Raw genomic sequence first — 71,714 nt, 5'->3', positions numbered from 1 at the left:
AGATGTTAGTGAGTGGCTCAAAGTCATTTACCAAGATTTGTGGCCAATCCCTCGGATACTTTCTCATTCGTACTTGATAGTTTGGACTCAGGTCCGACTCTCTTAGTGAACTAGCGCTGCAAACTACAAGGACTGCATTTTCTACTCTAAGATCCCAGTTTATTCTGTGTTTTGTCAGTCATGCAAGTGATACTATCTAGGGCTGAGATTTAGCTATAGCAGTACCCATTCTAGAAATCAGCCCAGAGTGAGTTGCCAAGAAAAATACATCTTTATGGGAGCTGTACAGACAAAAGAAAACACTTATTCATATAAGCATTTTTCCCGCTAGTAAGGTTACATTTTCAGATTACAGTAACTTTGTTCTGACTCTTAGAAGCATGTTTTTGTTCTCCAAATGGCTTTCCAAGCACAAAGGGTTTTTGGCCATCCCTGTTATTTTCACTTCATTTCATCCCAATGGGGACCCAAAGTGACTTGCATCACTCTGTTCTCCATTTTATCCTCATAACACCCCCTGTGAAATAGGTTAGGATGAGTGACTGTCACTGAACAAAGCCAGGCAGCAAGATCCCATGGCAGTGAGGATTTGAGCCTGGGTCTCCCCAGTCCTAGAGTGCCCCTGTAACCAACCACCCCACGATGGCTGCTGTTATTGTCAATATTTGTAATCCTCACTCCATGGGCAGTGGAGAGTTAAGGCAGGGAAACTTGAGTTCCCCCAGGGGTAAAAAATGATTTAGCCTTGCTTGAATAAGGGAGGGATGGAAAGAGGTCTTCCTGCCTCTGGCCCTTGGGACTGTGCTGGCAGCGAAGACTAGTATAGGTCAGATAGACTTAAGAGCACCCATGATTCATCTTCCTGCCTCTGTGAACAGGGAGGCAAAAGCTAATTGTGTTCAGCAAAAGCCAGAGAGTTCTTAGAATAATTAAACGGCAATTCACAGTCAGCATCAGAAAGGTCAGCAGAACGATCTGCCACCAGAACAATTGCTAGAACAAGCAGCTTCTCTTTAGGAAAGATGCTCAAACACCTGTTTGCCTAGCAGATTTTATGGATCCCTAAGGAGTCTACTCTCTCTAAACCTGCCAGAAGAGATCTCTGGAGCAACTTTACCTGAAGGCCTGGCAGCCAGATGTTAGGTAGGTCTCCAGACACAAATGCTCCATCATAACCTCCAACCGCCTCAACCAACAATGCTTAGCGGAGTACCAAGAGACTGGCCCTGAACTTTCAAAGCTCACAGAAGCAGAAAGTATGGCCCCCTATTGAAAATTAGATTTTAAGTGGGTTTTTTTTTGGGGGGGGGGAGTTTATTTATACCCCTCTTTCCTTCCCAAGGGCAAGGGGCTTTTGGAATCGAACAGTTTCAAAAGCAGTTTCTGACATGCCATACAGGCCTGCTGTTCAGAGTTTTTTTAAAAAATCTCGTCAGCTATTAATTTATACTCAAGCCATGCAAAACATTTCGGTGGTTCTCATAAAATTGGCAAAACTAGTAACGTAGAAAAAAGTAGAACAGTTTTAATACTTTTTTAACAAAGTAAAACTTCCTGAATATTAACAGCAAGTGCAAACTGCCAGTCAGTCATTTAAGTAACATGCACATTTCATTAGACGCATAGCTTTAGAACTGCCACTCTCTGGGCCGTGAGGTCCTTCCTATGTGACACGTTATATACTTTATATCAGTGGTTCTCAACCTTCCTAATGCCACGACCCTTTAATACAGTTCCTCATGTGGTGGTGACCCCCAACCCTAATTTATCCATTTTACAGATAGAGAACACTGATGCAGAGTCTTAGGTGACCCCTGTGAAGGGGTCATTCGACCCCCAAAGGGGTCCCAACCCCCAGGTTGAGAACCACTGCTTTATATGCAGGAATAGCAGAAGTAATAGCCAACAGTACATTTGCATTGCCCACTTCACAGTGCGCCCCACTGAGACAGCCACACCCTTGTCAAGCTCTTTTGTTCTCACTGCTGGTAGGACCAACCCTCGCACAGTAGACAAACTGATGGGTTTCCTAAGTCAGAAAGGGAACCAAAGGGTCCAATGGACACCATGTGCAACATTATTAAAGCAACAGTTTAGCCCTGAGCTGGATAGCCCAGGCTAGCCTGATCTCATCAGATTTCAGACGCTTAGGAGGGTCAGCCCTGCTGAGTATTTGGACAGGAGACCTCCAAGGAAAGGCAAGCAATGGCAAAGCACCACTTAACACCTCTTCCCTTGAAAACCCTACAAGGTTGCCATAAGTCATCTGTGATTTGATGGCCAAGAAAAAAAAGGAAATTTCAACAGCATCAAATTTACAAGCAGTGGTATTTTAGTTGTACACAGGTGTCACTGCTGTGATTTGCTGTAAAGCGTTCTGCTGGTAGTACCTGCATGCAAGCGACAGGATTTTAAGTCAGAGAGGGTTAAATATAGCTTGATCATCTCATTGTTTTTGAGTCACAGTGCAATAGCTGATGAAGTCATCCTACCCCAATGGCTTAATGCAGAGTAACATCATCAAAATGCTTTCAGCTTCTTCAGTTACTACACACAGGATTACATCAGTTGAGTGGCACTTTTTCTTCATGGGTGCAAGTCTGAGTTTAAAGCAACAGATCTCCTTGAAAAGCAGAACAGCAAGAACCAGTCTATCATCACACTTGGGATGCCAAATGGAAACCAGTTTAAACAACTCAGATGAGTTACGGGTCTAACTATGTGATCTATTTGCTTTGTAATCTATTCTATGAAGACAGCTTTTCTTAAATAAGCATGGCTAAGGATATCATCTCTCATACATGAAAACACTTCATTTTAGTTGATGACAAGAGAGTTCAGCTGGGATCTGTCAGTCGTTGCATTTCAAAGTTAAAACAATAGTACAGACCATGTTTGCTTTAATACAAGAGCTATTAAATTTATTACGAGGGGGAAAGGATTAACTGCAAGAACACAGCATCCATTTTTATACAAAAAGCTATTTGGGTTCATGCCACACACTCTGCAAGAACCAAAAGTGCCTGCCCCCTGGACACCTAGGCAGGATCCTCCAATATTAGACAAGTACCATAACGGGGAAAATTCCAGTTTTCATAGCTATAGCCATATTAGTAGCTGCTTGCATGCCCAAACACCATCACTTTCAGATTCAGGTCAGCTAAACAACATTTCATATCTTCTGTTCACTGTAAGATGGACTCACTAACTGTTAAAAAAAAAGCAACATCATGCAAATATGATGGCTTCTGTTTTGGAAATGGATGATTCTGGAGCATCACTGTGACTGTTGAAATTAATCTTCAGTTCTTCCAACAGCAACCGACACAACCAGAGAGCCAGTTTTTCCTGTGGCCATGCAAACGAAATATATATTATATTTACTCACACGGTTTTTTCTGTAGCTTGTTTCCTACATATGCCGTGGTAGCGATACTCTGTCTCACCAACAGATATCAGGATATTCTTGAATTCACCTGCCACCCCTTCCTGGGCTTCCTTATAGAAGAGGGAATTCTGGTAGATGTAGTTTTTTGTGCAGTTTTTAAGTCTCTCAAGATGTCCTGCCAGGCCTGGCAATAGCCTTCCTTCCTCACCCCCCGACCCAAACACCAAGTCAGGCCTGGTGGGAGAGTTGCAGCAAGCTGCCACTCTCCTGCCATAGCCATTCCTCCCCAGGGGCCAAACACGTACCTGGGCCCCCCGTCTACCTCCCCAACTCACCGCTTGCTCACTTGGCCATCTGCTCATGCTCCTTTGGAACTATTTTCTACTGCAGAAGCAAACACTTCTGCCATTGCATGAATGACAGCAGTTTGATCTTTTGGTGAGACAGAGTATAACTCAGCTATTCTGTTAAATTACAGCATGCTAGAGTGGCAGCAAGTAATTCATTGAACAGTTACGTGAACACCTCTTTTAAGACACAGCCACAGCGATGTAACTCCATTTGGAGATAAAACTACCCAAGATTTCTCAAGAGAGATCGAGTCCTAAGCGTTAAGTTTAAATTAAACTAACGCTTCGGACTCTGTCTCTCTTGAATGATACATTACAACAGAAGCCACAGACTGCCTTGTCAGAAGTAATACAAAATACTTCAGAAGAATGAAATAAAAGGACGAATCTACTTGTCTAAAAGGCAATTCACTGTACACATTTTATTTACAGTTTTGTACACTGTCTTAATATGAATGGGACTGCTTTTCTACTTGAGCCGCTCTTAAACCAAAGCAAAATATAACCTAAGGAATACAAAGTGTTAAAATACAGCGTAAGATACAAAAAACAAGAATATTATTTCTAGTAAGGAATGTAATTATGGTGTTACATTTTAAAAAATCCACAATTATGTTTAGGAAATCACACAAAACATATCACTGATTTGACCGAAATGCATGAAATTTGTAGCAAAGCTTTCGATGTTACAAAAATAATTACCAAAGAATGCACAAAATTAATGTTTATTAAACCTCTGTCATATTCCCAGATCCTTCACCAATGTTACATGAGCAAGAACTGAAATCAGAATATCACTAATGTTATCAAAGAGGGAAACAAATAAATTAAATCTAGCAGCCATCAGCATCAGTTACAGCAATGATCATGCTGTATGAAGAAAGATTCGCTAGAAAAATGTATGCATCATACTTTTCTTTCAAACCAGCAAAACACGTTATTGCATATAATGCAAAGGTGAAAAAAAGTAGTCTGTTTTTCCCCCTGTAGAAATGGCACTGTTTTTCGGGACACTTTTTCACAATAGTTACTTTCCCAAGAAGCATCACAGAGTGGGGCCAGGGAGACCTTTACGGATTCAGGGGCAATGTGTACTGAAATTCTTTGATTGGATAAAGGTGACCTTCAGCCAAAAATGGAGAGGAAAAAAATGAACACAGAAGTACAAGAAGTACAAATGAGACTTTTCACAAATTTAGCAACATTTAGATGGAAATCAGATTTAAATGCAGTCCACTCCGCTTTTATAGAGGCTTTGGTTCAGCTCCCAAATCTCGATTGCTTGACGCAGTCTCCTATGAAATACTCAGAAGGTGTCTTCTTAAACAACAAACCTATTTTTAGTGGTGGAGCCGCTCTTAGTAGCTGTGTCAGCATGGGACTGATAACCAATCACTATCTTTGGAGGAAGTCCTAACCTTTCCTTGTATACTCTCCTAAGAAGGAAAAACATTAAAACATCATTTTAAGTAGGAAAGACACAGCCACACTGCTCTCAGCCTCAACATTGATATGAAATCGGGCTGATCTGCCAACTTTTTCATATACAACCTCATGGACTGCAAACTGCTCTGACAATTAAATAAATCTGTCCAGATGGGGACAGAAAATTACAACAAACATAACACACAAATGCTATGAGGAACAGGTTGGTTTTTTTAGAATACATTTTCACTCTCCCCATTTTACTTTAAGAATTATCATGATGGCACAGTCTCTTCATTACACACTACAGATTCTCAGGGAGGTGTCTGTCTTTTCTTAGGGATTATCTCCTTGGAATTTGCCATGATTTGTGGGTCACCACAAACTGAATATTCCTTAAAGTGCTACCTCCACGCAGATAAACTTGCTATAGTTTCAAGACCAATGGATAATCCTTTCGGGTAAGAACCAGCCTTAATCGGAGGTGAGGCTAATGGAGGCCCATTGAAAACCTTCTTTGGTGGTCACCCCAAGGCTCTGTTTCCTTCTTCAGGAAATGAGACTGCCTCTACCGCTTCAAGCATTCAGCACAAGCTGAAGACAAATTCTGTTCTGCAAGGCTTGAACTCAATTGTGCCGGGGGCAGTATTTACTGCTTTTCTATCTGCCTTAACATTTTTTTTACATTTAGAAATGCTATTAAATCGGTTTTGATTTTATGGTTTTCATGTTCTAATTTGTTGGCTGTCAGGGGCCTCTGAAAGATGGCATATCCATACTGAACAAACCGTGCTATACTCACTGCTGTGCTATAATCACTACTGTCAGCTTTAACATAATTTTCATAAGAATACTGTAAAGATTTAACATGCTAATTTAAGTACATTTCTGGAAACAGTGTCAGTTAATTTATGTTTGTTGCTTGAACAAAGAAAACTGAAGTGAAAGTTACTGCTAATGCCACTTGTGAGGCATAATTTTTTAATATCTGACGCTAAGGGTCTGACCAAGACGGAACAGTATTATCAGTTACTCCTGGTCATTTCAGACAGCATCCTATTCTGACAGTGAATAAATCTACACACTTAATTCTAAATATGGCTCCAGAGTGTGTATAAAAAAATTTACTTAATGGGACCAAGCAGAAAAAGGGGAGATTTTTCTGTAAATCCAAAAGAATCTGGATGTCCAAGAAAATTTTTAAAGTTTTTTCTCCAGAGAACTCAATTCAAAATGCTGAATGAGATTTTACAAGTTGTCTCAGACATGCTTTCCTCTCCAAACATGCCCCCCTGCAACCCCCCTCATCTCAATGGGGGTGGGTAACAAGAGGATTGGAGTACAAGGAATGCAGGATATGCATTGTGGTCCAAGCCCAGCCCCCTCTATCTTTGCTGGGAAATTCAGATTAGCTTGTGCATTCCAACACACACCAGCTGGTGACTTTGGGCTAGTCACAGTTCTTCTGAGTTCTCTCAGCCCTACCGACCTCACAGGATATTTGTGTGTGTGTGGGGGGGGGGGGGGGGGGAAAGGAGTTTGTAAGCCCCTTTGAGTCTCCTTACAGGAGAGAAAGGGGGATATAAATTGAACTCTTCTTCTATGATCACCCCTTGTAATAAACCTGTTACATATGGTAGAACACTTTTATTATGAATATCTCTGGTACGTTAGGTAACATTTATTTATAAATTTTAAAGATACTCTCTCTTTGAAGATATTCAACCCAGCTTACAAAAAAGATCCAAACTACAAAATCACTTTAAACAAAGAAATGGTTACTTACCCTATATGTGTAACAGCATCCCTGTTTTCACATTCAGTAGTCCATATTGCTATTTTATCACCCTTGGTTCTAACATTAACAACAGCTCCACATACATCATCACTGTAGTCATCAAAGGATTCTCCAATAAGGCACAGCAACTATAGAAGAGAGCATCAGAGAAGCAAGCAGGTCAAAGGGCACTTATTTAAGGGTTGTAAATACTCCAGCCAACTAGGAACCAAGAACAATGGTAAGAGCAACTGAGTGATGCAATATGTTGATGAACATGTCCTAGGTCATAAGCTTCCCCAGGCACTCATAGAAGTGAAACTTGAGCCTCTGAAAAATCTGCCAATTTTGTGGGAGTTGAGCCATTATGTTGTCATCTGCACGGAAAGGTGCTGGGGGATACCACTCTTCCACCACACAGACATTCTCAAATAACACAATAACCAGAATAATGCAAATTCTAATGCCCCGATTCCAGGCGTAAGTTTGGATATTCTTCATAACTTGTAAATAACTTATTCTTTTCCTGGTTTTGAATATGCACCGAGAAGTCAACTTTTGTTAAGCACAGACTCCCTGCAGATGGATCAAGCTCACAAGTAAGAAAGCAAACCATTAAAAGTTTTGTAATGGTCAGTCTTAACTATGCAATATCATGACTCCCCAGAAAATGTCAACAAAACATATACTCTTGGCCATCAACTCCCATCTAACTAGGAGCAAAATGAGTTTCAGTAGAAGTCCACACCTGATCGGTTGTGGAGACTGACCCCATCATAAGCATTACCTACCAGAATTCTCTTCCTTTTCTGGATTCATTTCCAGTATGCTTAATACTTCCACTCACCCACAGCCCCCAAGCATTGATTTAGAAAGGGACAGTTGCTGCTAAATGCTTAGTTAATAAAATATAAAGCTGAATACTGGCGTATGATACACAATTCCAGATCTCCAGATGATTGCTCCCAACTAGCTAATTCAAAGTTGGTTATCAAAACTGAATGGTCCACTGCATAAGACAACATTGCTGCATAAGAAACTTTTGCTAAAAAACCTTCAACAGGGAAGGATTTCCTCAGCTTGCTCCTAACAGCAATTATTAAGCAGAGCCACTAAGGCTGACTCACTGCAATTACCAGGTTGAAAGGCCAACCAAAATGGCTGGAAGGATATTATGCCCAGATATACCAGCAGTTCTTCTGCCACCACAGTAATTTCCCTTAGAAAGAGGTTTGAGAGGAGATGAAGGTTAGCTAAAAAATCTTTGCCTAAAACCTGTTTCTTCAAGGGATAGACTGATGACCACCTCATTTAGCATAGGAAAAAGCTTTCCTCCCACAATGGGATGCCTGGATTCAATCATTAGCAAAGGGTGATAGCAAATACAGGATATCGATATGAGTCCCTCCTTCCATTGGATCTTTTCAATTCCCAGTGAGATAATTCTTAAGAGTTGTGGGATCCAAGCAGATCAGAGGGCTACAGCGAGGAGAAAAAACCAAGGCCAAATTACCCCTGTAATCTTCCATTGGTGGGAGATGAACCTGATGAAGGAAGTGATTTGTTATGTAGGTTGCTGTTCACATGGGTCCATTTTTTTAGCAGATGAAAACTGTGGGTGGAAGTGTGAGAAAAATCCATGTGCCTTCTGCTGATGACAGGTTAGATCCAAGCCTCTATCATCCACTAGCCCTTAACCAGCCAAAATGGGCAAGGATCTGAACAGCGTACGGTTGCTTCCATTATTCACAGGCATGCTGTTCACCTTCTCAGGAGTAAAAAAGGTAAAATATTCCAAGCAAGCATAACTAGCAATTGGGGTGCTATGTGGTTTCCGGGCTGTATGGCTGTGTTCTAGCAGCATTCTCTCCTGACGTTTCGCCTGCAACTGTGGCTAGTATCTTCAAAGGATAACTAGCAATTACTTCCAACATCCTACTCTAGATAGTTGCAGTGGGCAAAATAATGCCAGTGAACACTGAAGTGACTTTACTAGTCAAATGTTGAAACTGCTAGAACAAGGTGTATATTCCTTGCCCCCGAATGAATCCTACCCTTTGGATACACAAATATTTTCAGCCCCAAGATCACTTGAGCTGCATGCAATTCAGCTGATGCATTGGTAGCAGAGAAGAATTATTTCCTTGCCACCGTCACCACTGCCTCATACGCCTACTAGCGCTTTGGTATATATGATCAGATCTGGCACATTATACCATCACCTCTGCTTGTTTCATAACTCTCAACTCTTCTGAATCAGGAAACTGTTGAAGTCAGAAGACAAGATGCTAGAGAACAAACTTATGACAACTTCTCCCCTCACCATGTCCAATCAAATTTACTTAGCAACTGCTGAGTCCCCTACACGCCTCCCACTTTTAGAAATCTAGCAAGACCACAACCAAGGACATAACACTTACTGTCTCTAGCCAGAAGCGATCAAGGTCACTTCGCCTCTGCTGTTTGTTTAATGTAATTAGCCATCGTCCTCCTCGTTTATTCTTCTCATCTTCCCACATGGGTTCAATACCATCCTAAAAAATGCAGTTTGATTACTGAAACACTGAAACCCATTCCACACATAACCCACATGTAACATTTGCTTTTACAAATACTATTTACAACCACCTCATGATATTAAAACTTTACTCACACGTACAACTGAACGCTGCTGTCTTCCAAACAGCAATACACAAAATAAATTTATGTAAAACCCCTTTTCCAATGCTGGGGGACTAGTACCTGCTTATGTAATTCATGGATAGTACTGACACAAAAAACAGAGTATTGGCAACACATCATGCAGACTTAGAGGACTAGAAACATCCTGCACTCGAGGGGCCAGTGAGTAACTTGTGTTTGGCGTCCACTTTTATCAATTTTAGGTCTATTCCAGGCTATGATTCTTTACAGATTACACCTATGTAGAAATTCTATAGCATAATGTTTGCCTTGGTAGAGGTAGAATTCTGACTAAAAGTCATGTTAGAGATGGTTTCAGAAGGAAGACAATGAAAACAAAGTTCTTGTCTTATGAACTACCAGACTATACCTAACTTCAAAATATGGTTATTCTGCATACCTTAAAAAGTGAGTAGTCACAACCAGGCATTAAGTTACTAGAGAGCTGGATATGGTTGTATAATCTATTTTGGAAAAACAAACAACAATTAAGACAATGAAGTTCACAAGCATTGTTGATTACACCAATAATTAAAAGCCTGAAGGGTACAAAACATGAAAAATCCAGCCACCATCTTAATTTGAAATTTTAAAAATAACTTTTCAATAAGGTTAGAAATCTATTTTCATTATGCCTTTTGTTCTCGTAACATAAGGCAATCCAGTGAACATTTCCATTATTCTGTACAGAATAGAATAATCCATAATATACCCCACCATCTAACTGCACAGCTACCAAAGTTGATTGCCAGTGGAAGTTGAGACCATATTGGTAGCTACAAATCTAGTTTCTTAATCAGCTACTTTCAGGGACAATTCCCCCCTCCCTTCTGGTTCTTTGTAAGGTCTATTTAAACATACAGCTTCAATTCCTTACTCTGCTTAGAAGCTTACTTGGTGACCTTTGGCTGCTACTTTGTCTAGCCTCAACTACCTCACTGGGTTGTGAAAATAAAATGGAGAGTTGGGAGACCAAGAATATTGTGCAGAGCTCCTTAGAGGAGGAGCAAGATAAAAATTGAAACAACAAACGTATATCCATATCACAGGAATTAGATTAGCACTGAAAACTTGACTTACGCCCAAAAATCTTCAACAGTATCAAATTTTGAGATCAGACGAAGATTTGCCTGCCAGGTTTTACTTTTGTCATTTTTAAAGAACCAGAGCGCCCACCTGAAAATAAACAATACATTACACACACCTAAGGAAAATCTAGTCTGGCTACAGTGCACAGAAGACTGGTAAGTAAAATTACAAATTTAGGCAACAGAGAACACACAGGTTTAATTTTCCGTTCATATTGCAAATCAGGGCCCATTACTGAGAGTGCAATTCCCGGGCAGATGGAAAGAGGGAGAAGTTTCTGTTGGCTTGGTAGCAACAGCTGAATTCCATCTAGCTGATCTATTTCCTCTCTTCCTGCAGGTATTTAGCCTCGTCAGGGTCTTAGGGGTGAGCCAAAGAACTCTTAAGCCCAAGTCTTGCACCCTGAGACCTGTAGTAGACAGCATGGTGGGTCAGGGCCAGCCAAAGTTTGCTTTTTTGTGTGTAATTTAAACATTTACTCTTTTTTGCAAGGTACTTTGTGTACATTGGGTGGATAACCAGTCTTAGAGTGGAGTTAACTCTGCACACACAATGGCACTATAAAGTTCAGGAGAATGCTAACAGTAATGAGCAGAAGAGGAAAGCTGACAAATCTCAGCATTTATACTTAGATTTAATAACCACTTGCTCACATTATAAATACCCTTTTACCAACATTCAATTTTCTTTCAGAAAAATTCAACAGAAATATGTCAGAAGACTGCTTTCTACCACATGTCCGAAATGCCCTGGTCTAGCCAGATGCACTTGCGGGAAGGAAAGCCCGCTTCCACATGTTCCCATATGGATGACAAGGTATTGTACATGCACTTTATTTATCTAAATCCAGAAGCCAGAGTTGTGAAGAGAGGTTTTTTAAAAAAATGCTTGACAATCAGTTTTGTAGAGCGTTGTATTCATTCCTTGTTCAATATCCCCAAACAGCCAATCAGCAAGATCTTAGCTTTTAAAACATGACTCCACACTCGCAGGCTCTGGTGCTGTATAAGTGCTCCACTGCATTAAGATAACACTCTGACAGAACTTTCCAAGAAGCAGAGCCTGGTATCTCCCTGCTCTTTCTGAATGCAAGTGAACAAGATATGTACAACTATACATTTTATTAAGTTCAGAATCATACAACTGCCATACTCATTTTAATATCCATAGAATTATTTCATTTATATTACCTGAGATATTTTCTCTTTTAAAAACCACTGAGAACTCAGTACAACTGTTTTATACAAATAAAAAGATAAGCTACCCAAATAGTAGGATAATCACAATTGATGTTTATTTAAGGTCACAGTGATCTGAGGCTGCAAGGGCTATGTTTAATTTAGAAATTACAGCTAAAATGAGTTTTGATAAAGATAAGCTGTTTTGGAAATATGAATGTTCCACTCCATATCAACACTGGGATTTCAAACTGAAATATCACTTATGGACGTTAAAAAATCAGACTTCAACAACGAAGATTTTTTGGCTTGGCAAAGGACAAAAGTGATATTGGCAGGCTATATCTTGAACTAAAAACACTGCAGGGAGACTGCTAGCAGTTTATTTCATTAAAAAATGCAAGCAGATGTTTAGTCTTGTATGATAAAATGGTGTACCCTTTTAAATAGTCACTTACAAGCTCTGCTAAGAGATAATCATGAAATTAATACGACTAAAATCCTTTTAAAAGTTTCCTTCAGTAGGAGATGTAAGTTTTACACTATTGACACATTTTCCTCTTTGAAGAAGTTGTGTACATGACTGCCAAAACTATATTTTCTGCATTTACAAATAATCTGATTACAAATATGTAATCACAAAAAGCTTAGCATCAAATCCCAAATGCTGGATGGATGGGATGACAGAAGTCCGAATTTTAACTCAAGGCTGCACATCCATGTTCTCAAACTAAAAACAGCAGTAATGCTACTAAATGCAGCCATAAACGTTCTTAAGTTGATCAAGGAAGACTAGAAGATGTTTCCAGCAGGGCTCAAAGGCAACATGCAGGGAAGAGGCCAAGATCCACTGAAACCTTCCCGGAAGGCAGAACATACCTGCCCTGTGTGATGTTGAATAGTGGTTAGTCAGCACAGAATGCTAGTGAAACAAATTCCTCCTTCTGAAAAAGAACTATATCATGTGACTATATAAGTATTCAAAATGCCTACCTAATGATACCATACCCACATTAGAATGAAAGTTGATACCAAATGAAGATGCAATGCAAGCCAGTTCCCACCTACAAAATGAGTGTGCATTACAAACTTGTTTGTGTGGTCTAGCTAGGCAAAAGAAGGATCTCAGTATTTCAGATCCAATAATTACTACATCTGAGTCATCTGAAATAACACCAACCTGTGTTATGTCTATTTCTAAATTATTTTGAGAGACTAATCTGATTCCAGTATGAAATGGATGTGGAAAAGACTTCTATTCTAAGTTTCAGCCTTAGTTTGATGAAACTATACAATACTCTGAGGAATAATTTTCACTCAGAAACATTTACACATACTTCCATTCTGAATCATCCATTAATTTAACACACTCCTCTTGTGATGTACTATTATACTGGTCAAAAGAAACATGCCTCACCTGTTTTGTAATGGATGCTTGATGTATGGTTCAGGGCTGACTACCTCCTGACTTGCTGGTGTCTCAGTTTTTTCTTCTTCTGAAGTCTGCGGATTAGAAGTGGTTTCCTATACAAACAAAGAAAGTGATTTAACTTGCATCTTTGCAATGCTAAACCCATTTTCTTTTGCTGTCAAGACATAAGATCATGAATATTTATAGCTCCTAATATTATGGATATATCCATATTACTGGCAATCCTGTATCATTCAGTATTAGAATAGCTCCATGTGGACAGCAAAACATATTGTTTAGATTACGAGAACTGAAGATGAAACAAGAGCTCCTGAGAAAAAGATATCTTGAGTTCTGTGTATTGTAGAATGCATATAAAGCCAGGAAAACATCTCTTTCCCAAAAGGCAACATTTCTTAAGGAATAAAGGGTAAAAAGACATACTGCAATAGATCTTATGCATACCTACGTTTGTAATCACCATCCAAACAGAAAGAATGCCCTAAACAAAAGCTGTGATTCTTTTACATTTAAAATTAATGCATCTTAGAATGATTAATTCTACCATTTCACAGGTCTCTCCACGTGTCAAAGTGAGAACTGATCCTATGAATGTTCTAGCATAAATGGCTCTTCCCCAGCACCCACTGTGTAACTTGAAGGGGAACTGCCACACAAACTGCCCCCTCACAAAGGAGCAGAAATTAATAGGTTTATCAGGTAAGATCTTTTTCTTCCCCTTTCTTCGAGTATCCTGAGATGCAACTCATAAATTCCAGTACTGAGATATGAAGTTGCCACCAATTTTATAATAAAACCTCAGGGCAAATTTATTGTTTCTATGCTGCTCCTGTGCATGCAGCGCGAGACTGTGCAAAGCCACTTGTTACAGACTTCAGTAAGGCCCTATACAGTCCCAAGAAACAGGAGAATATCTATTTTACTTTTCTATCATTCACTTGGGTGCTTTGAAGGAATAGATCAAAATTTTTAAGTTCTGTAAAGATATTTTAGGAGAAATAAAAATAATAATGAATAATAAAACTTTCCACAATAGGTTACCTCACAATTCAATACTATTAGTCAAGCACCAGCCCTCTTAACAAAAAAACAAACCCACAGCATTACACTAAATACAGTAAATATGAAACAGCCAAAGGGACTGATGACACATGGAACTTTCAGTTTTATTACCTACATACCTAGTTATAATGAACAGCTCTGATCTGTCCATCATATCATTCCTCAAGGACTTCTTTGAACATTCCACATCACAAAGTCATCATCCATGAAACCTGGCATCACTCAGATGCCAATGTAGCAACTAGTACTGAAATTACAGTTGACGCACAATAGTAGGAACATCAAGAAACTAAGTCAACATGTCATACTTACCCCTGCTGTATGGCAAACAGCTAAAACTTACTTCAACAAACTCACTGAACTTAATGTATATTAGTATTAACTACTTTAAAAGAACTATTGCATCTGAAGTTGGTTTTATGTTAGAAGAATCAGACAAATTTTCCAACCAACTTCCAATCTCACCCATGTCTAGTCTTTTCAGATGTTCAGCACACACATATACCAATGGAGGAATATGGGATTCAGATATTAATCCACACTGTTGTAATTATAAACGAGCATGACCCCTGTGTCAACTAACAAGTCATGTTATGCCGTTTGTTGCGGAAAAAAACCTACCCTGAATACTTACTGTTACACTATGTGGCCCAGAAAGATTTCCAATCATGGTAACTAACAGGCTGTAAAGTCTCATATTCTAAAACAACAAAAAGCCTACACATACACCTCCACTTGATATTAAAGCTGACTGAAATGTGAAAAACAAGGGAGTTTCTTAACACTGGGAACAGTAATGAAAAGAACACTGAAGAGACAGACCATTTGAGACAATGGTGGTTATATCTATGTAATGTTCCATAGCTATTCTGTTCCCTTGAGACACTTGAGAAGAAACTTATACTACACAGAAACGACTGAAGGCTAAGAAAAATAATATAGTGTTAAAAAGTGCTTGTTTTTGAAAAGTGTGATACAAACAGAAAAATAGCATTTTCCTCCAGAGGTTCATACTGAACAGTTGCTACGCTCAAAACAATCCACAGTCTTTTTGGGGGACCGAATAAAATGTTTCTATTCTAGTCAAGAGTTAAACAAGCCACTGCCTGTGAAGTGTCAGCGCCAAATTACAGGACCACCTGGCAGAAAGCCCAAGTTTCTTCTCATTCCAGACGGCGACATGGTCCTGGCGACAAAAGTTGTCACACCCCTTCAACGCATCCACAAAAAACTCTGTTTATGCACACCAACACCCAGCCCACGCTGGGGTTGGGAAAATCTCGTCTTGTATTAAATGATTCAGACGGCCCTTTTGGCATTAAAAAAATTGCACAACTGCAGTTGGGGGGAAGAGCATTCGCTTTCATGCGAGGGAATGAAAAGTGGGTCTAAATTGGGGGCAATTGTGCGTGTCACTGTACGTGGGGCGCTACGAAACCGGGCAGATCCTCGCTGAACCTTCTCTTTGGCCACGCTCTCTGACAGACATGCAAGGAAAGGGTAGAAAGCCGGCGACTGGGGCCCGCTAAGCCTGAAGCAAAGGGACTTTTGTGCCTCAGAAGCCGAGCGGGGCGAGATGATGTCCCGGGGTGCCGCTCCGGCTCGGCTCAGCGAGCAAGAGGCCCCGCGCGTTGGAGGGGAGCAGGCCGGGGAGAGGCTGCCGGCGAGCCTGGCAGGCGCGTGTGAGCGAGAGGAGCGAAGAGGGAGGCGCCCGCGGGCGACACGGAGGCGAAGGCGCCGCGAGAGCTCTGGAGCCGGCCCGGCCTGTAGCCGCGCACGCCGGCATGAGGGAGAAGTTGGCAGGGGAAGCAGCAGCAGCGGCGCCCTTGGCCTAACGCCGGGCTCGACTTCGCCCTCCTCGTCACGCGACCCCCCCTTCCCTGTCGCCACCCAGGCGCTGACGGCACAACCGCCGCCCCGGGCCCTCCCCGCAGGCCTCTTTCCTCTCAGGCGCCCCTCCGCGGCCCACGCCGGCGCCTCTCGCTCTCCGTACGCGCGCGCCACACGGCCACATTCCCAGGCCGCCTTCTCTTCAGCCGCCCCTCGCCCGTCCCCCTCCCAGGATTTTTCCTCACGCCCATTCCCATTTCTCCCGGGAGCGCCGAGTCTCCCCGCTCTTTCCCTCCCTGGTCTCGTCCACAGAGGCAAGGGGGGCGGGAATGAGGGCACTCACCGGTTCCACCGTCGCCATCTTAGATCGCTCTGATCGCACCAGCGCGGAGGGGGAGGGGAGAGGTGGGAAAAAAAAGGAGAGGGCGGATAGCAAACGAAGTTCGAAAGCGATTGGCCCTAAGGGGGTCACGTGCAGGTGGCGGCCGTTTTGGCGGCTCGGCGCGTGCGCCGCGCTAGGGGAGGAGGCCGTTGGCCGCCGAGGCGGAGAGAAGAGGGGGAGCGGTTGCTGCTGGGAATTGTAGTTTCCGAGGATCCCGCTCCCTCCTCCCCTGAACGGGAGAGAGAGTCACGTGGGGAAAGCGGACGAGGGCATGTCAGGCTGAGGCGACGTTGTGGCTCAGAACGGACAGCGACCCCTGGAGACCAAAAATTGTCACTGCATGAGCAGTCTCAGGGTGGGACCCGTTTGTGCCCCACCGCTGACGCCCTGGCTGGACCCCGTTTTTGTCGTGGGGGGTGTCAGCATGTGTGATGCAAGCTCCTCCTCATCCCTTAGGTCACCGCTATTCAGATCCAAAATCTGATGGGGAAGGAGGGGGCACAGGCAACTAAGTCAGTACGTCGGTCTGATTGTGCACTGTATAGTACCAACTGGATCCCAGCAATTTAAGTTGGCTTGTTTGTCCAAAGCCGAGAACGCTCACTGAAGCCCCACACATGTTTTTTGAAAGACTGGATATAATCTTTTTAGTCCTTTTTATGAGATGATCCGCGAGAAGTTTATAAACCCCATTTTAATAAAAAAATATTGGACTTCGTGATATTTTAAAGCTATCTTATTTATTAAATACTTCTGATCCAACTATATGTAGCTAGTTTCTTGCAAGCAGCAATAAAGCTCCGTGGTGGTGTTAATCTGTAGAACTTTTTACTATAGTTCCCATATTTTTAAGTGATCCCAGCCAGTGGTGGGATCCAAAAATTTTAATAACAGGTTCAAATGGTGGTGGGATTCAAACAGTGGTGCCGCCGCACACACGCACCTCCAGTCCCTATTGGGCAGGAAGGTTGCTTTAGTAACCCCTTCTCGGCACTCAGAAAAAATTAGAAACCACTTCTAGAGAAGTGGTGAGAACTGGTTGGATCCCACCTCTGATCCCAGCATCAATTTGATGGGCTTATGTCCTTTTTTTCTCTTTTAATAATATTGTATTTTGGAGTTTTATAATTTAATTTTAAACTATGTAACCCTATTTGTTTGTGATCTGTATCCTGTTAATACTTATGTGATGCCAATAAAGACTATGGAATGGAAATAACGTCTCTGACTTGGTTGCTAACCAAACAGAACTTTATTGGCCACTAGCAGTCCCTTCCTAAACCCAGTTACTCATGTCTAAGCCTATTGAAATCAATGGGCTTAGATGGGTGCAATTCTTTTTTGGATGGCACTATATTTCATTCTCATGGCCACCAACACAGCTACCCTCTAAAATTCTTATGCTAGTTTTTGTTTTGTCTTTTAAACTGTTTTTCAGAAGGGAAACTCTTTCTATATAATATGCTCGAAAGCACTGAAAAGAACAATGTGACTTTTATTCCTCTCAGCAGAAAAGCACTATGGACATGCAGAAGCACTCAGACATCACAGATGTTTTTTTTTTTAAAAAAAATTCAATTCTATGCAGGAGAAATGGTCTAAACTGGGGTACAATACTAACTAAGCAAGTCCATCCAGACATTAGCCCATTTTAATCAATGGGACTTACTCACAAGAAAGTGTCTTTAGGATTGTAGCTTCAAAGGCAGTTCTTTCAACTAGGGCAAATTTGTTGATTTTAAATTTTGTCATACTGTTAATGCAAGAATCATCTCCTAAGCAGGCTCACATATGTCTGCATTTAATTCTTAGAATCCATACAGACAAGGAGGGAAAGAGAACAGTTGGTCAGTGAGCAGATCTACCCTTGCTGGTATATCTTGTGAGAGGAAGTCGCCCTTAGACCTTTGGCTGAAAGCAGGGTCAAAGTTTCTTCAAACCACTCTCCTACAGCGTGGCTGAATGTAAGGTGGAATACTCATCTACAAGAATGTGTCCCATGATTATTCAGAGTTTAAAATTCATTGTATTGAAAACATGAGATCCACACTCTACAAGAGCTGGACTGTGAATAGGCCCTATAGCTTTTTCCTGCTGAGTCCAAATTCAGTTTCCAGAGAAGGAAGAACATTTCCATTGGAAAACCAAATGAAACAGTCCTTCTTCCCCACCTCCAATTTTAAAAAACACACAACATAGCTCTAAAGGGGGAGGAATGTGCTGTTGAGTCACAGCTGACTTATGGTAAACCCTGTAGGGTTTCCAAGGTGAGAGAAACAGATGTGGTTTGCTATTGCCTGCCTTGGCATAACAACCGCAGACTTTGCTGGTGGTCTCATATCCAAATTCTAAACAGGGCCCGGCCAACCCTGGTAAGCTTCCAGTCACACATGTCAGTTCTGACCCTGGATGGAAGTATTTGGATGGGAGATCTCCAGGTGTCATGATGTAGGCAATGGAAAACCACTTCCAAACAGTCTCTTGCCTTGAAAAACTATGCGGTCACTCAGCTATGACGATGATAAAAAATTAAATTAAAAATGGGACTATAATCAATAGAATGGTTCATAAAGGTGCTTTTAACAAAGAGAAAGGGTATTATACTACCATGTAGAGTACATACTATCTGTTGCTGTATATTATCCTCTGATATAATTTCGCATTGTTTAATGTCATTGTTAATACTTAAGAAGTTAAGAACGAGCCTGCTGGATCAGATACTTATTATTCAGTTCAGATTTCTCCAGTGAATGTTCCAAACTGTTGATTTTATGATTTGCATATCAGTGAGAAAAATAGACTATAAATAATATAAATTAATAAAATACTAATACAAAATTCGGTTGAGGCATAAGCTCAATAGTATGCTGAGGCTTATGAAAGCTTATGTGTCATTACATCTGTTAAGTTTTTAAGGTGCCAAATAAGTATGTACGACATATGTTTCATTCTAATGTTCTCCAGCTGCTTGTCCAAGTGATGATTACACTGTTCCTGTGCAGGAACATTAAAATTGTGAATTATGACAGGAAAAAAAGGGATATACATGTTGTGCAAATCTTCAGATAGGGCATGTTAGAAATGCTGGAACTGTATTTACTAATGCAAGGAATAGTCCATGTAATACAGGGAACAAGCAATTTATGCACCACAGTAAACGTTTTTAGGTGAGCAGATGCTGTTGACAAGATCAGACTGAACCACAAGGTATTACAAAGTCTATTAGCATATGCATTATTCCCCAGATATGATCAGACAACAAGCTCTGGAAGAATATTTATTACTGTTGGTAGGGGAAGTCATTACCATATTGAGACTGACAGCCCAGTAGGGGAGGGGGCAGGCAATCAGTGTTTGGGCCAATGCAGATTGCACTGGTACATTTGGCCACCCGGGCAAACTGGGAAGCGGGCACCCAACCCAGAAACGCCTGCCACCCAAAGAACTTCACCAGCCTGAAGTCAGATTCCGGCACAGCTGGGGAAGGGCTAGGGGTGTTCCCAAGGCTGAAGCTAACTTCAGTCAGCTTTCAGTCCAGGAATGTCCCCAGAATAGCCCTTGAACTTATGCCACCCTTTCAGTTGGGGTAAGTTTGTTTTAGGATATGAAGGGCTTTCAGGTGGCTAGGGTTTTCCAGAACTTCACTGCCTCCCAGCACTGCCTGGAAGCCCTCTACCACTGAGCCACAGTCCCTCCACAAAATGGCTTGCTCCCATGAAGACATGCATTGACTGCAGTTTCAGTCATAACTAACTTTTGCTGCATTTGTGCTGAAACTAGTACAACAGAATGTAAATGTATTCTATACTCCAAATCAAGCACGTAGGTATGGATTTTTAATGGGGTGGGTTTGATCACTGAGCAACATGGGCGGGGCTGAGGAAGCCCGAACACTGGTCTTTGGGCTCCCTCGTCCTGTCCACATCATGGCAGTGACTTGGGCAGGGACAAGAGAGCCCAAAGGCGTGGTGCCCTGCCCTCCTTCCGGCTTCTGTCCTTCCCAGGCCCTGGGGAGGGCAGGAGCCAGCTTCCAAGGATGGATGATGACACTCCCAAGCCCCACCCACCTCAGGTGTGTGACCACACCCCAAGCCCCGCCCCTAGCCTTCGTGCCTATAAAAGCACATCTCAGGAGGCTGGCCGCGGCTTCTGCTCTCCCCAGGCTCTGGAGAGAGCAGAAGCTGGGTTTCGAAGGGGGGGCCTCCATCCCCAAGGCCTGCCCCCAGCCCCGCCCCCAGGCACGGGGGGATGACATCCAGAGAAGGTTTGTCTCTGGGTGCCATTTTTCCTCCAAACACCTCTGGCCATTATATTAACTGTTCCATGTATGATGGGAGGGGTTTGAACCAGTGGTGGGATTCAAATAATTTAACAACCAGTTCCGGTGGTGGGAATTCATATTTAACAACTGATTGTTTACAAGTGCCATTTTAACACCCAGTTCTGCCGAAATGGTGCGAACCTGCTGAATCCCACCACTGGTTTGAACCCCTTGAACCCACACCTTACCTACGTGCCTGCTCCAAATCAGACTGATTCAATTTTTCCGGGGTTTGAACCATGATGACATGCGCTGCTGAAAACTGTGTTACATCTTTTGCAGCTCTATTATTCTGAAAGGTTCAGTGGGGAATTAGCAGCTACTGAAACCTTGATCATGATCCAGTGAGAAGTTACATGGAAACAAAGTGATAGTCTTGCATCTCAACATTTTCTATTGTGGACTAGAAATTGTGTTTAAAAAGATATATATAAAAAGATATATATGTATATATATATATGTATATGTATATATGTGTGTGTGTGTATGTGACTTACAAGTACATCAATTATGTGCTATTTACCAGCTGAAACATCTTTAAAGCACCATAAAACAAAGCAAACATAGAAGCTGTAGCATAAACACAATTCCTTTCCCATTAGTTATGCACAGACACTGCTTCTGACTGGGCCAATATCTAAAACTCCCCACCCAAAACCCAGCAGATTTTACCATTTCTCCTGACAGCGTTAAGCGAGAGAATTTAACTAGGAGCCTGAAAGAGTGTTTCTTAAAGAAGGGGCTGTTTTAGCAGAAATCAATCTGACTTCATGTAATGAAGGTGTCTGAAGCAAATCCTCTTGAAGCTTACTGTACATGAGAAAGGTTGCACTTAGGAAAGTTAACATTTCAGTGAATGTTTGAGGTGGAAGAGGGCTGACATGGAAACAACACAATGACATCAGAGCATGACTGAGTCTGATAACTATAACAGTAAATAGGCTGGCCCATGTTGATTAAAAAAAGCCAAATAACTGGACAACCCACATATAAGTTAAAAGGTCTCTACATACTTGGGGAATTCCCCAGGTACACAGAACAATATGCCTCTGTGCATTAACCAAAGGGGGAAAAATAAGGCCTGTTAAAGATAAAGAGCTTAGGGAATACTGAAGAAATGTTGTTGGGTGGGATGGGATTTTTACACTGTTTCTTCCTTAATCTAATTGTATGTCTAATAGTAAAGCGGCTGGTTCCCCATTATGAAAATTAAAACCAGTAAACCAGTCCACCCAGACTTGGTAGGTAGGGGTCTCAAAAAGGAGGAGCCCTCCAAATGGCCTGAGGACTAAGTGGCCAATCCAAAGCAGGCCTATTAAGATACAAGTCCCATTTTATTTAACGGGGTTACTCCCATAAGAGAATTCTAAGGACTGCAGTCTAAATGTGCTCCAGAACGGAAGGGATGTTAACAGCCGTTGAACATGAGCTTAGGAGGAAGGGCAAAGGGCTTTGTGTATCAACAATTCATGGAATGAATGACAAACAAATCTTCCCCTCAATGCACTGCGTAAACATCCATCTTCCAATGTTTCAAATATATTTACCAGACAGAAATTTTGGACTTCAGTGCTTCAGTGTACATCATGTGATCATTTGCAGGATGTATCAAGAATACCATTATTTCTGAGTGACCCAGATAGATATTTTCCATTTGAATACTGCTTTAAAGTTGGTTGCGGTTTGACAGCACATTCTTCTTTAAACTGTACTTAATCATATATAAAGATAAATAGCTGAAGATTGATTTCCTTTCTGCCACTTCTCTCTCGTGAAAATTTTGTGTTTTTGGCCTTTCTTCAATCTAACTGTAAAAATGAGAAAGATGGCTACATCCCAGAGAAAGAGCTGGAGTTGCATCTGCAAATGATCGGAGCACCCACAAAAAAGCATTTGTACGCCCAATAAATCCACATTCACTATAGGTATACACAAAGGCTGCTAATGGTAACTACCCTGATGTTCCATGTTGGATCATGGCATATGGGTGCCACTGCCAATCAGCAAGAGAGGCAATTTTATTAATGCAATGCATATAAAGCAATTCCAAAGGAATAATTCTTCAAAGCAGAGTACTGATCTCCTGAAGATAGATGAGCTACTGGGTGATGTTGGGGTGACCAGAAACCTAACTTGCCCTCTGAAGAAGCATTAACTTTAGACCGTTTTAAGCCATGGGTGCTTAAAAGTGTGACACATACCAATTAGCTTTGGATTTTGGAATGCCGAAGCACCACACATTTCCAAATAGTTTCCCCGGCTTTGACAACTGTGAATTAAAGTTTATGAAGAATCTTTATTTGTAATTATTATGGTATTTTCTTCTTTGTGATTAAAGTTTATGAAGAATCCTTATTTGTAATTATCATGGTATTTTCTTCTTTGTGGTCAACAGCCAGCTCCACTTTTCATTCCTGCAGCAACACACCAGTTTACACAGGTTTTCCTTGTGGCCTCTCATGTCAAAATCTCGAGTTCTCCCTTCCGCCTCACCATTTTCTGAATCCAGAGCAGAACCACTGGAGTGATACAAAACAGCCACCTAATGATCAGTACAAACAAAACATTCCGTATCTCACATCATCCACCTCCCAAATTAGAAGACCCTGAAGGCTTGCTCTCCCAAATATCCCACACAACCAGAAACGAAGGACAACTTCTCTGCACCTCATACGATTTGTAGTGTGAACATCTACAACAAGTATAGTTGCATTTCTTTGATTTGTATCATGGCTCCAGAAGAGCTTGAGATGGCATAATATTGTTGAGCCCCGCTTATTTTATCCTCACAATACCTGTAAGGTAGGCTAAGATGAGACACAAAGATCACCCACCCTGGGATCATGAGTGCTACTCCAGTCTAAGCCACTAATGGCACACAAGATTGAACTCTGGGATTGCAGTACGGCACTGCAAGACTCAATGCCACTGTGGTGCAGTATCACAGGAGTGAAGATGAATAATGAAAATATCATAAAATAACAATTTAAAAACCTCCAAACCCCTTTCACAGAAGAATATTACCAACCACGAAGAAACAATCGTCCATTTTATTTTCTGAAAGGATATACACAGAGACCAACAACCCAGGCAGAGCCCTCCTTCACCACCACACTTTCTATTTGGGTCCTGCCTACATCTACGCTAACTAAATCCCCCAACTAGAACCCAAACCCGCTAGAAAGGCCCGTGTTCTGCCCAGTTTTAAACTTCAGAGTCGATGGAATTGCACTTTGCACATGCCCAGAGGCTGGGGCATTTCTTTAGGTTTCTTCACCTCTTCCAAGGCCTGGTTGGAGCTCCGGGATGAAGAAGCGAGGCCAAGGATGCGGTGAGTGCAGAATCACTCCAGGTAATCAAAACAGAAACATGGAAACAAACAAATACAGAGCTGGAAGGGACCTCGGGGGTTATCTAGCCCAACCTCCTGCACCGTCCAAGAAATGAAGCTTTTCCCATTTACAACCAGTTCTTGTCTTCTGGGTAGCAAATGCAATGCTGCTTTCTGTATTCCCAGCGCCTTGCATCAGCTTGCCAGCTTCCCAACGGCCCTGCTTCAGCGTCCTCGCTTGGAGGCGACGGAAGAGCTCGGAGTGGGCGGAGTGGCAGCCGGCAGCTCCTCCCCTCTTCAGGCAGGGGGACCTCCCGGGTTCGAGTCCCGCCTTTCCCTCCTCCCTTTCCCGGTGCAGCCGCTTGCTTGGGTCGCTCCGGTGCAGCCATCAGCATGGCGGCGGTGGAGGCCCGAGTGTGCGAGACGGCGGGCTGCAGCAGCGAGGCCAAGCTGCAATGCCCCACCTGCATCAAGCTGGGCATCCACGGCTCCTACTTCTGCTCGCAGGTAGGTCCAGGCGCCCTTTGCCCGCAGGCGGCTCCCCCCTTGAACGCCTGTGGCCACACTCCCGCGGCTGCTTTTCCTGCTTCCAGATTGATTTCTTTGCCAGGCTGGTCTGTTGCACCTTCCCTCGGCAGCCCGGTGGGTCCCGGCCCAGGTGTGGTGGGGCGAAGCGCGTGCCTGGAGGCCTCTTGCAGCCCAGCCCGGGCTGAGTTCAACGTGACTTGCTCCCAAGTAACTTTGCAACGAGGGATGGCGTCCCTCCCAAGTTTGCCTCCTCCCTTGTTGTTGTGTGTGCAACGCACTCGTGCTGCTTGGAAGGATTTTTATTTTTATTTTGCTCTCTATAGGTGTCCTGGTTTCAGGTAAGCAGCGAACCTGTTGTTTGGTTTCCAAAGGGAGGAAAACGTGAGGAGGGAAGCGGAGTGTTATTTGGGCTTGCACAAGAGAAAATCTGGACATTGGGGGAGAGGGGAGGCTTGTTGCTGCAAGCAGGCTACCGGATTGCTGAAGCAGTTTTCCTTTTGTGTCTCCCCCTCTGCCTTTCTATGTGCAGCAGCTGTTTTCAACTACGTGTTTTAGCTCTGTCATCAAGATTTGCAGGGAGAGAAGGGCTGGGCATAGCTGCGTTTTTATGCGCCCTACAAGGAATGGTTTGGATATTCTGGACATTTAAGTTGATGGCTTTATCTTAGTGTCCTTTAAAAAAAAACCTAGGCTAGGAGATTATTTTTTGGGGACACTGGGTTCCCTGAAACCTCTCAATTTGTCAGTACTTTGGAACATGGTGCCAGGCTCAAGTAGAACAAGCTAGCATTTGAAGAATATGTTATGTTTGCCAGTGGGTAAGTACAGGTTTCCAGCTGTAAGTCTGGGTTTAGGGAACATAAGTTCCCAGTAGAAAATGATAGCTTCTGCTTGCACTTGTTTTTTTTAGGAGCGAATCGGTTTTGGACCGTAAACTTTGGGGAACAGAAGTTCTGTGTCTTTTGCAGTTTCAGCTGTTTGAGCCCATTGAAATCAGTGGGTTTAGAAGGATGTAACTCTGTTCGGGATTATGCTAGTGGTTTGAGTGTTCAACAAAGTGTGTGATGACTCATGATACAACGCAGCGATAGGAACCCATCATAAACATTGATAAAATATTCACACGCACGCACCCACCCCAAGTGCAAATGTAAAGGATAGCAGACAGTATGCAGCTATCCATGCACACTCATTCTTGCACTTCTCTTAGTTCTTGCAGCCTCTGGAGAAATAATTCCAGGTATTATCGAATCCATGTGGAGAAGCAGCTGTGCTGAATGGTGAGCTTCAATGGAGGAGAGACAAGAGGGTGGAATTGACCCGTTTCCTCAGAGCTGTGCTGATTTCACCTCCTTTTCCTTCCTCACTGTAACTCTCCGCCATCTTGAATAATTGGGAATGTTCTTCTGCGCAGGGATTGTGACCCTGGGAATGATGTCTCCAGGAGTCAGAGGAGGCTGCTGGAACAGAGAGAAATGCCATGTTCTCTGCATGGAGTGGTAGTATATTGCCCTGTCCGTTTAAGTAATCTGTCATTCCTTGACAGGACAGGAGAAATATTACAGTTTGTAAGACAAATTGCACAGGGAAACTCATTTTTTTCTTCTTTCGGGCAAAGGTTGGTCTGAGTTACCTAGGTCTCCTATTCAACTACTGACAAGCGGGAGATACCATGAACCCCAAAGACAGTTCTCTGAGACTGTCAGTCATTGTTTGATATTTCAGGAGATGTACAACATAACATAGGATAATCCAATAGAACAGTGGTTCTCAACCTGGAGGTCGCGACCCCTTTGGGGGCCGAACAACCCTTTCACAGAGGTCGCCTAAAACCATCAGAAAACGGTCTTTTTATATTTTACATATACCAATTTTATGGTTGGGGGTCACCACAACGTGAGGAACTGTATTAAAGGGTCACGGCATTAGGAAGGTTGAGATCCACTGAGATAGACTAACGCATGGAATCTTCGATTTAGGTTGTTGTTTTTGTATAGAGTTCTGTTTTAACTTTTGGGGGTGGGAAAAGATTTGGATTAGATGACATTATTTACTGCATTTCTAACACACTTTTCTCCCCAATTGGGATCCAAAGTGGCTTACAACATTCCCTTCTCCATTTTATCCTCACAACAACTTTGTGAAGTAGGTTAGACTGAGGCTGGGTACCCGGTCTGAATTCATCCAGCAAGTTTCCTTTGTAGAATGACAGAGTAGGGATTCTCATAGATTCTAGTCTCTCTAACCACTGTACCATGTTGGTTCTCTGGCATGGCATTATTATTTTATTGATTGAAGCAGTGTGTTGTATGCCAAAAAAAATCTCTGTCTCGGGTGTTTTCAGGTGGAATGTCAACCAGTATAGACTTGGAAAATATTAACTTCATAATGTATTAAAAAAATACCCATCCCTCCAAAAGAAACTTCTGAACATTGTGATTTTTAGAACTGTTCATGATCAAAGTGGTTTACATAGTTTATCTAGTTGACTGAATGGTGGCTCATTATCTGCCATATTTATGGAGGATTTGTTCAGTGTTGTTTTGGCAACTTCACAACTTGAGGTAAAGATTGGAAGTCAGGCCATCATCAAAGACTCTACCTGTGGACCTGCGTCAGCTCCAACTTATAACAGTGTCTCCTACAGAGACTGTTCAACGTGCACAAACTGTTCATTCCATTGTCAGACATTTGCAGTGGGGTTTAACATGGCTGCTGCCTTAGAAACGATTCAAAATTATTTCCTAATTGAAGCAAGATTTTTTTTTGCAGATAACAAGGATTACTGCTCAGTGAAATTACTTGCTAGATTGAAAATTATATTTGGACCCAAAGCAAAGCAGCGGTTGAAAGTTAACTGATCTTCTTAAAGATAACCCATGGGATTAAAAAAATGTACAGTATCTTTGGTTTGCACAGAAGCAGAACAGTACAAAGTAGTATAATAATGTTTTGCATAGGGTCAGCTTCTGCTGGGAAAAGATAATTTTCAAGATTTGAATGTTGAGGAACAAGTGATGGGCAGCACAATCCAGATTATGGGGTGGGGGAGGGGATTGCACCAGGCAGGGCAAGGAAGAGAAAAATTGAAAAACCTTTCTGCCTCCTGAATAGCCCAATTGGGGAAACAGACTTACATCACACTTTTGTGTGGTGCAGGTCTGGGGCCGCAGAGGAGAATATTTCTGAACTGGAAGTTCAGTGAAAACTGACTAAAATCCGCTTCATTCCTTGGAATATCCCTGGCGTGCCCCTCCCTGCACCGGCGTCTGTTTGGAAGCTGGCATAGCTCGGTGGTGGCACCCACTTCCGGGCTCTTTACCCCAACTGCATCCTTGGAGCTTGGAGTGCTGCTAGCATGTCGGCATCTTTACTACTCTCCACCCAGCCGTGATAAGGTTCCCCCCCCTACCCCCTTACTCTGGCCAACATTGATTTGTCCTGCCTCAGTCTGGATTGGACCATGTTCCTTAATGGGTGACCCTGGTTACAACCCCATCATGAGGAAGTCTGTAGTCTCCCAATAAAATGTTGAGAATCCGTTGTCTCTAATGCTCCATTTAGGAATCTAGGCTCACATGAGAAACATTTAGGTACCAGTATGTAGCCAGGTGTAGTCCTTTCACATATTCCTCATAAATGGAAGTAGGTCCTCCAGGTAGATATTGAGATGTGGGGTTTTTTAAAAGGACACTTCTAGAGGAAGGTTTCTGTAAGTGAAAGGTGCCCTGAACTGTCCTCCATGGTCCCAGTGGCATACCATCTATGGAACAAAAGGAGCAATAAGCAGCACCATTCTATTATCACTAGGCAAAGCAGTAGTAACAAAGTACCTGTTATGTGCAAAGAAGGCGCTGTTACTTTGACTTCTTAGATCAGATTTAGAATGTAATCGTCTACAAATCAGGTGGGACAAGAGCCATACTTTTGATTGGTTTGGAGGGCATAGGTGAGAGTAAAATTGGTAAGGCTTGGAAATTTAAGCAAAGTAAACTAGTTTTCTGTAGTCCTAAATTACTGTTTTTAAAGTTTTTTGCAAAGTCAGATGTACTATTTCACAAGTAAAAACATGCTTACTTTCTTTGATGGGAAGAAAAAGCCGTTGGCTACCTTGCACCCTAATTTCAAAAGTTGTCACTTTGATGTCAGTTCTGTGGCTTTCAGTTGCATTCATTTTCTTATTAAATGTTTTGAAGAGCACATGTTTGTTTATTTATTTATTTATTTATTATGTGATTTATAAACCGCCTCACCCCCAAAGGGCTCGAGGCGGCTCACAGGATAGCTGCACATACAACGACAATCAGCAAAACATATCAACACAAGAGTGCAGCTCAATTCATCAACACTTAAAACTTAAAACTATAAAACCCAGTACAGTTTCGATTACATATTGGTTAAAATATCAAGATATCTTGTGTGTGCTCTAAGAAGCCAGTGCAAGAAGATGGCAGAGCTGCAGAAAATAAGCAATAAGAAGTAATACCCTGTTTGTATTCGCATCAAAGTTAATGACCTTAAGCAAATGGGAATTATTTCTTGAGGTGGAAAATGAGAAGAAAATGGAAGAGCCCCAGTGTGGTATCAGAGATGAGAGTAAGAAAAAACAGGTTCGCTGCATCATGTGATCAGATTGAATTTCACCATGATCTTAGTGGTCTTGAGGCAAATATTTGCACATATTATAGTCTTTTAAATGGTTGTGAAGCCATATTCATCAATAGAGATACTATGGAGAGGGGTTATAAATGTGTAGAATTGGACCACCTGCTAGGTACTATGTTTTACTTTGGAAGTGTGTGTGCTAGAGTTAGTAACAAGAAACTAGAACTAGAAATATGGTACCATAGAAGAATATCTCATGAAATTTTGGGGTGTTGAGTAAATGCAAAACAGGCACCATGGTATTTTTATGGTACGAAACGAGGAGCTGGAAGGGACCTCAAGGGTCACCAAGTCCAATCTCTGCATCATGCAGGAAATTCACAACCATCTCCCCCACCCACTCGACACCTTCTCTATGCCCAGAGGAAGGCAAGAAACCTCCAGAATCCCTGGCCAATCTGTCTTGGAGGAAGATTCCTTCCTGCCCCCAAAATATTGATTGGCATTACCCCATTTCATGTATTACCATATCAGAGTAGATAAGGTATTAAATGGGTCTCCGTCAGGAACATGTCTACCTTTCATGTGTTCTCCATGATACACTGATGTTTTCTTCAGTAAATACAGTTGCCACATATACAGTATTGCCAATCGCAGTAGGTTATGGTATGATGAAAACCTTTTCCTTTTAATCCGAACGTTGCCCTCCTGCCTTTTGTTTTACAGGGTACATTTCACCTCATGAAGTGAACATATTCTAAGGCATTATTCAATTTATATCATATTTTTCTAGGAATGTTTTAAGGGAAGCTGGGCTACTCACAAGTTACTGCACAAGAAAGCAAGTAAGCAAAAACTTTCTCTTGCATTTATTTTTATTTATTTATTAGTTTTTTTTATACCGCACTATCCCCAAGGGGCTCTTTTGTCCTATTTTATAGGCAGTCTTAGTGTTTACATTTGACTGGTGATAATTTGAGATGAAAAACTTTGAAGCCTTGAGGAGAGAACTTATTTAGTGTATAAAATTATATCGGCTTATTTATAGAGTTTAACAGATCTTCAAAGTGTTATTTTTGCCAGGTAGGGAAAATAAAAATTGACATTAGAAAGCAGCTTGTTGACTTAAACTTTGTACTACTACACAAAGTCTCATATAGTCACAGTAGGTAGAAGTGTCAGCTACAGATGTGAAGACGCCCAAAAATCTGGAAGAATTGTTCGGGGGGATCCTATGGCTTCAAAATGTCTGTTTCACAGATTAGCTATGTTGGTCTGCAGTAGAACACCTGGAATTGAGTCCAGTAGTACCTTAGAGACCATCAAAATGTTGGGGGATAAGCTTTTGTTAGTAAAAGTTCCTGCACTTGAAAACTTATACCCTGAAAATTGTGTTGGTTTCTAAGTTGCAGCTAGACTTTATTCTGTCTATTCAAAATTTCTGGAAATTTTATCTCTCTGCTACCAGCATATTTGGATGTCCAGTTATAAGTTGGAGAACACTGAACTCTTTAATATTATTATCAAAGACATCATATCTTATTCACTGTTGCCAAAATTATTCACATTTAAACAGTTGACATATCCTTGAAAATATGCCGCATAAGGCGACAAGCAGGTGCTGGAATTATCATTATATAATGCTTTGGGTTATTTTACTTGAAACTTTTCATGCATTTTCAGTGACTAAAACTTTGTCTTAAAAACACATTTCACTTATTCTGAAGGAAGAAAATGTCATTTCATTGGAGCTTTTTTCCAGCGCTCTGTAACATTTCTCATTTTTTCCATTGTGCAGTTTGGGAGGAGGAAAGTTATCCTGACCCCCCCTCCCCAATTTTTTGCTGATCTTTATAGCTCTACAGGTATCTTTAAGCCATTGTTAATTGGATTAACAAAGGCTACTGGACTGGGCAGTCCTGCCAAAGTTCACAATAATTTTGGACTAGTTACTGCTAAGGTGATGTACAGTACCATGCTGTAGCATTTCAGAATACTGAAGAGTCATACCTGAATGTTCTTCCATTTTTAAAAAAGTATTCCCTGCACAAATAAAAGTTGAGACAATCAGGGAGCCATTCTTGTTTGTTTTATTAATAAGCCATGAAACAGCATTCTCCCTGCAGTCCATCTTTGTGAGAATGGGACTTTATGAATGGTCAGTCTGATTTTCAAGCCTTCCGTTTACTGTGATCTGATGTTGTGCTTAGTACCATCTCTCTGTAGAGGCATGCTTGCAGGGTATTCTTGTTTCTTGAGCCGACCCTTTTTGTTATTTATTTTATTTACTCCACCTTTCTCCCCAATGAGGACCCAAGGCAGCTTTCATCATTCATTTCTCATTCATTTTATATTCACAACAGCCATGTAAGGTAGGTACGGATAAGAGCGCATGACTGGCTCAAAGTTACCCAGTGTGCTTTCCATGGCAGACTAGGGGTTTAAAACGCAGGTCTCTCAACACGAACCACTACACCAGACAGGAGAACCTGATTTTTTGAAAAAAAGTTTAAAAGGAAACTGGCAAGCACACAAGCCGGTTTTCTCCAAATTAGATTCAATGAAGACTCTCTGTTCATGATAATAGGAGGTTTAACTCTCGAGAGCTTATGACCTGGAAAGTTTTGTTGGTCCTTAAACTACTACTAGACTCCAATCTTTCTTTTGAATAATAGTTCAGGTTATGTTCCCACTGCAGGTACAAGACAGGAAGGAGCAGAGAGGTTGTTCTCTTCAGTATCTATTCTGGTTTGGTCTAAGTTTATTACACTTTTTGCAGTTCCGATTGCATTGCTTATGCCATCTATATATCACAATTCAATTTCAGTAAAAGCCTGTTACGAGATGCTGGTAGATGGGATTGTTCCTGCCATGTAAGGAACAAGCAATCCTAGAAATAGATTAGAGCGTATTTTAAGGAGAGGGAGAATTAGATGTATTGTTCTTCTTATTAACTTTTCATGTTCCTTTCTAACAGAGTACATTAAACTTTTTGATGTGGGTTGTCACATAACCTCTATGTTGTAACTTGTTTTCCAGAAGATGAAAAAGCGAAGCGGGAAGTTTCTGCCTTGACCGTAGATGGTGATGTTAACACAGATCCTTGGTCTGGCTATCGATATACTGGTAAACTGAGGCCTCATTATCCACTGGTAAATAGCTGAAATGATGCCTCAGTCTTCAATCCCTCCAGCAGTCAAAAAGCGCAGCAAGGAAATTCCATAGTGATTATGCCGTTCCACTTCTCAGTTGAGGGAAATGTCTTGCAAAATAAATTTATGTAACCACCTGCACAGTAGCACAACTCCTACACAGTTCATGCTTGTCATGCCTCCTGGTATTGCAGACAGTAGAAAGTTTAAAAAGTGGCCCAGAAATTGCAAAATCAACATTATTTCAAAAGATTGCAAATGAACTATGCTGAAAGAGAATAAGCGAAAGAAAGGACATGAGAAGATGGGATCCTTTGTTTCTGAATGTTCTATTATGTAATAATTTTGCCTGTAGCTTTCCACAGTATTTTTGATTGGGTGGAAAAAAGTCAGCATATGCCATTAATAAATCTAGTGATATGATTTGTTCAAGCACGTACTGCAATACCTTATTGGATCGCTAGTATGAGAAACTTCAAAGTCTGGTGTGGGATTCGATCTATACAACTGGGCTGTACCTTAAAAGAATAAGGAGAAAAGCTAGGGTAACAACAGCTGTTGACCTTACTACTGAATCAAAAAGCTGACGAATATGTGAGCTATGAAATGAAATACAGTGATAACAAGCAGATATTCAGTTCTAGTGGCCCTATACTGTGTGCTTCATTTATACATTTGGTGTTACTTAGCTACTAGAATTTTTGTTAATTTTATTATATTGTGGCTTTAAGAGACTCTGGACCTTAACTTGAAGTGTCGTAAGATCTCTTGGTATACCGTATAAACTCTTGTATAAGCCGACCCGTGCATAAGCCGACTGCCCAAACCTGGGAAAACTTATTGACTTGGGTATAAGCCGAGGGCGGGCAGAGGGAGTTCCTTATTTGGGCAGTTACATCAGGGAGAGTCACTGCCCAAATAAGGAGCTCCCTCTGCGGGGGTTTGAGGAAGCCCAGCCAGCCAGTGTGCCTCAGGGTTCCCCCTTCACCCTCAACAAGCAGCTTCCCAGTGGCAGGGAGGTTGTCCTGGCCCCACCCCCTGCCTCCTTTTGATGTATAGAAAATGGTGACTCACGTATAAGCCGAGGGGGCTTTTCTCAGCCTTTAAACAGGGCTGAAAAACTCGGCTTATACGCGAGTATATACGGTAGCTTGTCTTCAGTAGTCAGAGCTGAGGGGCTTTGTGGTGGTGGAAAGTGCCACCAAATCACAGCTGACTTATGGTGTCCCCATAGGGTTTTCAAGGCAAGAGACAAAGTAGTTTGCCGTTGCCTGCCTCTGTACAGCAATCCTTTACTTCCTTGATAGTCTCCCATCCAAATACTGATCAAGGCCATCCCTGCATAGCTTCCCATATCCGGTGAGATTGGGCTAGTTTGGGGTATCCAGGCAATGACCAAAGCTCTTTGACCTTGATTTGAATGTGCAAATACTGACTTTGTTTTTGTTTTTTAAGCTGTCCTTACCCATACACTCAGGTAAATAAACCTTACTTTGCTTGTGCTTTCTTTAGATGCCAACACGACCTGTGCCGAGTTATATTCAAAGGCCAGATTATGCTGATCACCCCTTAGGTAACTGCAAATATATTTCAATGTTTAGTTTTTAAGCTTCTGTTGCTTTAGGCGATTCTGAGGGGGGATTTTTTTGTTTCATTATGGAGTTGTTCTGAATGTGCAGATCAAATTGATGGTGTGTTAACCAGCTTTTTAGTGACTTGAAAATAAGGCTGCACAAAGCGATAAAATCCAAGCCTAGTGAGGCTTTGAAACAGAGCTGCTTTTTTGAAGTTTCAGTGTAGCATTAGCTCTGGGCCTGTGTTGAATAATCAAGTTCAAAGCAGGTGGGTGATCCACCACATGGTTTCAACCTCAGTTTTCTCACTAGAGGCATCTTTCAAAAGTCTTGCTCCTGTGTAACCATAATTCGAAGTCCAAAAATGACCAGTAGTTGAATGGTTAAGAGTAATCAAGGAATCACTTGTCCCCTATTTCTATATTAGGAATGCCAATTGTCAAAAGCGGCAAGAGGATTTCTCTTTTTAGTCTACCAGCGTGATAAAACGTTTATAGCTCCTGCGCTGAGGAAGCACCCACGGCATTCGCAGAAGTTCTAGAAATGAGTGTGCGTCTCGTTTTTATTTTAAATGTTTTGAATTTGTAAATATTACAGATAATTCTTTTCAGGTATGTCTGAATCAGAACAGACCCTTAAAGGAACTTCACAAATAAAGATCCTTTCCTCAGAAGATATAGAAGGGATGCGAGTCGTGTGCAGGGTAAGTCCACATGGCAAATGCTGCAAACTCAGTATAGAGATTATGGCATGGATGCTTGCAAAACAATTCACATTAAAAGCAAAGGCGGTTGTACTGTGGGAAGTAGTTGTGGGAAGATAACACGAGTTTAACAATGGTTTGGATTCCCTAGTGACAAAGCCCTTTCCATATCATCTACCCATATGCACTCAACTGCATTTTGGTTTTTTGGTTTTTTTGCATGATTGCCCGTTCAAATCCTGATTGAAAGGCAGAAGTAGAGTGTTCAATTCATATTGATTGATTGATTGATTGATTAGATTTTTATACCACCCCATCCCCAAGGGGCTCTGGGCGGTGTAGAACATAAAATCTCAGTACAGTTTTAAATATAATTGCTAAAACCTTTAAAAAAACAGCTATAAGAACAGTAAGAGGTGTCCAACAAAACCCCATATTTAAAATCCTCCCCAAGAGGGAGGGATGGCGAGTCCCATTAAATAAAGAGGGGCCCAGACGTAAAGAGCCAAAAGAGGGAGGGGGGCACCTTCAGCGGCTGGTCCCTCCAAAGGCTTGGTGGAACAACTCCGTCTTACAGGCCCTGCGGAACTCACCAAGATCCCGCAGGGCCCAGACAGCTGGAGGAAGAATGTTCCACCAGGCCGGGGCCAGAGCCGTGAAGGCCCTGGCCTGTGTGGAGGCCAGCCGCATCATTGAGGGGCCAGGGACCACCAGTAAATTGGCCTCAACCGAATGGAGAGGCTGTGCAGGGACATATGGGGTGATGCAGTCTCAAAGATATGAGGATTTGTAGTGGATTTGAGAGTACTCTTGCTGGGTGAGGATAATTTTACTGTCTGGCTTTAAAGAATTTGGGCATATGTGTATCCTAAAATGTTGTTTATCTGTTGAGCTGCTCCTTTATTGTCAGCATACCTGTTACGTGTCTTGTATTTTTATCATGGAAGCATATCATTGGAGCATTCCAGTGAAGCAGTAATATCTGACATTGCTCTAACAGTAGAATATTTTCTTTTCTCCCAAGGTAGTTAATTTTTTTTTAACGTTGGTAATAAATTGTCCAATGAAGAAGTCTATGGAATGTTTTTAAAAATGGGCACATAAAAACATTGATTCCCATCAACCTCTGGGCCTAGAGAATAAACTCCCCCCTAATGAACCATTCACGCTACTTGGCAGATTTAAATACATCCTAATTTATTGTCGAAGGCTTTCATGGCCAGATTCAACTGGTTGTGGTGTATCAGCGAGGGAAGTCTGTTACACACTGTGACACTGGACACAGTGTGTAACAGACTTCCCTCTGTGATACACCTGTGAAGATGCCAGCCACAGATGCAGGTGAAACGTTAGGAACAAGATCCACCAGACCACGGCCACACAGCCTGGAAAACCCACAACAACCACATCCTAATTTGTTCTTTGTTGCATTGTGATTTTTTTTACAATGGCAGAGTACTTTTGCTGTTCATTAAATAGTTAGAAAATTGGGTGAATGTCAGGCAGCTTCCCTGGCATTAACTAATTGCCCGAAGATTTTACCTTCATCTGCTAATTTCTAGGGTTATGATTTAAGAAGTATCGCTTGTTGGTTTTTGATAAAGTTGTTTGTGGTAGGTTTAATGGTGCAATTTAGTTCTCTAACTTAACCACTGTTACTTGCAACACTTCGTTAGAACTTCAAGAAGTTTTATCAATTGTTAAAACCAGATTTCAACTGGTTTGGCAGTATATGATTCTCAGTGAGTGAGTTCTATATCTTCTTTTTTTTTTTTTTTTGCAGCTTGCTAGAGAAGTATTAGATGTTGCAGCCATGATGGTAAAGCCAGGTGTGACTACTGAAGAAATAGATCATGCTGTACATCTAGTAAGCATTCTTCAATGTGGAATCACAATTCCTGTTGTTATATAATTAATGTTGTCTAATCCATTGTATTTGATGTTACATGTCTTATGTTACTTCTTATTAGTAATTGAGAAATGCATGTCTTAAAACAACCTGAACATGGGAATGCCAAAGATTTGATTATCTTCTCCCAAAATGTCTGCTTCTCTGTGTCTAGTCCTTATTCTCTTTTGAGGTATCCACTTTTAAATGATAGTGAGAAGTTTCCTTCTTCTTTGACAGGCAGCCCCATCCATACCTTGAGGTGTCAGGCTACACAATCTCCAAAAGGGTTTTTTGGCATCGCGGGGAGGAGCACTGAAACCTCCCTGTCACCGAAAAGTCCCATAGGGCTGAAGGGACAGATACAACAAAAAGCGTGGCATAAGTCCAAGAGCTGGTGCGCTGTACTACCAGCCCTCAATCCCAGGAGGGAGCCAACTGAAGTCGGTTCCACCTCAGGAATACCCCAGCCCAACCTCTCCCACTCTGGAATCTGAGTGGGACACAATGCAGCCCTGCTGTAGCCTGGACTTCTAAGTTCTGTGGTGGTAAAGCTGTGAGCCAGCCAGCTGCTGGAGCTTCTCCCCCTTGACAGGGGTTAGTGCCCTGGGGAGGGCAAAGGCACTGGCACGAGGGTGTGCTGCTACCACAGGCTCTTTGCCTCTCCCCCCTTTGGATGGGGCTGCTTGGCTGCAGGGTATATGCATAAACAACACCTGTAGAACTATGCATAGCCCTAGTCCTTGGCGCTGCATCACTGGTTCCTATGTCAATACATTTTTGAGGAGACTGTAAACCAGGTGTCTTCAAACTATGGCCCTCCAGATGCTGATGGACTACAATTCCCATCAGCCTCTGCCAGCATGGCCAAATGGTAGCGCTCATGGGAATTGTAGTCTATGAACATCTGGAGGGCCATAGTTTGAAGACCCCTGCTGTAAGCATTCTGATGTGACACACCCATTTACATTTTGTTTCCCTTCAAGTGAAAGTAGTGGTATGTGATTTTAGCATGTCTTATGTTACACTTCTTGAGGGCCAAGAAACCTGAGAGTATGCTAACTGAGAGTAGCAAGCAGCAAAGCAAATACTTGCTTACATGAGTGCACTAATACATTTATGTTGTGCTTTTTACTGTGTTAAAAGCACTTCACATACATTAAACTAGTAGTTTTTCATAAACATACATGAAGCTTGTCTGTTACTATATCAGACCGTCCGTCTACCAAGGTCAGTATTTTCTACTCAGGCAGCAGCTTTCCAGAGGGTTTTGTGCATCACATCCTACTTGATCTTTCTAACTGGAGATACAAGGAATTGAACCGGGGACCTTCTACATGCCGAGCAGATGCATGGACACTAAGCCATCGCCCCTTTCTTATAACATGAATTGGTATCATCACTATATTGCAGAGGGGTGCTGAAAGTGGTGGCTTGGCTTGCCTGATATATGATTGGCAGCAGTGAGCTATAATTCAAGGACTTTCTGATGTAAAGCTTAGCCTGTCAGATAATCTTTGTGCAGTGCAAAGGCTCTGCGCCGTCAGAATGCTGATTACACAACAGGTTACTGGTGGAATTCTATGCTTACTTTCATGTAAGTACTGTTGGTTTCAGTGAGGTTGTATATTTATATAATTATGCTTGTGGTCAATGTGTGTCTCTTCAAAAACTCTTGTCATTGTGTAAGAGTAATATGAATATTTTAAAATTTGTTACAGGCGTGCATTGCCCGAAATTGCTATCCTTCCCCGCTGAATTATTATAATTTCCCTAAGTCTTGCTGTACATCGGTAAATGAAGTGATATGCCATGGAATTCCAGACAGGCGGCCCTTGCAAGAGGAAGATATTGTTAATGGTAGGAACTTTGAAAGAGGTTAACTGTAGTATCCTCCTAAGACAGTGATGGTGAACCTATGGCACTCCAGATGTCATTGGACTACAATTCCCATCAGTCCCTGCCAGCATGGTCAATTGTAGTCCATGAACATCTGGAGTGCCATAGGTTTGCCACCATGATCCTAAGACAATGTTAATTATTTGGAGGGACTTTGCCATTGGACAAATTATAATCAATGTTATTTTATACTGATTCTCCCCCCACCCCTTCAGTTTTCTATTTCCATATTACCTATGGAAAATGGTTGATCCTGAAGATTTTTAAACAAAACTCTATTGAAAAATTCTTCAGACTTCATGTTAATAGAGTTTCTCCTCTTGGCCAACTATATAACTTGGAAAACAAGGTTTTTTTAATGGTACAGAATTTTATTGTTGTATTTTAGCAGGTTTTTTGGAAGAGCTTCGCAGCTGCTTCCACGATTTTTTATTTAGCCCTTTTGGCAAAGCAGGATGTAGATTTCTAATGTTGATATTGTTCTTTTCCCCCCTACCCATATAGATTACTAACAAGCTCAGGGAATTTGCTCACTGCTTATTGTAGCCTTTCAAACTGTTTGCTGTTTGAGAAAAAGGAATTGGATAATGGTCTTATTGTAGACTTCAGTTGTATCTGCCCAGGGACGATTCCCTGTTTTGGTCTCACTGCTGCTGTGAATGGTGACCTGCATTCCCCCTGCCCCACCTCTAGCAGACTTCTTACCATCTTTATTGGTAGTTTGTACCTCACTATAGTGCTTTCATATTATAGTAATATATTTACTACTGTCATCTTTTTTTTAAAGGGCAGAAAGCATGTCAGCAGTGTTGGGGGTAAATGGTGGGTGGGAGGTCTGGAAGTTTTCACCTTCTCTAGCACAATTTTCCCAAACCCACTTTAGGTACAATCTTTTAGGAAGAACTTTGATTCTTGGTGTTGCTGGTGCTTATGAATGCTGGCACAGTGACTAACTATAAATGGTGAGAAAGGATACATGGGATGCATGTGCGAAGGAGTGCTCAATACGTGGGATCTTAAGAACCATGCAACGTTCTTGGTGTTGCAGGAATATATCTTAATGTTTAAGTATGTTGTGGGAGAAGGTACCTGAGAGAATGCAAGCATTCTGCTTGGACTGTATGCTTTCATGTATTTCTTTGCCTTCTAGCTCATATGCAGGGATTCAAAGTTCACAGTGGCTTGTCCAGTGGTTATTCTGGAATGAGTGACTTGAATCTTGACACTTACATTTAGATCAGGGGTCTGCAACCTGCGGCTCTCCAGATGTTCATGGACTACAATTCCCATCAGCCCCTGCCACCATGGCCAAATGGGCTGGTGGGAATTGTAGTCCATGAACATCTGGAGAGCCGCAGGTTGCAGACCCCGATTTAGATCCTTTACAAAGTTCACTTCTCATCCCAGATGCCATCTCAAACTTGATATATTGCCTTGCAAATCATTGGTCCATCTAGCTCAGTACTGTCTGCTTCAGTGAGCAGTAGCTTTTTACAACCTTGAGAAGAGAGGGCTTTTCTGGCATCTGCTGGATGAGTTCTATTTTTACCTGGACATGCTGTGGGTTGAGTTGTAGGATTCCCTGGATGCAAAACCAGGTGTTCTGTTGCATGGTGCTGCAACCCAGTGTTTTGCGGGCCACAGAATAATTCAGGGTTTTTACTTAATTCCATCTCTTCATCCATATTGTGCCCATCATAAGAACATACCTGTGGTATGACACCTAGCCATTTTGATTTTGGTTGGGTAATCACTTCCAGTGCAGTTTTATGAAGAACAACCCTGTGCTAAGCTCTTTGATATTAGAGGGCTTGGACTGGAGTAACTCACTCTGCATCAGTTTGCACTGTTTAGGTTGGATCCAGATTTTCCACACACGAGAAAGGGAGGAAGCAATTCTTTCTGATCATTAAAAAGGCTAAGATGGGAATTGTGGGAGCTACATGAAAAGCCATCTGTCACTCCAGATGTTATGGACTACAATTCCCATCAGCCCCTGCCAGCATGGCCAATTGGCCATGCTGGCAGGGGCTGATGGGAATTGTAGTCCATAACATCTGGAGTGCCAAAGGTTCGCCACCACTGCCATATGAGATGGAACTGGTGGAATGAAGGGGGCTTGGCCAAGAAGAGGACTTGGCCAACACTGGGTGGGTTCAAGCCAATGTATTTTCTTTCCCTCTTGATGCTTGCTAGCTTTATGGTGTGCAACAACTACCTTCTTATGCTTTCAAAAGTGGGAACACAGCTACAGTTTTGTTTTTCTTTTTGCATCCAGTGGACATTACAGTGTATCGTAATGGTTATCACGGGGATCTCAATGAGACATTTTACGTTGGGGAAGTTGATGAGGGTGCAAAGAGATTAGTTCAGACAACCTACGAGTGCCTGATGCAAGCCATCGATGCAGGTAAGGGATTGCTGGTGTCACTCGCCTCACTTCTCCTTCTTGAATGTTGGATCTCTGACATGTCAGTGGTAGGACTCGGGAGCCCTTGGCAGCTGCCGCCACTTCCAGTTCTCTTAATCCCAGATCATGTCTTGTGCCAAATTGTCGTGGAAAGCTGTAATTTTATTTCATCCAGTCCTATTGAACAGACATTTGCAATAAATGGTTTACCTCCTTTTGAGCTAAGCCTTAGGTGGAAATTCTTCCATTAAAATTTAAAACTGTTGTGCAGGATTTCTTGCCAGACATCTGACTGACACAGTGCATTTATCATGCCAGCACTGTATTGCTTTTGCATAACGTTGCTTTGTGAGAAATGCAGAATAAACAAGGGTCATCAGAAGCAAGCTCAGACACTTAAATCTGAATTGTTTGCTTGCAATTTTTAAAAGTACATTTCGGATTCTGAAAAGCGGAGTCAGCAGCTGTTCTTCCACCCTCTGTTAAAATGCATGAATTGAGCTGGGGTGTGTGTGTGTGTGTGGGGGGGGGGGGTTCCCATAAAACATTTGACATGTTCAAGGGTTTATTTTTTTTTAATGATCTTGTGAACACCAGACACTGAAAAGTTAATAACCCAAATTAACTTTCTGAGGACAAAAGCTGTGACTAGAAAAGCATGCTCAAACAGTTGCCAGGGAATGAATAAGTTTGTGTTTTTATGTAAGTAGTCAATTCCATCATAACTATCCCAGTTCAAGTACTTTACATTTTGTTTGAAGTATTATATCAGAGGGATCCCTTCTTTAGATTTCTCTTGTCACAAAGTTTAGTGACTGGATGCAAGGAACTGTATATTGGAATGCTGTATTTTATAGGGTTTTTAGCTGTTTTAATCCTAATAGAGCCATAAGTTTATTATATTGTAAATTGTTAATGTTTTAAATTGTGCTCTACTTATATTAATATGTTGTGAACCGCCCAGAGCCCTTCGGGGGAGGCTGTATACAAAACTAATAAATAATAATAATATATAAATTCAAATGCAAATAATGACCTTTAAAAGTTGACTGTGGGGGGTAATCTTTGAACGCCTGTTAGTAAAATAGCGCATGTCTTACCTTACAGTAAAACCTGGTGTCCGATATAGAGAGTTGGGAAATATTATACAGAAGCACGCTCAAGCCAATGGATTTTCAGTGGTTCGGAGTTACTGTGGACATGGGATCCATAAACTTTTCCATACTGCTCCCAATGTGCCACATTATGCCAGTAAGTATTGACAAAATGTCAACTGCGTGCTAGCTTTACTAGTAATTAACAAATATAAATTATTTCCTGGTTTTGTAACAAAATTCTATATTCCATTACTTGTGAATACTTTTTGAATTCATGTTACTGAAACGATGTTGAGAGGGTGGGAAATTTACCAAGGTTTGGGTAAGAGTGAAAGGTGGTCTTAATCTCACTGTTATAGAACAGTGATGGCGAACCTTTTCAAGACCGAGTGCCCAAATTGCAACCCAAAACCCACTTATTTATCGCAAAGTGCCAACACGGCAATTTAACCTGAATACTGAGGTTTTAGTTTAGAAAAAATGATTTGGCCCAAGGCGCACATTACTCAGGAGTAAGCTTGGTGAAGCAACAGTGTAACACTTCGAATGGGTGAATCACGACCCTAGGAGGGTTAATCAGAAGCAAGCCCCATTGCCAGCAACCGAGCTTACTCCCATGTAAAGGATCGTGCCCAGGCTAGCCTAGATGTGTGTGTGTGGGGGGGGGGGGTGATTTTCCGTCCCCCCACATGATGCATGTGTGCCTACAGAAAGGGCTCTGAGTGCCACCTCTGGCACCCGTGCCATAGGTTCGCCATCACTGTTATAGAATTATTATTATCCTTATTTTGATGGTATTGATTGCCAATATGGAGCCCACCAATGTGTTTCCTGGCACCCACTTTCTTCTTTACTGAAACAAAAAAGCAATCCTGGCTTCTTCAATCTTACTGGGGTAACAGGTATCATCTTTGTTAGTGGGGGAATGTAAAATGACTAGCTATGCAACATCCTTTCCCCCAGCACACGTCTCTCTTCAAACCTAACTATTTCTTTGTGATGCAGACACACCGTTCAAGTGAGCATTTTTCCAGTGCTATGTTTTTAGAAACCATACAAGCAATTCAGCTTCCCCAACATTATCGTGCTTTTCTTATTCCTCGCTTTTCTCCATTCCCAGAGAACTATTCCCACTCATTCTGCTTTCTTTTCAGAAAATAAAGCGGTTGGTGTAATGAAGCCTGGTCACGCGTTTACAATAGAACCAATGATCTGTGAAGGTAATTCTGCATTTGACTGAACTTCATGTAGGACAGAGCTGTCCAACTCTGGCGCTTCAGATGTTCAGGGACTACAATTCCCATCCACCCCTGCTGGCATGGCCAGTTGGCTGATGGGAATTGTAGTAGTCCATGAACATCTAAATGCCAGAGTTGGTCACCTCTGATGTAGGAGCTCCAATAAGCTGGGCTTGACTTGAGAACTGGGCAGAGGTAGCTGTTTTTTCTGAATTGGAAATAGCTAGTTTTTCCTCAGCCCAGTCCCAAATTAAGAACATAAGAACTAGCCTGCTGGATCAGACCAGAGTCCATCTAGTCCAGCACTCTGCTACTCGCAGTGGCCCACCACGTGACTTTGGGAGCTCACGTGCAGGATGTGAAAGCAATGGCCTGCTGCTGCTGCTGCTGCTCCTGAGCACCTAGTCTGCTAAGGCATTTGCAATCTGAGATCAAGGAGGATCAAGATTGGTAGCCATAGATCGACTTATCCTCCATAAATCTGTCCAAGCCCTTTTTAAAGCTATCCAGGTTAGTGGCCATCACCACCTCAACTGTTGGTAGTATTAAGATAAAATGAATTCCAAACACCAATCACACGTTGCGTGAAGAAGTGTTTCCTTTTATTAGTCCTAATTCTTCCCCCCAGCATTTTGCTCCAAAATATAGAGCAAGCGGAGACATTACCTCTTTTATTAGAAGAGAATAGTTGCCCCGTCACTCTTTCAGTTGTGAAATTTTATGCCTTTGCGATTGATTTTGCAGCTTAGTTTTTTTATTTTTTATATTTTATATTTTAGGGATCTGTTTAAAGCTAATAGGTTAAGAAACAGTATGTGATTCAGAATGGGAGGTAATTCATATATATATCATTTCATCAGATTACCAGAGTTTGAATCTGTGAGTCCCATTGAACTGCAAGCTGTGAATGTTAGATCCTTTCACTAGTGCAAGGCTGTGCTTTGGGTAGAACAAAGTCATGAGATCCAACTCATGGGATACTCATTCTGTGCTCTACAGCCTCTTTAGACATTGGGCAGTTCTGTTCTGTTCGACAGCATCATTAATAGGCTTATAGATCCTTTGCTTCATGGTAATTTGCAAGGGACACATTATTCTGGGACAAATCAGTTTTATCCCTTTCATCTGCACTTCTGTGTGCAACGGCTGCTGTATCTTAGTCATCAAAGAAAATACATTAAAAGATGAGTTAGTTATGAAACTACATTTATCATTATGCATTAAATATTCAAAATGTCTTGTATGGATCTTAGCTTTAATTTGACATTGAACAAGAGTCACTTGTAGAAGCATGCATATGGTTAAATATATATATGTCTCTTACTAGATGCCTGAACATCACTAATAGCTTTCTCATTTGCTAAATGGCGAAAATAGACTAGGAGATTATCTTCTTTCTCCCCCAAAGCTACTGCCTTCACCTTTAAAAGATCCAGTGTTTTCTGGACAGAGAAGCCTGCGTAGGAAGCGATCTAGTCATGGGACAGTAAAGGAGAGAAAGGCTTATTCCGCACATGCAGAATAATACACTTTCAAACTGCTTTCAGTGCTCTTTGAAGCTGTGCGGAATAGTAAAATCCACTTTCAAACAGTTGTGAAAGTGGTTTGAAAATGCATTATTTTGCATTTGCGGAAGGGGCCAAAGAGTAGCAAGGAGAAAGAGTAGCAAAGGAGGGAGACTATTGAAGATAATGCATAGCTGGCATTTGGCTAAAGAAAAAGATCCAGGTACTGACCTGGATGTCAAGGATAGCTCAGTCTCATCAGATCTGGGAAGCTGTGCGGGGCCAGCCCTAATTCTTGGATTGGAGACCACCAAGGAAGTCTGCTGTGCAGAAAGAGTCAGGCAATACCAAACCATCTCTGAGTGTCTCTTGCATTGAAGAAGAAGAGTTTGGATTTATATCCCCCCTTTCTCTCCTGTAAGGAGACTGAAGGTGGTTTACAAGCTCCTTTCCCTTCCTCTCCCCACAACAGACACCTTGTGAGGTAGGTGAGACTGAGAGAGTTCCAAAGAACTGTGACTAGCCCAAGGTCACCCAGCAGGAATGTAGGAGTTCAGAAACAGCTCTGGTTCACCAGATAAGCCTCTGCCACTCATGTGGAGGAGCAGGGAATCAAAACCAGTTCTCCAGATTAGAATCCACCTGCTTTTAACCACTACACCACACTGGCTCTCTACGGTCATTCTAAGTCAGCTGCAACTACATAGTGTTTTCCTCCACCTTTGGTAGAATATTATGTAACTGCTTTCGTCTTGATATTTGCGTATTTTAGCTTGTCTTTCTCCAAAACCAAAGACAGTTTTGCTTTTCTCACTAAGAATTCTGATGCTGAGTTTTAATCTTTGTTTTCGTTAGGTGGGTGGCAAGACGAAACGTGGCCTGACGGCTGGACGGCAGTGACACGTGATGGCAAGCGATCTGCTCAGTTTGAACACACTCTTCTGGTCACAGATACTGGGTGTGACGTTTTAACCCGGCGGTTAGATAGCATTCGTCCTCACTTCATGACTCAGTGCTAACTGAAGCCAAGCGGCAGGGCCTGAACCGAGCGTCTCTGTACTATGCATTTTAGTAAAGTGCAGGCTAAAGGGGAAATTTTTATCACCTGTTTTCCTCTTGTTGACAGTAGGTGAGAGCAATTCAGCCTTGCATTTCCTGATGCAGATGATTGGAAGCAGATTGGCTTTAAGAGCATTTATCTGCCCTCCTGTTACCCCACAACATTGTTTGAGCTTTTTTTAAAAAACAGCAACACAATTTTGTTGTTCTTTATGCTACCCCTTGTTTATTTTCTCAGCTGGGCTTTGGCAGTTCAATCATTGCCAAAGTACCTGCTGGCACATGTACTTTTTCACTCTGGGCGAAAGGTTTCGGCAAATGGGCCTCTGCTTTTACAAACGACACCTGAGATTTTAAAAACTGTTTCTTGTTACAAAGGCAACCCCCTTGCTTAGCTACTGCTGAAAAACACTGTTTTAATGGGCTGGGCTTTTGTCTGCTTAGAATTCAAAGGAGGGGTTGTGTGCTATAATAGAAAGTGTTATCTGTTGCCTTGTCAAGTGTACCTGCTGAATTTTCTTCTGCCTTTTCTGCTTCCACGCTCTGTTGTAACAATGTGGAAGTATCACACTCACCTGTTAAACGGATGGGCCTGTTTCTCTTTGGCTGACAACTGCAAGAGGTGTTTCTTTGTTCATGGAGGAGATGAAATTACCGAGTCTCTGCCTGGCATAAGCTTTCACCAAAATGCAGCCTCTCAAAACGGGTATTACTTGACAGCCAATGATGCTCCAAAGGTTTGTGTTGTTGTTTTTTTAAATGCTAACAAAATTGAAATAGGCAGAGTTCTTGTCCTGTAATACGTATTCTCTAATAACAGGAATGTCCCAAAGACATTGGGCTGATTTTGGGGTTTTCTTTTCAAACTTAATTGACTTCTGTGTGTTTCTCTGGTCAAGTGGTTCTCTGCTGCGGAGCCCTCTTAGATCTGTATGGGACTGCTTGTGATTTAAAAACAATGTGTTTGGGACCTGGTAAATCAGGAGTTGGATCTGAGGCGGTGGTGGTGGGGAGCTACCCATCCACCCCTTTTCTATGGATACTCTGTAGCGACCAAAAATCACCTCACTGCAGATTATGGGGAGAGAGCTTCCACTGCTGGCCATGAGAATAACTCCGTGTGCAGTGGATAAATTACAGCTGCATTGCAGAACGTGCATCAATGTCATGTTGCTGCCTCCCCCCCTCCCCCATATTATTTCAGGCATTGGAGGGAAAGAGGAAAATAGCCCAAATATCCACAGCAGCTATTTCACCAAAATAAAATGATTTCAGTGGTGTATAATGCACTTGAAAGAACCTAGAACTGGACAGTCACACCAATCAAAGAAAAAAACAACAACCCAGGCCAGCTTCGGCAACAGTAATGGCGGTGTAATTTCCCCACTTTCCCACATAAATTTGTTGCACCGATGTGGATATTATGCTGCTGGTGTGGTCCACTGATGGATTAGTTTGGTTTTCTGCCATTCCTCTTTAATCCTAAATTCTGTAATGAAAGGGATTTACTGTATTTTTAAAGTCTTAATACCTGCTTTATTCTTACAGTGCCAGAGGGTGGGAATCAGATCAAGTCATCAAGTCATGGGCGTAATATGTAGATTCTAGGCTCAGTGTCTGCTCTCTTATCAGGCAGGAGGATTGCAAGAAGCTAAGAACCCCCCAGCATCAATAACACTTAACTTCACTAGGGTATGGGTTTTTGGTGTTTTTTTGCAGAATGAGTGCAGATGTGACTTTAACTGTACGAAACAGGTAGACCCTACAGTCTACTTCTGCCAGCACATGTGCGGGGCGGCTGTTTTTTCACAGCTTCCCTATTTCACTGCAGAGCATCCACTTCACGTGCAGTACTGTTTCGGGGGGCAGGAGGGGTTGAACCCTGGAAGCAGCACTAGGTGAGGGCTTACAGCCGGAACGAGAAAATTCCACTCTTCGAACCAGTCTCAGCTTTTTCTCCTGAGTGCCTCAGAATTTGTTTTTCTTGAAAATGTACCGTTGGGATCTTTTCATTCTATAATGTTGTTTTAGGAACAGTAAAGTGACGGAACTGTTACAAGCACTTGGGTGCAAGCAGAGATTTTAACAAAACAGGCCGCAATTCTTGAGTGGATACGTATGCAATGCATTAAGGAGATTAAAAGACTGGATGGTTAACCTACAGCAATCTATTGTTCTGCTTCCTTTAAAGTGATGTTTCCTCTGTTTTAAAGAGAGTTTTCACAATTCAGCTGTGGTAGAAAATACATGTTGCCACTTGGGCAGTCTGTACAGTTTTTCCAACCAGCCACTAAAAATGTTAAACGTTCTACATTTCTTTCCCCCCTTTTCATTGAAAGCAGACGCCAGTAGCCAAATCAATCAGGAAAAAGCATTTGTTTTAATGAGCACTTTCCTCAATTATCTCTACCTAATGTTTATTCTCCAGTTTGCAAACGGCTGAGAGGGCTTTTTACAACATGAATGCAGTTCAGGTACAGAAATGTAAGCCAACTATACCTATTAAGAAGAAATAATCACTGAAAGAGCTGTTGCCTTTGACTCATCCCCCAGTCTGAACAAAGCATTACTAAATGGTGGAGTATCTGTTTTGAATCTGGCCGAACACTATGTGATTTGGTAGAGAATTATGGTGAAGAGGGAAGAATCTTAGATCTTTCACGCTTTAGTCCTGTGTCTAGTCACTGAAACCTGTACCACTCCTACTGGGCAAGGGCACCTGTTCTTTTCTGTTACAGGTACTGAACTTCACGCCTACTTTGCTCTCAACAAGGTTTTGGTAATCCCAGATTACAGGTTTGGGCATCTTTCAAATGAAAGAGATGTTGTTTACTTTTAAGGGGGTTAAATGAGAGAGTTCCAACTATAATGGCAAGGCTAAAACTTAAATCCTTGTTCAAGAAACTCAAAATGAGGTGTGGGCTTTTTTTTTTTGTTGAATTGCATCTTTCCAGAAAGCTTCAGCAATAAGAGCATTTCCACAGATGTAGATTCTTTTTAAATATTTTAGCAGCTGTGACTTAACAGTCCCTTATATACACATTAGGGATTTTTTTTAGAGACCTGTGTGTTTTGCACTTGCTAATCTGAAACTTGCACTCAAAAGAGAACACGCTCAGCACAGCCTTCTCTTGTGGTGAAATAGCCTGACAATGATTTTCCTAAATCATTTGTATCAGATTTGAAGCTATGTAATTTATTAATACTGTCACCAACTATCAAAATAGCCTTAATTAAACAGCATTGAGCTGTGTGTGTGCACAGGAAACTACTTGGTTTTACAAGATTCATCCAGCACAGTTTTGCAGAAGAAGTCTTCTTTAGGAAACCTTTAAAGTTCACGTAAACATGTCTCGCTGTAAAATCTGCAACTAAAGAGTTAAACGCCTTACCCATAATAACCAAAACGGTGAAGGGTAAAATTTTAAACTCTTTAGCCAGAGAACTATGCAGCAGGTCCTCAGCAGCCCTTAACTTTTTTCACTTCCAATGATAAAGCTTACTCTCCTACAAATGAAGCAGAGGATTGGCACATTCCCTTCTGTGTTGCATCTAGTCACCTGTACACAGTTGTCTTTATGTGTTGTAAATTCTCATGTGCATCTATTAACAACATTGGTTAAAAAAAGGTAATGAAACCTGCAGAAACAGGACAGGAAGAAAGGGGGGCAAAGCAAAAAAGCAGGACATGGTAGATGAAAATTAAGACATGACGTGTAGGTTGTCTACAATTGAAGATTTATTCACTTATGTCAGACTCCTGGCACAACACAAAGGGCAAAAGTAGTTGCTTATAACAGAACTAGTTCATACCGTTAAAGGAGCATAAGGTCAGACTCATTTTCCTCTATAGTTACCCATGATTAACTTGACAGCTCAAACTGTGTCTTTGCAGGTATAATCACAGTGTGTGCAGCGTTTTACTACAGGGTCAGAGTTCCTTTGACACGTGCCTTAAAACTTCAGAACAGTTCGGATGCTACAGATGGAAAGAAAAAATGTTCATGTCATGCGTTTAGCTGCAGACAGTACAAAGAATCAGTTGATTTGGTTTTGCCAAGTAAGAAAACCAGTATGGTACAGTAGTCAAAGTATGAAGCTCAGAGTGGGGAGATCTGGGTTAAATTCTCGTTTATAACTTTTCTAAAAAAGCATCTTTGGGAGACACCACCTCCACCCTGCACTAGTGACTAGACTAGGGGTCGGGAACCCGCTGCTCGCGAGCCGCATGCGGCTCTTCCGCCACTGTTCTGCGGCTCCATGAGCGGAGCCGCCGGCCCCCTCTTCGCCCGCCCTGCAGGAAGCAGGGCGGGCACATCTCCAGCCCGCGGGGGGTGTGTGTGTGTGAGCGGGCAGGGGGGAGGGAGGGCGAGCGAGCAAGTGGGTGGGGGGGTGGGGGTGAGCCAAATGGCTTTTTGGTGGTGAGCCAAATTTGGTGGTGAGCCAAATGGCTCTTTGAGGGGAAAAGGTTCCCGACCCCTGGACTAGACTAATCGGCCCATATACCTTGGCAAGATTGTTGTAATGAAATAGAAAAGACCTACAGTTACCGCACTGAATTCTTTTAAGGAAGTAATGAGACTGTCTTTCTTTTATGACAGTCACTTCACACTTGTTTTTACAATATCCTGCACATCCTTAAATAAGTCAATTATGCTGTGTATAAAACTATCATATCACACAGTATGTGAAAGAAAAACCCACTCATAAATTATTGTTAACAGCAAACATTTACCTTTTTCCTGCGTGCATGTAGTCAAAAGCCTCATTGATTTTGTCAAAAGGTAGCTTATGAGTCACGAATTCATCCACTTTTATCTTCTTAGACATATATTCATTGACCAACTTTGGTACATTTTCAACACTCTTCCAACCTGTTGGAAAGCAGAAGTTTATTCTTCATCACAGAAAGATTAAAAAATTACATGACAGTGAGCCCTACAGTATTAGTGCCTATAACTCTAGAAATTCTGGAATAAACATTTTGCAGCCTTTTCTGCCAAAAACCCTCCAGTGCAACAATAAAAAAAATAGAGGTGACTATCTTTTGTGCACAGGGGTATATGGTTTCCAAAGACCCAGCGTGGTGTAGTGGTTAAGAGCAGGTGGATTCTAATCTGGACAACCCGGTTTGATTCTCCACTCCTCCACCTGAGTGGCAGAGGCTTATCTGATGAGCCAGATGTGCTTCTGCACTCCTACATTCCTGCTGGGTGACCTTAGGCTAGTCACAGTTCTTTGGAACTCTCTCAGCCCCACCTACCTCACAAGGTGTCTGTTGTGGGAAGAGAAAGGGAAAGGAACTTGTAAGACACCTTCAGTCTCCTTGAGAGAAATTGGGAAGGGGGGGAATAACTCCAAACTCCTCTTCTTCTAAAGCAGGTCATAAGCACTGTTCCTCACTGATGTCCCATTCAAGACATTGACCCCAGCACTCTATCACATTATACCTCCAAAGGCAGTCCCTTTCCATGTTCGTCCAGTGACCAGCTGGAATGGGCGAGTGGCAATCTCTTGACCAGCAGCAGCAACCCCAACTATCACACTGACTCCCCAGCCTTTGTGACATGCTTCCAAAGCTGATCTCTGAAAATAGAGACAAAAAGGAGCCGAGAGCAATACAAAAAAAGAGCATCCAACAAGCAAGACAGAATAATGATCTGTATGCTAAATTTAAGTGCGTTCCCAAGTCTACTTTGCTATCTATGAGAAACACATTCACATACAATAGGCCCATCAAGGGTTATCAGCCATGACAGCAAAATAGAAACCCACTCTTTGATTATCAGACTTAGGCTGTAACAACTAAGCAGGGTTAGCCCTAATTAGTACCTGTATAGCAGATCAGTAAGTCTAGAGTTGTTATTGGTTTATAAAATTTGTACTCCTACTGTTCTGTCCTTACAAGGGCTACCAAGGCAGCCAACAATTTAAAACATACAAGGTGACGTTACATTATAAAACCATTAAAATCAATCCCCATCTCTTATATACATCATTAAAAGACCTTTAAATAGACCTAAAACAGTTAAATACATACAGAATATAAAAACATTGGTTAGGAAGGAGGGAATGCCCAACAAACAAAAAAGTCTTCACCCGCCGGCAGAAACAGACAGAGGTAGCAGAATGGGACAGAAAAATCTCCTTGGGAGAGATTTAAAGAATTGGTGCCAGAACCAATACAGGAAATGAAAACAGCAGTGTGGTGACCACTTGAAACATAAATCAAGTATAGACAGCTCCATAAAAACATTGAAGCAGATTTGTTACACAGTTCTTGTACTTTTCGGTGCAAGCTGAAAATCAGAGGCTGGGCAGTTCTGCAGTGGAATAAGGAATATCAACATACCTGCAGGACTGACCATTGCTATACTTAAGTCACACCCAGATACATCAGCCTCTAACTTTGTTTCCAGCAAGGTGCCTCTCTGAAGCTCACATGCCAGTTAATAGCAGTCTTCAGTTGCACCTTGTGTGTGTCTATGTAAAATGTGGTCAAGTCATAGCTGACTTATGGCAACCTGTTAGGTTTGCAAAGAAGCGTTTTGTCATATAATCAAGGGGTCATTTGCAAGTCACTTTTTGAATGGAATGGTGGACATCTACAGGAGACAGAAAATCAGATGCGTAACCACTTTTCCAGGAAGAGTAAAATCTCGCAAGCAACTGAGACTCCCCACATATCCAACCAATTCATTCATTGAACTATTTAATGAGTTATCCCAGAACAACAGATTTTACAAGCAGACATTCAGATGGCCAGTACTGGCATGGAGAAAGGCACATACCATAACACCAACATTACCGATACACTCAAATGAATAATCTACTCCACCATCTGTCAACTCAACAAGGGCCTCCTGGATAGGCTTCTGAAAGTCTCGTGGGCTGATGCACTCCGTGGCCCCAAATTCCTTTGCTTTTGTAAACTTGTCTTTGTTGAGGTCAATTCCGATGATCCGGGATGCGCCAGCCACTTTACAGCCCATGACTACCGCCAGCCCAACTCCACCCAAGCCAAAGACGGCACAAGTAGAACCAGGTTCCACCTGAAACATAAAATACAGCTAAAGCACACACTGGAAAAATAGCTACTCAACATGGAATAGCTCCTAAACTGGGAACATAAATGCAGTGTGGGATGGCAGTATGGGAAGCAAAGGCTGCTGATTTAACAAAAGTAGGATTCTTGCTAGCAGGGCATGCCAGTTTTTAGACTTATATCAGAGCTAATCAGATTTGTTTGAACAAATGCAAAGAGTTCAGCTATTGAATTCTGACAAGTCATGTCTGCTCCTTGATTCTCCATCTAACTCATAACGATTCACAAGCAAATATAAAAAGCTGTGCTGGGTGGAAAAGCTGCATAAATAAAGGTTAAGGTAGATATTATGGCTGCCCCAGACCCAATCCTGTGGCATAGTGACGTTAGCAATTCTGTGGCACGGTGATATTAGCTTATCCACGCAGCACCTTTTTTAAAGTGCTAAAACAGTACCTTCTCCCAATGACTGATCACAACCGAATCCTTGCAATAATTCTTAAATGACTAAATTCACCTCTAAAGGGGTGTTGATGGCCATAGGTTGGATCTGTAGCCACTGCAATGTCTACTTTGGCCCTAAGCTGAGGCGGAACAAAGGGTTTCTCAGGTCTGTCAGGATGATAGCCTGAAGAGGAAGTTTGAATCTTAGGGTCAAATTACAAGTTTGGATTTTTAAATGTGAACAGTAGCTGTGGAAATAAAGTTTAAATTTTTTAGAAATTAAATGATAACCCCCCTGGGAGCAGCACTGGCATAGTGGCTAAGAGCAGGTGCACTCTTATCTGGAGGAACCGGGTTTGATTCCCAGCTCTGCCACCTGAGCTGTGGAGACTTATCTGGGAAATTCAGATTAGCCTGTACACTCCCACACACACCAGCTGGGTGACCTTGGGCTAGTCACAGCTTCTCGGAGCTCTCTCAGCCCCACCTACCTCACAGGGTGTTTGTTGTGAGGGGGGAAGGGCAAGGAGATTGTCAGCCCCTTTGAGTCTCCTGCAGGAGAGAAAGGGGGGATATAAATCCAAACTCTTCTTCTTCTCACATCATTTTTCTGACCTCAACAGCACCTTTTCCACCTGTTTTTCCCTGTAAGACAAGTAACAATACAGGGTGACAGAGTGGACACTACTTTAACTTACGACAGACATCTCCTTAAACCCTAGGAGAGATCCATGAATGGGACCCCATGACATCAGTTTGGCTCTAAATTTGTTCCACAAAGAGGGCCTTGTGTGTCAGGCACCCATTTATCCATACTGGAAGGAGCATATTGGGCACCGTGACAGAAATGATTGCTACATGGCTTTATATAGAGAGATATTTTAAGGACCCAAATTCTCAAACAAAAATGGGAGTGTGCAACAGTCATGGTACAGACATGGCCTCAAGCTGCGGACCAGGTTGAGAGACATCGAAGTTGGACATTTATTTCCCTCTGTGTATTTTTTTAAACGCTGAGGTTGTAACCAGGTTTAAAGAGGGAAAGCTATTTGACGTCTTTGTTTCCTGCCTGCTATTCAACAAACACACCACCTGTGGACACCACGTAATTTTGGCCTTGAACTGAAAATAAAGAAAGGACATAAGCTTTTCCCATGAAGCATCTTACAGTTTTGATTAAAATCTTCTTGGGGGAGGGAATATCAGAGAGTCAGGTACCCTACCTTGGCAGTGTTGACAACTGCGCCATAGCCAGTAGAAATCCCACAACCCAGAAGGCAGACTTTGTCCAAAGGAGCCGAAGCATCTATTTTAGCCAGAGAAATATCTGCAACAACAGTGTATTCAGAAAAGGTGCTTGTTCCCATGAAGTGAAGAATTTGCTTTCCCTTGCATGTAAATCTACTGGTACCATCTGGCATCAGTCCTTTTCCTTGGGTGACTCTTCAGAACAAAACAAAACCAAGTGTGAACATGATGTCCTAAGTTATTGAGGTCTTACACCAAGATTTAGCTGCACAGAAGGCCATGTGACACCGTGGATTCCCTGATCTAGTATTTTAATTTTAAATGTGTCAGAAAGAGGAAATGTCAAGGCTGTCAGCCCTCAAGGCATTTCTGTACATTTGTAAGTGAGCAGCTCAGTTCACCAACTGGGGGGAAAGCAGTGCCTACTGAACATGAGAGGCAGAAGGTGCGTATTTTGCAATTTTATGCGAGTCTGAAATTTGGTTTTGGGTAGAGAATGGGAAACAGAACCTCTTGTTTTCTTAACAGGGAGAAAAATGGGGGAATGGGCTGTCTCCTGACACAGTGAGCAAGTCTAAACAAAGTTTAATTTCCTTTTGGAAGGAAGTCCTCTTACACATGAACATATCTGCAGCTGGTCTTCAAACTACAACTAAAATCTGAAGGCAGATGTGTATTTTCTTGACAAATTCAACCAAATGCAAAAAAAGCTGGGAAGGAACGAAACCCCGACAACATGGAAATATGGATAAGGGAGGTTCCAAGAAGATGCTGAATTGAAACTGACTGTCTTTTGAATAAGTCAAGTGCTCTTAACTATTACACCATGTTTTGGGTGCTGTGTGGTTTCCAGGCTGTATGGCCGTGTTCTAGCAGCATTCTCTCGGCATTGCTTCATCTGTGGCTGGCGTCTTCGGATACGGCCGACATCAGGAAACTAAATTCTGGCACCGAAGCTCCCACAGGATTAAATGATTCGGCCGTGAAAGCCTTCGACAATACATATTACACCATGGTTTTTACCCTGAATGAGACAAGTGAAATATACTGACCTTATTTTCTGGCAAAGGTTTGTTTTTGGATTTAAACAAAACTTGCATTCTCCACATTGTGGAATATACAGAGGAATGACTGAATCTCCTGGAAGAGAGAAAGTGAACATAGAATGTTAAACTAGATATTACAAACTCAAATTGCATGGAGTTTAGCAAAAGTAATATATTCAGGGGAATTACTCCAAATGAAAGGAGTTACTCACAATGAAAGGAGCCAGGCCTGTAGATACTAGTTATCTAGGTTGGCTACCTCTGTGTGGGACTTCAGAAAGTACAGCTAACCTCTCACTATAGCATAACAATATGAAAAGGTTAACCCTGCAAGAATTCAGTATACTGACAAATAATTAAAAGCATACAGATCTCACCAAAACAGAAAAGTTGGGTAGTTTATGGACCTCCCATTTTTCTTCCATTAGAAACAATAGAGGACAGGGGAGGCACCCTTTGGGGACCCATAAATCACAGAATTGGAAGGGACCTTGGTCTTCAAGTCCAATCCCCTGCCATGCAGGAACACACAATCAAAGCACTTCTGACATGACTATCCAGCCTCTGTTTAAAAACCTCCAAAGAAGGAGACTCCACCACTCAGGGAGGCAGTGAATTCCACTGTCGAACAGCCCTAACATTCAGAAAGTTCTTCCTAATGTTTAGGTGGAATCTCTTTTCCTGTACCTTGAATCCGTTACTCCATGTCCTAGACTATGAGGCAGCAGAAAACAAGCTTGCTCCCTCTTCGACATGACATCCCTTCAAATATTTAAACATAGCTATCATGTCCCCCTTAACCTTCACTTCTCCAGACTAAACATCCCCAGCTCCCTAAGTCTCTCTTCGTAGGGCATGGATTCCAGACCTTTTACCATTTTAGGTTGCCCTAAAGCTGGACACGTTCCAGCTTGTCAATATCCTTCAATTGTGGTGTCCAGAACACAGTACTCTAGGTGAGGTCTGACCAATGCAGAGTAGAATGGTACAATTACTTCCCTCGACCTAGACACTATACTCTTATTGATGCATCCCAGAATTGCATTGGCTTTCTTGGCTGCCATATCACACTACTGAGTTTGTGGTCTACTAAGACTCCCAGATCCCTTTCATATGTAGTGTTGTCAAGCCATCCTATATCTGTGCATTTCATTTTTTTCTGCGTATGTGTAGAATCTTACATTTATCTCTGTTGAAATTCATTTTGTTAGTTTTGGCCCAGCTCTCTAATCTGTCCAGATCATTTTGACCTCTGCCCTTGTTCTCCAGGGTATTAGCGACCCCTTCTAATTTGGTATCATCTGCAATTGAATCCCCTAACACAATGTTTACCAAACATGGGGGGGGGGGGGGGTTCTTCCAAGGAGGCTCACTAGTAGTTATGCTACAAATTTGGTGCCTCTACCTTTAAAAGGTGCCCCCTTAGAGTCCCTCATAGATTTCTCATAGGCTATAATGGAGCTGAATTTTTTCAGATTCTCAAGGAAAAATCCATACTGCTATGAAAATTCTGGAATATTCAGGAATCTTAAAAATCTTCAGGTCCAATATACCCCCCCAAACTAAATTTTCCTCATTGTTTTTTTGCACACCCCTACTTTAGAGTAGTTGCCCAGCAGATGAGCTGTTGACAGAAAGTCAACAATTCAACTTCCTCTCAAATATGAACTTAGTAGATGGAACTGGGCCACACACTATTGTCTCAGTGCCTACCCTGACCTCCTCCTCTCTCATTCATGTGGATGTAGGAATGGACTAAAAAACCTGATGAGGAAATTATGGTGTCAGCTTGTAACCTGTACTACTCTGAGGCAAACATGTTTAAGAACCCTGGGAACCTCAGCATGCACAAAATTAGAGATTTCCAGTAAAGAAAGGAAGTACTTGGCAAGAGTCAGAATTTTTCCTACCTGGTTTAAATTTGGTCACTCCTTCCCCAACACTCTCCACAACTCCTGCTCCTTCATGACCCAGAATCACAGGGAAGGAGCCCTCTGGATCAGAACCACTTAGGGTGTAAGCATCAGTATGGCACACAGCAGTGGCAACAATCTGTACAGAAAATCAGAACTATGCTAGAGGCTGTTCAAGAAGGTGTAACATTTTCAGGATTCTGAAGCTGTACAATAATTCTGACTTAATTCAGATGACCCTCAGTAAGATGTTTGGAGGACCAGAAACGACCTTCTCCCTCTCCTGAGACCTTTGTTTTGCTTCTTTGTTATTTACACTAGTTATAAGGTTGAATCCAGCCAACTGATTTACTCAATCTTACCTGGCTCCCCTGTTCAACATAACCTCCTCTACACACCTGGTTCCCCCCTTAACATAACCTCCCCTACATATCCTTTGTTTATGCAGGTCCCATGGTCTACAGCACAGTCTTTCTGGGGCTCAAAGAGGACCACAAGCACAGTCTTTCTGGGATTCAAAGGGGACCACCATCTTACTTTTTCTCTCATAGAAAAGCTAGTTGAAATCAACCTATAGTATACTCTGCCCTTCATACAAACATAGCTCTCAATTCTGTATACACAGAAAACTATTGTCAATACCTCTCTCCAAATCATCACTGCTTCTGGGTTGGAGGGCAAGCCTTGACTATCACCTGACATTTCTTATGTCATGGCAAATAATGGTCAACACTACTAAAAAGTTTGATAGAGGAAGCCGTTCATGAGAGATACAGAGGCTCAACTTGGACCCCGTTAGACATTTTTTAAGCACCAGGCCCCACAATTAAAAAAAAATAAAAAGTGGCACATAGTCCTACCAATATAACAAATGCTTAAATACCTTGATGCGAACTTCATGAGCTTTCGGAGCTGCAACTTCCACCTCCTCGATGGACAATGGCTTACCAGCCTCCCAGGCGACAGCTGCCTTACACTTGATAACCTGTATCAGAAAAAAAGAACAAAAGAACTTCACATTTCTCTGGAAAACTCATGTAACAGAATTTTTATTCACCGAAACAAATGGCAACTTGGAAACAATCCTTGATTATAGGATGTAGCCTACTCATTTACAAGAAACTCTGGCTTGGATGCACCAGAAATTTCGTCTGACAAAAGGGATTTCCAACAATGGAGCACAACTTTCTTGCTCCCCCTACTATTGCAGCCCAAAATACCTCCAGGCACAGCATGAAGGGGGAATTGGAGGTTGGGAAGGGGGAAATCACTCACACACAGTGTCCAAATAGTCATGGGAATTTGAGGTGGGGGACAACGCTGCCACCAAATCACAACCAACTTATGACAACCCCAAAGAAAGAGAAATTCATAGGTGGTTTGCTATTCCTTGCCCCATATAACAATTTTGATGATCCCTGGTGGACTCCCATTGAAATACTAACCAAGGCCAACCCTACTTAGCTTGAAGATTTAATGCAATTCCTACAACTATAGTCTGGGGCAGACCCCAGATAATCTGAACACATTCTTTGTAGTCTTCACTGCAGAAAACAATGGACTAGTCTTCAAACCTGAAACCCTTCCTTTCAAGGAGAGAGTGGGAGGAATTAAGTCAAGTAAAGGTAAAAAGGAGAGCCATGCCCTGTTTTACACGAATGTCCTGATGCATTCTTATAGCATCTGCACATCATAAGCAGCTGATAAATAATTATACTAGCCCAATATCCTACAAGATGTGGAGGCAGCCATGGCAGATGTGCTAAGTTGTGATTATTATTATTGTTATTATCAGCACAAACATTATGAAACAGAGTAACAGTGTCACTGGGAAAAATGTATCTCAGAAAGGACAGAAACACGCAACCTACTTAGTGCCCAGATGAGAAACCTCTTGGCAACTGCAGGCACACTACATGTGGAGCAGTATATAAGGGAAACTAATACAATAATCTCAATACTACCTTACCTGTATTAAAAAGACAAAAACCAAAACAGACATTTAGTAACGGACAATTACTGCTGCCAGTATCCCTTGTGCAAAGTCCTTGTGCAAAGTCCCCGTGTCACTGACTGGAAGCACAAACTATTTGACTGTTTCTGAGACCAAGCATTCCCCAACCTTTTGGGGCCTGTGCACACCTTTGGAAATCTGATATATAGTGGTTGACACCACGACAAAATGGCTGAAGCCACCCACAAAATGATTGCTCCAGGAAATGGAACCACACAAACAGAGGAAGCCCAAGTGCATGGAAAAGGGGTTTCATAAAAAAAAATTCTAGGAAAGAAGAATGAGAGAGCATAAAAGCAACACTATGGTGGCAACCACCACCAAAACATTATTTTAATCTATCTAGCCAATCAGATCTCCAGTGGCCAATTAAAAGCCCTGCTGGGCAAGTGCCTGACCTGTCTTCCCCTTTGATAAAAACACTTCGTGGGAACCAGGAAACATGCTATTTGGTACCATGTTGGGGATCCCTGATGTAGACTTATAGGGCACATAAGGAGTTCAGGAGACAGAAGTCCTTCAGGGGCTACTGTTTTTTAAAAAAGCCAAGCTCTGAAACTGTAAGAACTGATGAAAGAGACACATCCTAAGTATTTAAGATACTCTGACACATTTGTACTTGCTCAAAATCATATACACTTACTGGAATTTCATATACCATACAATGTGAGAGGGAGTGGGGGAGGAAGCAATATCCAAAGATTTAGAAGCCACATGGTACAAACCTATAAAGAGTTATTCCAGTCCATGCCCATTGCAATAATTCTACACAGGATTGCACTGTTAAACTTTCAGGGATCAAGGTCCAAAACAGACATTTTATGAAACAAATTATTTACCTTTCTCTTATTCCCCTTTATATATATTTGGTTGTATACTCAAAAATGCTTGAGAGGAAATGAGGAGGAAGTCTGAGATTTATGTGCTATGAATAAAAGTCTTTTGGGAAGAGTATAAGCAAAGAGCCAGGTGCCAACTCCTTACAACCGAAAAAGCTGGGAGGCAGTGAATTCAACTGTCGAACAACCCTGACAGTCTTAAAGTTCTTCCTAATATTTAGGTGGGATCTCTTTTTCCTGCACCTTGAATCCACTACATGACGCCTGCTTTCATGTTAGCCAGCAACAGAAAGGCATTTTCTAACCCAACAAATTGCAAAACATCTCAGAGTTTTTCTTTCCAATACTGAAAGTAACGCCCGCTCCGCTTATGGGCTGGGAAGCTGCAAATTGCTTGTGCAAACCGTCAGCGCGAGAACCACGAAACCTGGTGAGGAGTCTCAGTGCTAACCCATACCACATGCAAAACCATGCAAACCCTTTAAGGACTTAATAGGGGCGGAGGTAGAAACGAGGACCCAGGCCTTCCTCCGAAGGAATATGGCCCTACAAAAGTGGTGAAAACTTAAGAGGGGAACAGGTGCCAGCAGAGGGCGAACGCAGGCCAAAAACGTCTCTTTCTCTCTCAAGGCGTGCAGCCAGGAGTCGAATGCTTGCTTTGTTTCACCCAGGCGCGCGCAGACCTCCTTCGCAGCCGCCGCCTCGCGCTCCCCCGGGGAACGTTCCACGCCGCTCAGCCGGGGCAACTGGTGCAAACTTACCCCGCTCGCCATCCGCCACTCCGGTCTTTCCACCAAAGAGCCTCCGCCAACCAGCCCTCCTCCAAGGAACCACCGAATGAGGTCGAGTCACGCGCTTGGGGTCGGGAACCGCCTCCAAAGGGGCCGGGCCTGGAAAGGCTGCCGAAGTCCGGGCTGGTTTCATGGCTCTGGGTCTGGCCCCCGGTGCAGAGCGCCAAAGCAGCGATTGCAGGTACCGTTACCTGAAAACAGCCGGAGGAGTCCTGCGGCACCTGAAAGGCTAACTGAGTCACAGCGCATTACTATGCAGAATGACTCCAGTGCATTGATTTCACAAGGTTGATGTGTGGAATGATATCTACATAGGATTGTACTGTTTGGAAAAAGGGCAATCTGAACTAGAGTTGACTTCACTTCATCCGTTTCATGATTATAGTAGCCAGCATATGTTTCCGGGCACTGATAGCTTTTGCCACAGTAGCAGTGCAATCCTGTGCAGAGTTACTCCACTCTGCCTAGGCTTGCACTGTAGATCTGGTCTTCTTTTAGGGGTCAGAAGGCTCCTTTTCGATTTGCTGTAACAAACTACCGGCAAAACTTAAGTGTTAAAAATGTTTACATCCCACCTTTGCTCTTCAGCGTGAAGATTTCAAACAAACCTCCCCCAGGCCCGAGCTTTAGGGGAGGTTGTGCCGATGAATGGGAATGTGAGCTCTCCTCATATCTGTTACTGCTTTCCCAATAATTTAAAACGGACCCTTCTGAAGTGGATGTGATGTGTGTATTAAGTGGTGTCAAGTCACTTCTGACTATTGACTTCCTATGAAATAATGTCCTCCAAAATATCATATCGCTAAAGCCTTGCCCAGGGCTTGTAAAGTGTGGTCCCTGGCTTCCTTTATAGAGTCAATCTATCTCTTGTTGGGTCTTCTTTTCCTCCTGCTTTCAGCTTTTCTAGCAAGGTACAATAATCAGACTATTCCCGTCTTTGTTACAGCTTGTCTTGTCTCCCGTGTGACTTTCGTCTATGGCCCCTTCCGCACACGCAAAATAATGCGTTTTCAAACCACTTTCACAACTGTTTGCAAATGGGTTTTGCTATTCTGCACAGCTTCAAAGAGCACCGAAAGCAGTTTGAAAGTGCATTATTCTGGGACTTCCGGTGAGCGTTCGAGAGGAGAGGTAGGCTACGGCAGTAGCTGCGTGAGCCCTCCTAGGGAATTTGGTCCCCAATACCCCCCCAAGCAAAACGACTTACAGTCGGAGGGTGGGCTGGTGGCCCTAAGGGTCGAGGTCCTAGTTTGCCATCCTGTCCCTGCGAAACAACCCGTGGGTCAGGGCGGAGGCAGACCGAAGGAGCGACCGTCCGGCGATCCCTGGGAACGGCCATTGTCTCCCTTCCCCCTCACCGCTGTTTTCGCCGTAGTGATAGAACGGAAAGGAAAACGAAACGAACTCGAAAACGGCCAATCGTCTAGAGGGCTAGCAAGGCTGAAGGGACTCCCCCCGAAGTGGATTTGAGAGTAAAAAAAAAACAATAAGAGAAAGTGTTCGGCAAGGGAAAGCGGGAGGCGCGAAATACGGAACTGGATCCTCCCCTTCCCTTTTACTCTGGAGGAAAAAAATAAAACGGAGGATCTCTATAGAGTCCTGAAATTATATAAGAGACTGGGTAATGAGAGATATCAAACTAAAAGTCTTTAAGAGGTAGTTTCTGGGTGGGAGCCCATGGATATGATTTTTCTGTTTCTTCTACATTTTGCAATGCGTATATTGCTTTAAGACGGATGCCGGAAGTGGGAAACCAAACGCTGTGAGAAAGAGCGGAGACGAGGTTTACACAAGAAAATAACAAGCTGGGTCACAACCATAACTTTTTTGGGTTTTTTTGAAAGACTTATTTCTTTATTCCTCTATAAGAAGCATAAACATAGGTGTGGTGTAAATAGTCAAATCATAAGTGAATGGCGACTAGAAAGAACAAAATCACCACAGTACTTGAAACAAGAACCCCAGATAAGATGATGCAGGAAGTAGACCTCCACCAAAAATTTGATCAAATAATTGGAATTATTACATCCTTCCAAGCAGACTCAAAAACCTTTCAAAATGAGACTAATGATAAACTGGGTAGGATGGAATCTGGAATGTCCAAAATGGAACAGGAACTGTCTGAAATGAAAAAAGAAATAACCCAAATTAAAAAATGGAACAAACTATTAAACAAATGAAAATAGTGGTTAAAGAAAATACAGACCATCTAGAGGAAATGGAAGAGAAAGTTGAATCTCTGCAAAAACAGTTGGATAACCAAAACGACCAGATGGCCTTAATGGAGCTAAAACAAAAAGAAAAAACGTTAAGAATAAGAGGTATTAAAGAAACTAAAGATGAATCCCTACCTGAGATGCTGGCCCCAATGCTGGCAAAAATATGGAAAATTCCAGAAAGTGATACTTATAAAGAATATGAGACCATCTATAGGGTCAACTCAAGAGGACGAGAAGAAGATAAAAGAACAACAAGGGACATCTTGATTAACTTCATCCGCAAAGACAGACGAGATGCGGTATTAAGATACCATTCCCAAAATAAATTGGACTATGAAGGAAATCTCCTGATAATATTTAAAGAGATACCAGCTTCAATAAGAAGAAGGAGGCAAGATTACAACTCTCTTGTAGACTGGTTGCGAAAGAACAAGATCATCTATAGGTGGGCACCTGTAGAAGGACTATCATTTTCCCATAGAGGGAAAAGAATATCAATAAACTCACCTTTAGAAAGCCAAAACTTTTTGAAGAAATATAATAATAATGAACTGCCTAACTAACTTTTGCAATAGTGGTAAGTGAATAATGCTATTCTGGAAACAATGTGGGGTTTTTTTTATATAGCGATTGATTTACTATAATTTATTTAAGTTTCCTTTTACATCATGACTTGTAAATTATTTTCAAATAATATAAATGGATTAAATAATCCAAGAAAAAGAAAAGAGGTATTTTACAGACTGAACAAGGAAAGGTACGATGTGATTTGTCTACAGGAGACACACGTTAAAAAGGCTGATATAGATTATTTAAAGAATAAACAACTAGGGGTGCCATTCTTCTCTGCATGTGAAAAAAAGAAAAGAGGAGTGGTCATATATGTTAAAAGTAAACTGAACCCCAAACTGGTATTCACCAACAATGATGGAAGAACATTAGGTGTTGAGATTACTTTGGAAGGCAATAAAATATTAATAGTGGGGCTGTACGCACCAAATGAGAGTAATAGTAAGGCAATATATTATACTAACCTGTCGGGATTATTGCTAGATTTAAATTATGACAATATGATACTCTTGGGTGACTTTAATGGAATTGTCTCAACAGACTTGGATAGGAAAGAAAATGTAGGTAATAACAGACAACATAAGAAATCATTTAACAAACTGCCCAAAAGTTTTTATGATCTGACAGATGTTTTAAAACTGAAAGATGCATGGAGAACCAACTATGGGAATGCAAAAGATTTCACCTTCTTTTCGCATCGTCATAAAATAAGCACCAGAATCGATATGATTTGGATTTCTGGCACTTTGTGTCAATATTTAGGCGATATGCACACACTCCCGAAAGTACAATCAGACCATAGCCCACTTAAACTATATTTATCAATAACTCGAAAACCAAGGATTTGGAAAATTAAAGATTGGATGTTGGGGAAAAAAGAGATAATAGACATATGTTCAAAAGCACTGGTAGATTATTGGGAAATTAATAAAACATCTATACAAGACCTAACAACGATATGGGATGCCAGCAAGGCTGTTATGCGAGGTGTACTAATTGGCCAAGAAATTAAACTCCGGAAATTGAAAAAAGTAGAAGAAGATATGTTAGTAAAGGAATTAAAAAACTTAGAGGAAAAATTATCTGAATCCCCCCATAACCAAAAGATCCAAACCAAAATAAAATTAATAAGAGGGAAGCTGGAGGAAATAAATAGAAGAGAACTAGCATTAAAATTAAGATATATCCAACAAAATAATTACATCAATGCCAACAAGCCAGGAAAATGGCTTTCAGCTAAGATTAAGGAGGCAATTAATTCAAGATATGTGAATGAAATCAAATACAAAAATAAAAACATAACCCAACCGGATAAAATTAGAAATATATTTAATAAGTATTATACAGAATTATATGCGAAAGAAGATATTTCAGATGAAAAAATTAAAAACTACCTAAGGAAACAAAAATTAATCAAAGTAACGGAAGCAGTAGCTAATAATTTGGATTCCGCTATTTCGCTAAACGAAGTGAGCTTAGCCATTAAAAAACTAAAGTTAAATAAGGCTCCAGGGCCTGATGGCTTTTCAGCCTTATATTATAAAAAATTTGAAAAAGAACTTATCGGCCCCTTAACAGAAATGCTGAACCTGATAATGCAAGGAAATAAGATTCCGGAAACATGGACAGGGAATCATATTGTATTGATCCCTAAAAAAGAAGACGAAATTCTTGAACCAAGTCAGTACAGACCAATAGCACTGTTAAATGTAGACTATAAAATACTGGCAATAATACTTACCGAAAGGCTAAAAGAATTCTCCAACCAATGGATACATCCAAACCAAACTGGATTTTTAACAGGACGACAAATAAAACAAAATATTAGGTCAGTTATTGATATAATTGAAGTTTTAAATAATAAACCCGGTAAAAAAATGGCCTTAATATCAATTGACGCGGAGAAGGCCTTTGATAAGGTCAACTGGGCCTTTATGACAGCTACATTAGAGCACCTGGGAATAGGAAACAGATATCTGAATGCCATTAAGGCAATTTATAAGATACAAAATGCCTCTATAAAAATCAACGGTTTTTTATCGGAAAAAATAGCTATACAAAGAGGAACCAGACAGGGGTGCCATCTTTCCCCGCAATTATTTATAATAGTGCTGGAAATCCTATTAATTAACATCAGAAACGACTCTAGTATTGAAGGATTAAAAATAGGCAAATACCATCACAAAGTAAGGGCTTTTGCTGACGATGTAATGCTTTTTCTAGAGGATCCCCATACCAAAATAAATTATCTGTTAGAAAAGATCTTGGAATTTGGCAAACTGGCTGGTCTAACAATAAACAAAGAAAAAACAAAATTACTTACCTTTAACTTGAAAGAAAAGGAGGGACGCCTTCTTGAAGAGAAATCTGGATTCAAAATAGAAAAAGAAATTAAATATTTAGGAGTAACATTAGGAAAAAACAACCAAAACCTTGTTGAAAAAAATTACACTCCACTGTGGAAAAAAATACAAATAGATTTACAAAAATGGACAAAGATAAAACTATCTTTAATGGGCAGAATAGCCCTAATAAAAATGTCAGTGTTGCCAAAATTTATGTTTTTTTTCCAGAATATTCCATTTATTAATTCAGTGAAAACCATTAAAACCTGGAATACTAGTATATCTAAATTCATATGGGATGGCAAAAAACCGAGGGTCAAATACAAAATAATGACAATGACAAAGGAGAGGGGAGGTTGGACACTACCAAATATGCAACTGTATTTAATTTCATGTGCTTGCATATGGATAAGAGAATGGATTGTTTTGCAGGACGCGGAATTACTGGCGCTTGAAGCCTACAACATGCAAATGGGATGGCACGATAGACTTTGGCCAGACCCAAATAAAAAATACCAGTTATTCAATAACCACTATGTTAGAAGCCGATTGATTAAGATCTGGGATAAATATAAAGATATTTTTTACAGAAAGGTTCCCTTATGGGTGTCTCGAATGGAGTCGATCCAACTAAAGGATAAAAAAGAAGGAACAGACTGGCTAACATATGAGACATTATTAAAATGTCACAACAACCATATCACCCTTAAAGAGAGAGATCAAATTATATTAGGGGAGGACAAATGCCAGTGGTTTGCTTACACCCAACTGTATCAATATTTCAAGAAGGATGAATGTTTATGGGGATTTACGTTGAAACGAACGGCTTTTGATGATATAATAAGAAAGGACGGGAAAAAGCAAATAAGTAAAATATATAATTTACTATTAACATTAGATACAGAAGAAGAACTAATCAAAAGCAGTATGGTAGAATGGAGTAAAAACCTAAAAAGAAATACAGTATTAGAAGAATGGGAACAAATATGGAGAAATGCATATAGGAATATAGTGTGCATAGATGTAAGAGAAAATATAGGCAAACTAATACATAGGTGGTACATTACCCCTTTGAAGATATCCAGAATAAATTGCAATTTTCTACCTATCTGCTGGAAATGTGGCACCGCAATAGGCTCCTTTTTCCATTCCTGGTGGACATGCGGAAAGGTGCAGGTGTTCTGGACAAAAATACATAAGAAAACACAGCTGATTCTAAAATTGAACTTTGTAATGCTCCCGGAAATTTATCTGTTGGGACTGTATAAAGATAAAAAACTCACCTGTCACTCTAAATTATTAACTTATATAGCGTCTTCAGCTCGTATCGAGTTAGCAAAGCATTGGAAGACATCCCAGATACCATCCATATCAGACTGGTATAGCAAACTATGGACATACATGGATCTAGACTTGCTAACAGGAATAATACAAGCTAAAGATGCAGAAGAAGACTGGACATTACTGAAAGAATTTTTTAAGTCAATATCTGAAATATTGTAACACTGTCGTAAGATTATTGTATGATCTTGATTAACTTATCTGTTTTGGTTTTCCGGCATGGCATGCCGTTTAAATATAATATGTTTAGTATAATTTAAAGCCAAGAGTGTAGAGAAGCTAGCTAAGGTAAATATAGTTAATATGAAAGAAAAATAGTGACGACCGGTTGAAGTCGTAACCGCTAGAATATATGTATGATTATAACAAGATAAACCCTGGTAGGAGGTACAATGTTATAATTTAAATATTTTTTAATTAAGAATGTCAAATGACTGTATGAATGTAATAACTGTTTTGAAATTTAATAAACATTTACAAAAGCTAAAAAAAAGTGCATTATTCTGCATGTGTGGAATGAGCCTATGTGTAGTGGCATACGGTAGAAGATAACTGTAACATCGTTAGTGGTGAGCCATAGATTTCTCCATCTGTGCCATGATGTCCCATGACAGAATCAGAACTCTAGTGGTTACTAGTGTTAAACCTTCTCACCAAAAAACACCTTATTTCTTCTTAACCTGTTATCTTTAGCTAGTGTACTGTGGATTAGGGTGTTTACTCATGCACCTGGTACTGGAATATGGTGAGTTTTTATGCCAGGCACACTGCCTTAAACTGTTAATTTCTCAGCCTTGAAGTGTACAACTCCGTCCCAAGGCTAAGTATTATAACATCATGCTCATACACAGATACATGTACATGTAAAAAAGTATATAAGTTCCTGGGAACTACTTTTTTTCTCTGAAATTCAGCTCAGGCTACTGTGGAACAACACTGAGCACACCTGGAGTCCATCTGCTGTCATTCTTTGGGATTTCAACCACTGAAAGGGGCGTGTGTTCTTAGAATTTTGACAATGTTGGAATTCAAGAATTAAAATGTAGCATAGAAAACAACTGAACGCTAGATGGCAGTATAACATTTTGAATGAATTGTTTGTTTGTTTACATTTCCCTCTCAATGGAAGTTCAGCAAACTGTAAAATCAGGAAGCCTTTGGGATACTGGGCTGTTCTGCCAAAGAATTTCTGTGCAGCTGCCACTGAAACCTTGCCAATTGCAAAAGCATTTTGCGTAGGTTTTCGTAGGATACCACCAAGGCTGATTCGTCTCAGTTCCAGAGGTGTTTATCTCATGTAGTAAAATGGCAATGCAATTTTAATGGGGAAGGGAAAAGGGGCTCAGGGAGCCAACTGATTCTTACATCGATACATCATTGAGAGTTAGAAGCTTCCACCCTATGTGAGGTGAGTGTCAGGGCCACACCATGGAGAGAATCAGCCATCCATACGAATGTGCGGTTTCTTCCATTGACTTCCGGCTCCTTAATTAGAGTGCCTGGATGCTCAGAAAGAATTTTGTTCTGCAGATGTTCTTTGCCAGCAGAAATGAACCCAAAAACTACTGAAGCAAATACTTGCTGCTTAAAGATATGTGATAATTCCTAGTGCTGAAGTTACTGTTGTACCAACTTCTTTCCAGGGGAACAAAATAAATGTAGAAAGCAGAATCTAAAACTCTGAAGGGAGCCTGGGAAAACCAGTATCTCTGCTCACTGGGGTGCCAATAGCCATTCCCTGCACATCTCTGCTGGCTGAGAAGACATAAACATATAATGCCTCTTGCCTTGAAAACGCTATGGGGTTGCTGCACGTCAGGTGTAACTTGATAGCAAAAAGAAGAAAAATCAAACATCTAACCATTTTTCATTTTTATATTTCCAAATACGATGCATACATTGGGCTTAAAAGAGTGGCCATGAATCACCACGGCCGCAGTTGCTGCCCGGGAAGGGCAGGAGGAGGCCCCTTCGTATCCGCCCTAGTAAGGGCAGATGGGGGGGGGCTCTCAGCCATGCCCCATACGGGCAGGGCAATGTCACCAAGGGAGACCAGCCAGAGCTTATCGGGCTGGCCTTTGTGCTCAGACCATGTCCACCCACCTCTCCCCCTTTTCATGCTTTGGTGATGTGTTAAAGCATGCTCCTTTGTTATAGCCATTCAGCGGTTTGGCTCATGGGAATTGATCTGAAGGGCTGGAGGAGGGAAGCTAGGGAGCTACCCCCCCCACCCCCGCTGTGGTATGGAATGCTATGGCAAGAGGCTGACCACCCAGCTTAGCATTGCAACGAAGCTCCAGTAAGAGGCCGACCGTTTGCTGGAGCTCCGTGGCAGTGGCAAGGGCGTCGTCCATCAGCCAGCAGGGGGGCGGGAAGAGCAGCTTGTCCTGGAGGCACCCCTGAGGAGGGGTTGCCCAATGTTGCAAATCAGATCAGAATCCCATGCTTCGCCTCACACTTCTTACTGTGCAATAAATGGTTGGCTATGGGCCAAGTAATTTTCCCCAGCCATGAGTGTTGTGTGATGATTGGATCAAAGGGCTCTGAGAAGGGGTGGTCCCATCCTCTGGTGGCAAATGAATACGCAGGCAGTTGTGCAATTAAACAACTTAATTTTATTAACTCAGGGTTTCCTCTCTTTCTTAATTTATAGAACCAGTGATATTTAAATAGAAATAGTCTTTTTTTTTTCAAAAACAGAACAGCTTGTTCCATTCAATGACTAACAGATACTTGGACCCCAAATTGAATAACTTTCAATTAAAAGAGGATCAGGCTGTTTTTTCCTGAAATTGCTCAAGGCTTTCAGCTTAGAGTTTGACAGTGTCAGAACAATATAATCCCATGGAGTGCCTCATTACCCTAAGTAGGCAGTCTCCACTTTTTAGCTGGGAGAATTAGCTGCGGACATCCAGAGCAAGAGGGGGACTAACTGGGACCAATAACTTGTGTCTACTGGGATTATCCAGGTGAAAACGCTTAAATAAGCAGGCAGTTGTGCAATTAAACAAATGAATTTTATTAATAATATATATATATATTTGAGACAATGAGCACACACACATGAAGAATGGTCTGACTAAAAGCTGGAAGCTGGATAGCGTTTATGGGATGGATTATTGTTACCAGTCCTGAGGAGACATCCAGTGAGGATTAAAATGGTTAATTTGACCCAGCACATGAGAAAGGATGCTAGAAACAGTCCTCTCAATAAATATATTTGTCACTTTGTGGGAACAGGGCAATGGGTGAACTTTCCAATCAGTAGGCATCATTGTGTACTCTCAAACTCCTGGGTTTTCAATTACATGTAGTGAGGCTGGAAATGTGCACACTGTAGTTAAACAAAATGGTGAATGCATGTAGTATTGAATGGATCACATGCTGACATTCTTCTCTAATATTGTAATGACAAAAAAGAGTTTGAGTCAAACCACTGATTTGTTATATGGCCGTGACTCTCCTGGGACTCAGGCAGGGATCCTTCACGTACCTACTGTCTGTTGTTGTTGTTTTAACTGAAGATACCAGAGATTGAACCTGGAGCTTTCTGCAATGCAAAGCTGGTGCTCAGCCACTGAGGCAAAGCCCCTCTCCTTATTATTTTTACCTCAGAATCATTCTCACAAGCTGCCTTTTCATTCATCTGAAGGGATGGTGATGGAAAAAAGGATTCTGTGGGCCTTTCCCCACTTTTCCTTCTACCACCTTCGCTGCGTGCTACTCACTGCGCGCGTCATTTCTGGCGCGTGCCTGGGCTTCCCCACAACCCTGCGTTCTGCACGAGGTCATCAAAAAGTGCCGTTTGAAGGAGCGCCAGGAATGACGCGCACTGAGGGGGTGCGAGAGAGGCAGCATCGGGGCGGCTGCATTGTTGCTGCCCCTGTAGTGGGGAGTGCCGCAGGACCCCACGCTACTTGGCCCAAGTAGCGCGCAGCAGAAGGTAAGTGGAGAAAGGCCCTGTGTCTTTCCCCATGCAGATTATAAAGCAGCT

General features: G+C 41.8%; 3 protein-coding genes across 3 annotated transcripts; 1 reads left to right on the top strand and 2 right to left on the bottom strand.

Annotated features, from left to right (window-relative positions):
* Nucleotides 1–4,135: 4,135 nt before the first annotated feature.
* Nucleotides 4,136–16,680, bottom strand: EIF4E (eukaryotic translation initiation factor 4E). The gene is made up of 7 exons (XM_048509239.1): nucleotides 16,557–16,680; nucleotides 13,307–13,413; nucleotides 10,703–10,798; nucleotides 10,023–10,086; nucleotides 9,361–9,474; nucleotides 6,950–7,089; nucleotides 4,136–5,174 (listed from the first exon to the last, which is right to left on the bottom strand). The coding sequence occupies exons 1-7, from the start codon at nucleotides 16,572–16,574 to the stop codon at nucleotides 5,060–5,062; spliced, it is 654 nt and encodes a 217-aa protein (XP_048365196.1). The 5' UTR covers nucleotides 16,575–16,680; the 3' UTR covers nucleotides 4,136–5,059.
* Nucleotides 16,681–24,572: 7,892 nt separating this feature from the next.
* METAP1 (methionyl aminopeptidase 1) lies at nucleotides 24,573–48,068 on the top strand. The gene is made up of 11 exons (XM_048510134.1): nucleotides 24,573–24,754; nucleotides 30,174–30,225; nucleotides 32,420–32,532; nucleotides 34,045–34,105; nucleotides 34,718–34,809; nucleotides 36,593–36,676; nucleotides 38,419–38,557; nucleotides 40,875–41,006; nucleotides 42,114–42,257; nucleotides 43,258–43,323; nucleotides 45,702–48,068. The coding sequence occupies exons 1-11, from the start codon at nucleotides 24,641–24,643 to the stop codon at nucleotides 45,863–45,865; spliced, it is 1,161 nt and encodes a 386-aa protein (XP_048366091.1). The 5' UTR covers nucleotides 24,573–24,640; the 3' UTR covers nucleotides 45,866–48,068.
* A 1,558-nt stretch (nucleotides 48,069–49,626) lies between these two features.
* On the bottom strand, nucleotides 49,627–61,364 carry LOC125440355 (alcohol dehydrogenase class-3). Its single transcript, XM_048510135.1, has 9 exons — nucleotides 61,216–61,364; nucleotides 58,485–58,586; nucleotides 57,599–57,740; nucleotides 55,695–55,782; nucleotides 54,618–54,837; nucleotides 52,697–52,957; nucleotides 51,356–51,491; nucleotides 50,641–50,779; nucleotides 49,627–49,884 (listed from the first exon to the last, which is right to left on the bottom strand). Exons 1-9 carry the CDS (start codon nucleotides 61,225–61,227, stop codon nucleotides 49,860–49,862), a joined length of 1,125 nt encoding a protein of 374 aa, XP_048366092.1. The 5' UTR covers nucleotides 61,228–61,364; the 3' UTR covers nucleotides 49,627–49,859.
* Between the last annotated feature and the right edge of the window lie 10,350 nt (nucleotides 61,365–71,714).

This window comes from Sphaerodactylus townsendi, linkage group LG10 (assembly GCF_021028975.2).
Source record: "Sphaerodactylus townsendi isolate TG3544 linkage group LG10, MPM_Stown_v2.3, whole genome shotgun sequence".
Classification (NCBI taxonomy): Eukaryota; Metazoa; Chordata; class Lepidosauria; order Squamata; family Sphaerodactylidae; genus Sphaerodactylus; species Sphaerodactylus townsendi.
Note: the sequence above shows the minus strand (reverse complement) of the source record. Positions and strands in the feature narration are given on the sequence as shown.

Excerpts from the sequence above, each read along its gene's own strand:
- LOC125440355 (XM_048510135.1), bottom strand. Across the intron at positions 54,838-55,694 it reads AACCTTTGCCAGAAAATAAG|AGTCACCCAAGGAAAAGGAC; the intron begins GTCAGTATATTT and ends TTTGTTCTGAAG. Across the intron at positions 50,780-51,355 it reads GAAAGGGACTGCCTTTGGAG|GTTGGAAGAGTGTTGAAAAT; the intron begins GTATAATGTGAT and ends GCTTTCCAACAG.
- METAP1 (XM_048510134.1), top strand. The coding sequence starts at position 24,641 with ATGGCGGCGGTGGAGGCCCGAGTGTGCGAGACGGCGGGCTGCAGCAGC. Across the intron at positions 32,533-34,044 it reads TGAGGCCTCATTATCCACTG|ATGCCAACACGACCTGTGCC; the intron begins GTAAATAGCTGA and ends TGCTTTCTTTAG. Across the intron at positions 42,258-43,257 it reads CAATGTGCCACATTATGCCA|AAAATAAAGCGGTTGGTGTA; the intron begins GTAAGTATTGAC and ends CTTTCTTTTCAG.
- EIF4E (XM_048509239.1), bottom strand. Across the intron at positions 10,799-13,306 it reads AAGCATCCATTACAAAACAG|GTGGGCGCTCTGGTTCTTTA; the intron begins GTGAGGCATGTT and ends GTTTATTTTCAG. Across the intron at positions 5,175-6,949 it reads GATGCTGTTACACATATAGG|GAGAGTATACAAGGAAAGGT; the intron begins GTAAGTAACCAT and ends TTTCCTTCTTAG.